This window comes from Camelus dromedarius, chromosome X (genome assembly GCF_036321535.1).
Source record: "Camelus dromedarius isolate mCamDro1 chromosome X, mCamDro1.pat, whole genome shotgun sequence".
Lineage (NCBI taxonomy): Eukaryota > Metazoa > Chordata > Mammalia > Artiodactyla > Camelidae > Camelus > Camelus dromedarius.
Genome location: NC_087472.1, coordinates 75,590,532 through 75,662,620, shown reverse-complemented (window position 1 = coordinate 75,662,620; position 72,089 = coordinate 75,590,532). Strand labels below are relative to the sequence as shown.

The following is a 72,089-nucleotide window of genomic DNA, read 5'->3' as shown; positions in this document are numbered from 1 at the left end:
CACTCCCTTACACCATAGACAAAAATAGACTCAAAATGGATCAAAGACTTAAATATAAGACAAGATACAATAAACCTCTTAGAGGAAAATATAAGCAAAACATTATCTGACATACATCTCAAACATTTTCTCCTAGAACAGTCTACTCAAGCAATAGAAATCAAAGCAAGAATAAAAAAATGGGACCTAATGAAACTTACAAGCTTCTGCACAGCAAAGGAAACCACAAGTAAAACAAAACGACAACCTACGGAATGGGAGAAAATTTTTGCAAATGAAACCGACAAAGGCTTGATCTCCAGAATATGTAAGCAGCTCATACGAGTTAATAAGAAAGAAACAAAGAACCCAATCCAAAAATGGGCAAAAGACCTAAACATGCTTTTTGTTTTCATTTTGATGATAAACATCCTAACAGCTAAGACGTGACCTCAGTGTGGTTTTGATTTGCATAACTCTGATGATTAGTGATGTTGCACGTGGTTTCATGCTCTGTTTCAAATAAATTCAGTCCCCTTAAAGAGAGTCTCTATTAGGGAGAGCTACAGACTTCTCTGTATTTATAGCCTTCCTCTCTCCCTGGGCAGCACTCCTGCACCACTGCTCCAGAACTAGTGGTGGGGACAGGGGTCCTCTTCTCTTAGAGTGATACCCCTGCTCTACTAGCAGCACTCTAAGCAGGACTTGTAAGTCTTGATTTTCTCAGATTTACTCTCCAGTGTGGAAATCCTATCCAATAAGTGGGCTGGGACAAGGGTGATTGGGGCCCAGTATCCTTAGCCTGTTGTACCTGAGGTAGACCTATGTCCTATTAATGGGGCCAGGTGGGGTAAGGGAAGCACCAGATCTCTCACCTATGCTTGCCTTCAATAGGGCTTCATGAGAAATTCTGGCAGCCTGCCCCTCCCTCAGAAAAATAGGAGTGAAAAGGCAGGGGAGAGAGCTCCATCTTCTTGGCTACAGCTACCCAGAGTAGAGCTTCCATCATACAGAACCAGGGGTAGGGGGTGTAGAGTGGATTGTAACTCAAATGCCTCTGTTCTTCCCAAGATTTAGTAGATTTTCATGAATTTTCAGTTACTCCATTTGCTGTATACCCTTTGAACAACCTCCAGAGACTTTAAGTGATTGTTTTATGTATATAATTTTTAGCAGTTTGATTTTTTTCCTCTGGGAAATGATCCATGGAGCTCCTTGTATCATCATTCAGGAAATGTTTCTCTTTTCCATTACATCATCATTATTATTATTATTATTATCATCATGAATTTCAGAATGATTTTATACAAAAGAAAGCAAAGGTCCTCCCCTAGCCCTGCTTATCAGAGGTAGCAATCTGCTAACATGTTTTCATAAGTATATGTGTATTATATTATTTGTAATATAAATTGTCAGAAGTGGAATCATAATAAATTAAACTTATTTAAAAAATTACCTCTCTTCCACCACCACTGAATATTTTTCTCCCATTTCCCAAAGTAAATAAATACTTCCAAATAATTCTAGATAAAATCAATCAATTGATATGCAACTGCATATCAAATTTAATCAACTGAGAGCTGAATTCAATCCACTATCCTAGTGGAAACTTTAGCCCATGTCTCTCAGAAAATGACAGATCAGGAAGAAAAAAAATTAATATATAAAATTTGAAAAAAAATTAATAAGCATGTTATTGAAATAAACAACGAACAATAAAGAAATTAATATATATTGGATCATAAAAGAAATCTTAATGAATGTCAAAAAGCAGACATCCACACATTACAATACAAAAAATAATTAACAATGATAGTCTTCCCAGTTAAATCTATCCGCATAAATATATTTAAATGCCTTTCCAAGAAGATTCTTAGGTTAAGAAAAATTCAAAGCAACAATTACAAGCTAAAAATAAACCCTAGTAAAATACTACCAACAAATCCTGTGCATTTAATACTAAGAGTACCCAGAATAAAATTTACAGCCTTAAATATATTTACTACAAAAGCAAAGATTGAATATACATGAAAAAATGATTCAACTTAGGAAGCTAGAAAGACAACAACAAAATAATTATAACAAGAAGAGTATCAATAAACATAAAAGCATAAATTAAGGAAATAATAAACAAAACTAAAATAGCAATCCGTTCAACAAATATCTGGTTCTTTGAAAAAACAAACAGAAACATATTTGGCAAGCATGATTTTAAAAATAACAGATATAATTGGACAACATTAGGAATGAAAAAGGAGAATTTGAGGATTTTTTTAAAGTTTTAAAATGTTTATACAAATTTATACTAATATATTATAATAATCTAAATTACTACAATTGGCCTAAGAAAAAGAAACTTGAATACAGTAATAATCTGTAAAGAGACTGAGAATTAGTAAAGAAAAAAAGACACCTGAAAAGAAACTGTAATAATAGATAGCACAGATAATTATAATAGTGATGATTGTAATACCAATAATTATCACATTATATAAATTGTTTCATTCTATTTAAAAGTGTGAAAGCGACCCAAATTATTTTTCTAGTTTAGTATAACCCTGATACCAAAACCTGACAAGAGTTAATCTCGGTTTAGAAAATTGATGCCATAGTTATTGGAATAGTGTGATATCGATGCAGAAATAGACAAATAGGTCAATGTAACAGAATCTTCCATGTATGTATAAGAATTTAATTTAGGATAAAGCTGCCATTTCAAGTCAATGGAGAGAGGGTACAATTGAGATAGTTGTGGCTATCCATTTAGAAAATATAAAGATCCTTATCACAAAGCATTCATACACATACAAAAACATCTCAGTTGACTAAATATGATTCCTATAAAAAAAGAAAACCTTAAGAGCATTAGAAGAAAAATTCAGATTATTTTAATAATATTGGGTAGCAAAGAGCTTCTTTAAAGAATACAAAATGTGGGACATGTAAAAATATTCAGGATAGACTATCTGAATGATGAAAGAAACCATGATCAAACAATTAAGCGATGACAGCTTAAAACTCCACAGACATACTCCCCAGAGAAAAAAGCAAACTGGTGAAAACCGTTTTTTAAAAAAAACATTAAATGTCCCTGGATATTGTCCTAAGGGCAAACAGCAAATGAAAAAACAGTACTCAAAAAACCTATAAAACTCAGTAAAAACTGTGAGAGCCTGTGGTATTTGAACTATGACTTCCTCCCTCCCTCCTGTCTCCCCAGCTCAACTTGATATTAACTCTACTCCAGGTAGGTATGGGCAAGAAGATGGGGCTCCCTCTCCCCTCAGCTCCCAATGATTGGTTACCTATATCTCACTGGCAAGCGCAAGCCAGTAGTATTTCTCATCCTCCAATTCTGAATTGAAGAATTAATGTACAAAAATCAGTTGCATTTCTTTACACTAATGATGAATCAACAGGAAAAGAAAGTAAAGAAACAACTCCTTTTAAAATAGCACCCAAAGTAATAAAATCCCGAGGAATAAATCTAACCAAGAAGGTGAAAGACTTATACATGGAGAACTGCAAAACATTGATTAAGGAAATTAAGGAAGACTTTAAAAAAAATGGAAAGGTATCCCATGTTCCTGGATTGGAAGAATCAATATTGTTAAAATGGTCACACTGCCCAAGGCAATCTACAAATATAATGCAATTCCTATCAAATTACCCAGGACATTTTTCACAGAACTAGAACAAATCATACTAAAATTTATATGGAATCACAAAAGACCCAGAACTGCTAAAGCATTACTGAAGAAAAAGAATGAGGCTGGAGGAATAACTCTCCCAGACTTCAGACAGTACTGCAGAGCTACAGTAATCAAAACAGCACAGTATTGGTACAAAAACAGACATATGGATCAATGGAACAGAAAAGAGAGCCCAGAAATGAACCCACAAACTTTTGGTCAATTAATCTTTGACAAAGGAGGCAAGAATATACAATGAAATAAAGACAGTCTCTTCAGCAAATGTGGTCAGGAATACTGGACAGCAGCATGTAAATCAATGAAGGTAGAACACTCCCTTACACCACACACAAAAATAAATTCAAAATGGATCAAAGACTTCAACATAAGACAAGACACTATAAACCTCTTAGAAGAAAACATAAGCAAAACATTATCTCACATACATCTCAGCAATGTTCACCTAGGGCAGTACATCCAAGCAATAGAAATAAAAGCAAAAATAAACAAATGGGACCTAATGAAACTTACAAGCTTCTGCACAGCAAAGGAAACCATAAGTAAAATAAAACGACAACCTACAGAATGGGAGAAAATATTTGCAAATGATGAAACTGACTAAGGCTTGATCTCCAGAATATATAAACAGCTCATATGACTTAGTAAGAAAAAAACAAACAACCCAATCCAAAAATGGGCAGAAGACCTCAACAAGCAATTCTCCAAGGAAGAAATACAAATGATCAATAGGCACATGAAAAAATGCTCAATATCAATAATTATCAGAGAAATGCAAATCAAAACTATGATGAGGTATCATCTCACACCAGCCAGAATGGCCATCATTCAGAAGTCCACAAATGACAAATGCTGGAGAGGCTGTGGAGAGGCATATATACAGAAAAACTATCAGGTAAAGTATATTCTCACCGCTGGTGGGAATGCAGTTTGGTGCAGCCACTATGGAAAACAGTATGGAGATTCCTCAAAAGACTAGGAATAGACTTACCATATGACCCAGGAATCCCACTCCTGGGCATCTATCCAGAAGGAACCCTACTTCAAAAAGACACCTGCACCCCAATTTTCATAGCAGCACTATTTACAATAGCCAAGACATGGAAACAACCTAAATGTCCATCAACAGATGACTGGATAAAGAAGAAGTGGTATATTTATACAATGGAATATTATTCATCCATAAAAAATAATAAAATAATGCCATTTGCAGCAATGTGGATGTCCCTGGAGAATGTGATTCTAAGTGAAGTTAAGCCAGACAGAGAAAGAAAAATACCATATGATATCATTCATATGTGGAATATAAAAAAAAAAGACAAATGAACTTATATGTAAAACAAACAGACTCACAGACATAGAATACAAACTTGTGGCTTTCAGGGCAGAGGGGGGTGGGAATGGATAAACTGGGAGTTTGAGATTTGCAAATACCGACAGGTATATATAAAATAGATAAACAAGTTTATACTGTATAGCACAGGGAAATATATTCAATATCTTGTAGCTAAATGATGAAAAAGTATGTGAGAATTAGTATGCGTATGTTCATGTATGACTGAAGAATTGTACACCAGAAATTGATACAACATTGTAAACTGAGTATAGCTCAATAAAAAATAATTATACTTTTAAAAAAATTAAATAAATAATAATAAAAAGTGGCTAAATTCCTGGTGAATGAGGCCAAGAGGTCAGGGGCTCCTTTCCTCCAACCAGTCCCCACTCATAGGAGGGATTCCATAAGAAAGGAGAATTCCTAAGCTCTCCACAAAAGGAACAGACTATTTAAGACAGAATATGGGAAAGTTCACATCAACTAAGAGAGCTCTTGAAAATGATAGTTCTTCTAAATTAAGAGTAATAAGTAAAACTACAGGCCAGCTATTTCACCAGAGAGAACCAGGAATAGAGACAGCTAAGAAAAGGCTTCTTGGGGTCTAAGTAAACCTCAAAGATGCTGCTAAAATATATTCCCACCTGAATTCAATCAGATCAGATTGTGGTGCTATTAATGCACCAGGGCATTGTTGAAAGCAATTGAAAAATAAATTGGCAATTAATGGAGCCTAGCCAGGTGAGAGAAATAACAAGTGAGGTAGACAGCTTAGCCGAGAGAGCAGAGGAGACAAAGAGAATTCTGTTAAAAACTCCTGTCATCCCAGGTAGTAATATGTATACTCAAGTCTGCACTGATTGAGGAGTGACAACCAAGGCTTCATATCTGAGGGAAATAGTCTAGCCAAGTCACTAAACAAATAAACAAGAAAATAACAACAAAAACAAGCCCCAGGAATGGGAAGTGGAATCTGGATCCAGAGTGCTACATATATGTTACCAAAATGTCCCAATTAAAAAAAGAATTAGGGAATATGCAAAGAAACAGGAAAAGTGGGACCCATTCACAGAAACAAAACCAGACAACAGAAACTGCCTGTGAAAGAGCCTATATGTTGGATTTAACAGAAGTTTTCAAATAAGCAAACATGAATATATTCAAAGAACTAAAGAAAATCATGCTTAAAAAAGTAAAGAAAGCTATGATGACAATTTCTCATTAAACAGAGACTATCCATAAAGAGATACAAATTATAAGAACTACCAAAAGGATAGTTTGGAGTTAAAAATGACAGTAATCAAAATGAAAAATTTGCTAGAGGGGCTCAATAATAGATAGGAGTTGCCAGAAGAAAGAAGACAAATTTGAAAATAGAGATTATTGAGGGGAGGACATAGCTCAAGTGGTAGAGCGCATGCTTAGCATGCGTGAGGTCCTGGGTTCAATCCCCAGCACCTCCTCAAAAAATTCATAAATAACCCTAATTACCTCCCCACCACAAAAAGAAAAAAAAAAGAAGAAAAAAAAACTACAGATTATGCAATCGTAAGAACAGAGAGGAAAGAGAATGAAGTGAAATGAACACCTTGTCAGAAAAACGGGAAACATCTTTTAAAGAACCAACCTACATGTAATGGTATTACCAAGAAGGAAAGGCCACAAAAGTAGAAGAAGAAATAATGACTAAAATTTTCTGCAAAACGTTAATATACACATCCCGGAAGGTCAAAAAACTCCAAGAAGTTTAAATACAGAGAGATCTATACCCAGACACCTCACAGTGAAAATGCTGAAAGCCAAAGATAAAATCCTGAAAGCAGCAAGAGAAATACAACTCATGTACAAGGCAAACCCATTAAGACTAACAGGGGATGTCTTATTAGGGGAAAAAAGAAAAATAGATGCTTGAAACAGTGGGACAATATATTCAAAGTGCTAAAGGGAAAAAACTGTCAACTAAAAATCTATCCTGCAAAACTATCTTTCAAAAATAAAAGCAAAATAAAAACCCCAAGGTAAACAAAACTGAGAAATCAATTGCTGACAGGCCTATCTTTAAAGAAATTGTAAAGGCATTTCTTCAGTTTTAAAGCAAGCAAACCTAGATATAAATTCAAATACACATGAGAAAACAAAACACACTGGTAAAACTTGCTACAAAGCAACAGTAACTAGGACAACATGATACTCACAACAGTACAGATGTATAGGTTAGTGGAATAGAATTGAGAGTCTAGTAATAAATCCTTATGTTTATAGTAAATTGACTTTTAAAAAATTATTGAAGTATGGTCAGTTTACAATATTGTATCAATTTCTGGTGTACAGCATAATAGTTCAGTCATGCATATACATACATACATTCATTTTCATATTCTTTTTCATTATAGGTTTCAATTGACTTTTGATAAGGGTGCTAAGACAGTTAAAGAAAGAAGAGTCTTGTCAACACATGGTGCTAAAATAACTGGACTTCCACATGGAAAAGAATGTATTGGATGCCTCTGTCACACCACATACAAAAATTTGACCCATAAAAGGAGCAAAGATCTAAATGTAAGAGCTAAAAGTATAAAACTCTTAGGAGAAAACAGCAGTACAAATTTCTTGATCTTAGATTATACAATGGTTTCTTAGACATGACACCAAAAGCACATCTAAAGAAAAAAATAGATAAACTGCATATCTTTATTTACTTTGGGGGAATATCTTTAAAATGAACAGCTTTTGTGCTTCAAAGGACACCATCGTTTGGTGAAAAAAAACCCCCAAAGAATGGGAGAATATACTTGAAAATCATATTTCTGGTAAGGGACTTGTATCAGGAGTATATAAAGAACTATTACAATTCAACAACAACAACAAAAAAGCCAAATAACCCAATAGAAAAATGGGCAAGGATCTGAATAGATTGTTCTCTAAAGAAGATATACAAATTGCCAATGGGCACATGGAAGAAAAAGGGCTCAATGTCATTAGCCATCAGGCAAATGCAAATCACAACCACAATGAGATACCAGTTTAAATCAATGAAGATGACTATAATAAGAAAAATATTAACAGTGTTGTTGGGGATGTGGAAAAATTAAAACTGTCATTCCCATCATACTGGTGGGAATATAAAATGACGCAGTTGCTTTGAAAAGCAGTCTGTTAGTTCTGCAAAGTGTAAATATAGAGTTGATATTTGATCAAACAATTCCTCCTCCTATATATAAGCAAAATAAATGAAAATATATGTATATACAAATGCTGACACATGAATATCCATAGAAGCACTATTTACAGGATCCAAAAAGTGGAAACACCATAGATATCTATCAATGGAGGAAGGCATGAATAAAATGTAATATATCAATACAATTGAATATTATTTGGCAATAAAAATAAATGAAGTATTCAAAGATGCTACAACATGAATAAAATTTAAAAACATTATCTTAAGGGAAAACAATCACAAAGGACCATATATTGTATGATTCCATTTTTAATAAGTATCCCAAATAGGCAGATCTACAGAGACAGAAAGTAGATCAGTGGATTCCTAGGCCTAGTGTGGACTGGGCATTGGGCAATAATGGCTAATTGGTGAGGGGTTTCCTTTTGGGTGACAAAAATATTCTGAAATTGTTTGTAGTGATTTTTGTACAACTCTGTGAGTTAATTCTTTAAATGGATGAATTGTAAGGTATGTTAACTATATTTCAATAATGCTTATCTGCAAAATATATGGTAATATATATGACTTAGCATTAACATTGATATTAAATAAAGTACTCATACAATAAGAAAAAAGAAACAATCCTATAGACACATAGATAAACAATACAAAGGGAACATCCACAGAAGGGGGGATAGATGTCAACAAATATGTGAACAGAGAATTAACATCACTAGTTAGCAGGCAAATTCAAATTAACCCAATCATAAGATATTTTATACCATTTGTTTGTTTATTTTTATTGAAGTATAGTCAGTTTACAATATTGTGTCAATTCCTGGTGTACAGCATAATGTTTCAGTCATACATATATTCCTTTTCATGTTCTTTTTCATTACAGGTTACTGCAAGATATTGAATATAGTTCCCTGTGCTGTACAGAAGAAGCTTGTTGTTTATCTATTTTATATATAGTAGTTAGTATCTCAAACTCCCAATTTATCCCTTCCTACCCCCTTTACCTAGTAACCTTAAGATTGTTTAATATGTCTGTGAGTCTGTTTCTTTTGTAGATGAGCTCATTAGTGTCCTCTTTTTCCTTTTTTTTTTTTTTAAGATTTCACATATGAGTGATATCATATGGTATTTTTCTTTCTCTTTCTAGCTTACTTCACTTAGAATGATGATCTCCAGGTCCATCCATGTTGCTGAAAATGGCATTATTTCATTCTTTTTATTGTTGAGTAGTATTCCATTGTATAAATATAGCACAACTTCTTTACCAATCATCTGTTGATGGACATTTAAGTTGCTTCCATGTCTTGGCGATTGAATATAGTGCTGCTATGAACACTGGGGTGCATGTATCTTTTCAAATTAGAGTTCCCTCCAGACATATGCCCAGGAGTGGGATTGCCGGATCATATGGTAAGTCTATTTTTACTTTTTCTGAGGAATCTCCATACTGTTTTACATAATGGCTGCACCAGACTACATTCCCACTAACAGTGTAGGAGGGTTTCCTTTTCTCCATTTTGATTGTCCAAAAGATTAGAAAAGACTAAAAAAAATTGATAATATATTGTTTGGGGGATATTATGGGAAAATGTGCCCTCTTAATTGCTGTGAAAACTGTTAAAACTGTTCTGAAGTGTGACTGAGCAATATGTATCAATATTTAAAATATTCTTATTATTTGACTTGGTCATTCCATTTGTAGGGTTTTAGCCTACAGAAACACATCTCCTAATATGTAAGAATATATGCAGAAGGATGTTCTTACTGCAGCATTATTCCTAACAGTGAAAATCTAGAAATAGCTTAAAAAGTTATCATTAAGGAACGTTTAAATAAAACATGGCATAACCACACTATGGAATATTGGGGATGGTTATTAAAAAGACTAAGATAAACTTATTGCCTCTGGAGAAGGGGCTGTGATTGGATGTAATGGTCAAGTGGAATATTAGATTAGATAGATAGATATAGATTTAGGTTTAGCTGTACAGAAATATAATCATCCCAACCAATTTTCAGTGTATGATTCAGTAGCATTAAACACATTAACGTTGTTGTGCAATCATCACCAACAACCATCTCCAGAACTTTTTAATCACCTCGAACTGAAACCCTTTACACATTAAAAAAAACTCCCCATTCCTCCATCCAGCCCCTGGCAACCACCATTTTGTCTCTATGAATTTGACTACTCTAGATACCTCATATAAATGAAATCCTACAATATTCGTTCTTTTATACCTGAATTATTTCCCTCACCATCATGTCTTCAAGGTTCATCCATATTATAGCATTTTTCAGATTTCATTTCTTTTAAGAATGAGTAACATTCCATTGTGTGCATATACCACAGTATGTTTATCCACACATCTGTTGATGTACATTTGAGTTGTTTCTACCTTTTGGCTATGGTGAATAATGCTACCATGAACATTGGTGTTCAAATATCTGTTCAAGTCCCTGCATTCAGTAGTAGAATTGCTGGATTGTAAGGTAATTCTGTTTAACTTTTTGAGTGTTCATCATAATGTTTTCCACAGCAGCTGCACCATTGTGCATTCCCAAAAGCATAGCATAGAATTCTAATCTCTCCAGATAGTCACCAAAACTTATTTTCAGTTTTTTGCTTTTATTTATTTATGTATTAATAGCCATCTTAATGAGTATGACATTGCATCTCATAGCGGTTTTGATTTACAGTACTACTGATAAATGATGTTGAGCATCTTTTCATGTACTAATTGGCCAGCTACCTATCTTCATTGGAAAAATGTCTATACAAATCCTTTGCTCATTTTTACATTTATTTGTTTGTTTGTTTTTGCTGTTGTTGAGTTATAGGAATTCTTTATATATTCTGGATATTAGTGTCTTATCAAACATATGCTTTGCAAGTATTTTCCCTCCTTCCATGTGTGGCCTGGTCACTCTGGCCTTACAAAAATGCTAACCAATGTTCTTCAAGTTTTAACAAAAGAATGCCAAAGAGCAACCTGAAAGCATATGAAAGTATAAATCTCACTGACAAAGGTTAATATATAGACAAATACAGAATAACATAATATTGTAATGGTGATTACATGTAAATCACTTTTAACCCTAATATAAGGGTTTTAAGACAAAAGTATACAAATAATTATAATCATAAAAATCTGTCAATGAATACACAATATAAGGAGTAAATTCTGACATCAATAACAAATTGTGTGGAGGGAGTGAAAATTTTGGTATGTGACTGAATTTAAATTGTTATCACCTTAAAATAGACTCTTATAACTATAAAAAGTCTCTTGTAAGTCTTATGTAAGTCTCTTGGTGACCACAAAGAAAAATATCTATAGTAAATACAAAAAAAGTAAATAAAAAAGAACCAAAGTATTTCATTACAAAAAATCATCAAATCACAAAGGAAGACAGCAAGAGAGGAAGAGAGGAATAAAAGAATAACAAAACAGACAGAAAACAATAAAATGGCACTATTAAGTCCTTACCTATTAATAATTACAGTATCACTTATGTGTGGAATATAAAAAATTGATGAAAAGGAACTTATTTATAAAACAGAAATAGACTCACAGACATAGAAAACAAACTTATGGTTATCAAAGGGGGAATGGGAGAGGGGTAAATTATGGATTTGAGATGAATGGATTTACACCATTATGTATAAAATAAACAACAAGGACCTGCTGTATAGCACAGGGAACTATATAGTCAATATATTGTAAAAACCTATAATGGAAAAGAATCTGAAAACTATATATATATATACACATACATACATATAACTAAATCACTTTGCTGTATACCTGAAACATTATAAATCAACTATACTTTAATAAAAATTAAAGTAAATGGATTAAACTCACCAATCAAAACATATATTGGCTAGATGGATTAAAAAAAAAACCCAGGTCCAACTATATATTGTCTCATGAGACTCACTTTTAAGAACACACATAGCTTGACTATGAAAAGATGGAAGAATATATTCCATTCAAATGGTAATCAAAAGAGAGTAGAGATGGCTATACTTATATCAGACAAATAGAGTTTAAGTCAAAGATTGTCACAAGAGACAAAGAAGGTCTTACATAATGATAAAAGGGTCAATTCTTCCTTTTCAGATAATGGTTACCTTTGGAAGGAGGTAAGAGAAGTTTGATAAGCAAGGGCACATTAAGGACTTCCATAATGCTAGCAATATCCTATCCTGTGGTTATTTTGACGTTCATTTTATAACTGTACATTATATCATATACATTAACTTATATACATTTTCAGTATATGCATATGTTTCCCAGTAAAAAGTTGTGTTTAATGCTTACAGTGCTATCACAGGGAGGTACTGGAGCAGAAGAAAAGATCTAACTCAGATTATAAACAGGAGGAGAAGGGATAGTTAGGAAAGCCTTCCTAGATAAAAATGTCATTTTCCTACTTAAAATACTGACCCTCCCCTACCCTTGGGATAAAGGTACTTTAGAACAGTGTATGTGATTGTGCATGATATGTCTCTGGTGTCCTTTATTTTTTTCTGGTGCCCTTTAAAGCATTATCTCTCACCACTCTTGCTCTGTCTTCTCCACTCCAGCTATATACTAAATTACTTGTTGCTTGAAGCTTCTTGAACAAAAGTCAGCTTCCAGATTTTTAGTGACGTTACTCTTTTTGCTGGAACTGATTTTCCTCCTAGATCTGGTTAATTCCACTTCATCCTTCACTAGAGGGTAAGATTTGTATCTGTTTTTGTTCAATACTGAATTTCCCGCACTTAGAACAGTGCTTGGTACAGAGTAAGTGCTCAATAAATCTTTGGTGGATAAGTTTGAATTAATCAATTCATTCATTTAAAATTTAGCTAAAACATTTCATTTTCTGGAAACTCTACCCTGATCTTCCATAGGATGAGTTTGATGTCACTTGTCTGTGCTTACATAGATAAGACCCAGTGCTTTCCCCTATGACAGCATATATCACCTACTACTGTCCTTGTGTGAATGCGTCTCTAGACTAAGATAAGATCCTATAGGGCAGAAATTTGAATGTTTTAATTCTTGTTAGCAGTCTCAAGTCCTCTACCAAATATGACAGTGCCTGGAACAGTGTGGGCAGTCAGGAAATGTTACTTGAATGTATGTAAAGGAGGCAGACATAAAATGCTGAACTTTGGAGGATATGTAGAAAGCAGCAAGACAGCTGAACTGAAAAAGTCTTGTGTATTCAAGAAAATATAGGTATTTCAGTGATGTTTCTCTGTCTCCCCTACAAGACTGTGAGTTTCTTAAGGACAAGGATATCAATGTCAAGGATACTGTATTTTATTTCAGAAGTTATTCAACTTTTTTTGTCTACTGTATGACAGGCATTATTTTACATATCTAGGATACACTGGTTAGCACAAAAGACAGAATCTCTGCCTTCAAGGAACTTATTTTAGTATGGCAGACAGACAATAATAAATGAACAAATGTAAGGCAGTGATACCCTATGAAGAAAAATAAACCTGGATAAGGGGGTAGAGAATTATAGAGATGCTACTTCAGATCGGGTGATTAATATCTCCAAAACCTAGCACTGTGCCTTGCATATGGTAGGGACTCAGTGTATGTTGAGTGGATGAATTAATAATGAAAGATAGATAAGGGGAAATAAATAAAGCACTGAAAAAGGAAGATTATCCCAAAGCTTAAAAGAACACAGGGAAAAGGGTACATTTCGCTTACCAAGTGAGGCTATGTTTCCATAATTCTCCAGCATCACATCTCTACAGAGAGTTCTCTGGGAGGAGTCAAGTTGACTCCATTCCTCCTCTTTGAGATACAGATCTACATCCTCGAACTCCACCATGTCCTAAAACAATAGAGACAAACCCATAGCTTGGCTACATAATGGAGGACAAAAGCTTCTGTATTAATGAGCAGTGGATAGACAGAAAAGGGGTTGTAGTTTCTGAATGTGCCTCATTCACACAGGGAAAAGTCTATAAGATGAAACACAATGGAAAAAGCATACAGGGATATATCACTTTATCGTGCTATGCTTTACTACACTTCAAAATAGTGCATATTTTTACAAATCGAAGGTTGGTGGCAACCCTGCATTGACCAAGTCTATGGGTGCCATTTTTCTAACAGTATTTTCTCACTTTCTATCTCCGTGTCACATTCTGGTAATTCTCACAATATGTCAAACTTTTTCATTATTATTATATTTGTCATGTTTATCTGTGATCTGTGATCTTTGATGTTACTACTACAAAAAGATTACAACTCACTGAAGGCACTGATGATGGTTAGCATTTTTTAGCAATAAACTATTTTATAATTAAGGGAGTTCGTTATTTAGACATAATGCTATTGCGCACTTAATAGACTACAGTGTATTGTAAAAAACTTTTATATGCACTGGGAAACCAAAAAATTTGTGTGACTTGCTTATTGTAATATTCACTTTAGTGCAGTGGTCTGGCACTGAACCTCCACAAGCTAGGGATGCATCTACTGCTCAGGCAGGAGGCTTACCTTGTAGTGCTCATTTTCCCAGCTATGTCATGAGAATACACTGGAACCAACAAGAGCCAATGCACTTGGCTAACATAGTAACTTCACTGTTAGGATAACACCTAAGGAAGAACCCACAAATAGTTGACCATGGAACAGGATAAGACCAGGTACCTGAGAGACAGAGATGAGTCATGAGCACCCTGCAGGAAAGAGAAGCTGCAGAAAATAGCTGAGACCAAACTGAGGCAACAAGGGCAGACCTAAGGAAAAGCAGAGGGAAAATGTGCTTAGCTGGGATCTGGATTTCAGTAGTTCAGTAGCCTTTGCCTAGTTACCAGTGCTCCTCTCTGAAGAAAGAAGGAAACTGGGGAGTAGGAAGAGCTGAGGAAGATGAAAAACAGGCCATGAATAAAAATCAATCCTCCTCTGAAGTTCTGTGGCAAGGAAATCCAAGATGGGCTCTTCTCCGTGCCTGTGCTGAAAAGACATCACCAACAGTGTTTGGAGGTAACTTTCCTTTACCTTTCCTGAACTGGGGACTAATTTCTCATAGACCTAAATCTCACACAACCCTGAAGACTTTCTTTGTACCTGGGCTATAGGAAAGGCTGGAGCCAGCATTATTCATGTGGAGAAGCATCAGCCCTTCACATGTTCCTTTTATCTTTAAAACTTTGCCTCCTCCAGGAGTAATCTGTCCTCTACTGCTAGAAAATGCTAAGGCCATTTTAAGCCAATTCATTCAACATATATGGAACACAAGATCAGATATAGGATAAAAGACAAAAGACTCAGTCCTGCCCTCAAAAAGGTCACAATGTAGCACAGAGATCTAAACTCCTTGTGTACATCAGAAATGCTATGCCCCACTTATAGAGATCTGAATCCAATTAGTCTGGCGAAGTGACTAGACAGCTTCATGTTTTAAAACATTCATTGGCGATTCTAATTTGCAAGCAGGGTGGAAAACTATTGGTCTTGTGTAGTGGTTCTGTAATTGTGGTCCCCAGGGCAACAGCATCAGTATTACATGAGAACCTGAGTTTAAAATACAAATTTTCACCACCCTCTTAATCTACTGAATCAGAAAGTATGAAGGGGAGATCAGAAATACGTATTTTAACTAGCCCACTAAATTATTCTGATGCACACTTGAGTTTATAAAAATTAATACTGTTAAATAGTCTTTATTATATTTTTCTGGTCATAAAATATTTATTAAGGTATACTTTAGGGAATATAGTCACTTTAAAATTTAGGATCACAATATGAAGCAATTTCAATCCCCTCAAAAAGTCAGCCCAGTCCTCAATGCTTTGCAGCTGTATTTACTCAGAGTAAAAAGTACATTTTATATTACAAGGTAATTAATATATATATTTTGAATTAAAATTTTCGTAAAACAATACCTAACTTTAATACATGCAATGCATCAATACTTGCTATTCTATTCCATTATATTTTAATTTTTTAAAGGAATTATTGGTAATAGGTCAACATCTTTCAGTGAAGTGAGGACCTCTGTGAACTCATTCTTCCACACAAACAAAGAAATTTCTGGCAGAATAACTAAAATCAATCATTTCATAACTCTGAAAATTAGCCAACTCCACAGAAAAAAAAAGAAAATCATCTATCTAAGAAAAACTACTGAACCTCAAATAAGACAGTAGGAACTGTGGTGTTTTATCATTTCTATATTCCTTCCCCTTGCAGCTCAAGAAAGTAATGAAACAAATACTGACTGCTGCTATTTAGCAGCAAGAAAGATGAAAATAAAAGATAAGAAAACAAACACTGGAAGGGGGTTCTGACACCAGAGTTGTTACAACATGTTATTTAAAATGTCCAGTTTTCAACAAAAAATATATGATAACCAAAGAAACAGAAAACATATGTCATATATACAGGGAAATAAACAACAGAAAATGTCTCTGAGAGGGACCAGATGTTGAACTTAGTAGACATAGACTTTAAGTCATGTATTATTAATATTTTCAAAGAACATATGGGTAAAGAATTTGAAGAAAGTATGACAACTATGTCTCACCAAATTAGTAAATCATAATGAAAAGATAAATATTTTTTAAAGATTCAAATAATAATTCTGGAGTTGAAAAGTATAATAAATTAAGCAAAAAATTTAAAAGAGGTGGTATATATACACAATGGAATATTAGTCAACCACAAAAAATGAAATATTGCCATCTGCAGCAACATGGATGGACCTAGAGAATATTATACTTAGTGAAGTAAGTCAGACAGAGAAAGACAAATACTATATGATATCACTTATATGTGGAATCTAAAAAATAATACCAATGAATCTATATACAAAACAGAAACAGATTCACAGACATAGAAAATTTATGGTTACCAAAGGGGAGAGGGAGGGAGGAGACACAACTTAGGAGTATGGGATTCACAGATTAAAACTACTATACATAAAATAGATAAGGAAGAAGTATTTACCATATAGCACAGGGAAATTATATTCAATATCTTGAACAACATATAATGGAATACAATCAGAAAAAAAAAACCTGAATCACTATGCTATACACTTGAAATTAACACAATATTGTAAATCAACTATACTTCAACTGAAAATACAAATGTATATACAAAACTGAAACAGACTCACTCTCACAGATATAGAAAACAAACTGGTGGCTATCAATGGGGAGAGAAAAGCAGGGAGGGTCACATTAGGATATGGAATTAATTGATACAAACTACTATGTATAAAACAGATAAGCAGCAAGGATATATTGCATACCACAGAGAATCATAGCCATTCATCATCTTGTAATAACTTTTAATGCTGTATAATCTGGAAAATTACTGAATCACTATGCTGTACACTTGAAACTAACATAACATTGCAAATCAACTATACTTCAGTTAAAAAAGCATGATCCAATTTGTACGGTCAACTAGGGACCTGTCAGATTAAAAGACACACGTTGAAGATAAATGGATAGAAAATGAAATACTACGCAAATAGTTAAAAAAAAGAGAGAGAGAGAGAACTGGAGTGGGTATATTAATATCAGACAAAATAGACTTTAAAAAGAAATTTTTACTAGCAACAAAAAAAGATACTTTATAGTGACAAAGGTTTCACTATGGAAAATTAACAAATGCAATATACATGCATCTACAGGAAACAATACATGAAGCAAATACTGACATAAATAAAGGCAGAAAATGATAAAAATAACATTTCAGACTTTAATACCCCACTTTTAGTATCAGATAGGACAACTAGGCAGAAGATCAACAAGGATATGAAAGACTTGAGCAACAACATAAACCAAATTGACATGACAGATATCTACAGACCACTCCACTCAACAATAGCAGATTAAACATCCTTTTCAAGTGTACATGTAATATAATCTAAAACAGATAATATAGTAGGTCATGAAACAATGTCAGTACAGTCATACTTAGGTGATATGGTGGGCTCAGTTCCACATCACCACAATAAAGTGAGTATCTCAATAAAGTGAGTCACAGAAATTTTTTTGTTTCCCAGTGCATATAAAAGTTCTATTTATACTATACTATAGTCTATTAAGTATAAAATAGCATTATGTCTTTAAAAATGTATATACCTTAATTTTAAAACATTTTATTACTAAAAAATGCTAACCAGTATCTGATGATGCAGGGTTGCCACAAACCTGCAATTTGTAAAACAAACAAACAAACAAACAAACAACAACCCCCCCATAATATCTACAAAGCACAATAAAACACAGTATGTCTGTATATTTAAAAAAATGGAAAACATACAAATTATCTTCTCCAATCACAATGTAATGAAATTAGAAAAAATAAGAAAATAAATTTAGGAAAATCACAAATATGTGGAAATTAAACTCTCACATAACTAATCATTCAATGAAAAAAAATCACAAGGCAAATTAGAAAATACTTTGAGGTGCATGAAAATGAAAACACACACAAAAAATGGAATGTAGCTAAAGCAATGCTCAAAAGGAAATTTATCACTGCAAATGCTTATATTAAAAAAAAGAATAAAGATTTTAACTCCATACAGTAGACTTCTACCTCAAGAAACTAGAAAAAGAAGGCCAAGTTGCCCAAAGCAAGCAAAAGGAAGACTAGACAAATTTTAGACTAGAGTGAAAACGAATGAAATAGAAAAAGAAAACCAATAGGAAAAATCAATGACACTCAAATTTAGTTCTTTGAAAAGATAAAAAAAAATTGACAAAACTTTAAATAGACTGACCAAGACACATAAGAGAGAGGGCATAAATTACTAAAATCAGGAATGAAAGAGGGACCACCAATAAATCTTACAGAAATAAAAAATGTATAATAAAATATAATAAATAATTGTATGCCAACAAATTAAATAATTTATATGAAATGGATATATTTAGAAACATTCAAACCCTCAAAACTAACTCAAAAACACAAAATCTGAATAGACCTGTAATAAGTAAAGAGATTGAATTAGTAGTCAAAACACTTTCCACAAACAAAACCTAGGATCAGGTGACTTCACCAAATTCTACCAACTTGTTTAAAGATGAATTATTACTAATCCTTCACAAACTCTTCCAAAAAATAGAATAGGAAGGAACACTTTGCAATTCATACTATAAGGCCAGTATCACATTGATACCAAAAACAAAGATACAGCAAGGAAAAAAATTAGACCAACATTCTTTATGAGTATTGACATAGATAATTTCAACTAAAATATTAGTAAGCCTAATTCAGCAATACATAAAAGGTATTGTACATCATGACCAAGTGAGATGAATCCCAGGGATGTAAGGATGTTTTACCATCCAAAACCTAATTTATATAACATACTGTATTAATAGAATAAAGGACAAAACCACATGATCGTATCGATAGTTTAAGGATCCATTTTTGAAAACTCTCAGCACACTTGAAATAGAACAAACTTGCTCCACCTGATAAAGGCATCTATGAAAACCTCACAGCTACCATCATACTTAATTGTGAAAGACTAAATGCTCCCTCTCTAGTATAAGGAAAAAAGACAAGGATGTCTGTTCTTGCTATCTCTATTCAACATTGTACTCAAAGTTCTAGCCATGAAAATCAGGCAAGAAACAGAAAGATTGGAATCCAGATTGGAAAGAAAGATGGCATGATCCAACACATTAAAAGGCTTAAGGAATCAACTAAAAAACCATTAGAGCTAATAAATGAGTTCAGCAAAGTTTCAGGGTACAAGATCATACAGAAAATTAAGGAGAAGGGTATAGCTCAGTGGTAGAGTGTATGCTTAGCATGCACAAGGTCCTGGGTTCAATCCCCACTACCTCCATTAAAAATAAATAAATAGGGAGCGGACAAGATGGCAGAATAGAAGGACACTCTTAGCTCACCTTCTCTGATGAATACACCAAGACAGACATCCATGGAACTACACATTCACTCAGAACACCTGCTGAACTTTAACAGAATATCGCCTTCTTCAAAAGACAAAATTCCTCACAAGTCTGGTAAGAGGGAAAAGAAAAGAAGAAGAAAAAGGAAATTAGTGCAGGACCTGTCCCATGGGGAAGGAGTGGCAAAGAAGGAATACTGTTCTTATGCTGGGATGCCCCCTCTCCAATGGAGAGGTCACTGGGGACAGAGGGGTGCACCGAGGCTTAGAGAAGTGCAAAGCAGCTCCTTGGCTGACAGAGCTGAGAGAAACTGGCACAAAGGGTCCCTTTGATACCCAGCCTTAGATGCGACCAGGCAGGGGTGGGCTGGGACTGTCTGCCTGAGCCAATCAGAGGGCTGGGGCCTACTGCACAGAAGCAGCCTCAGGGGGCTGAAGTGTGCTGTGCAGCGTGGCTGGGAGTGTATACAGAACAGAATAGCCTGGATTCCCCATTAAAAAAAAAAAACAAACACTGCTGGTGCACGTTGAGGGAAGGGGTGCAACACAGCTAGGCCAAAGCCTTTGTCTTCCCTGGGCCTGTGGCACCATTGCTGGCATGTTCTCAGGAGAAGAGAGGCCACTATATTCCTTGGTGTGCGGCTCCCAGGTAGAGGTGGGGTTAAAACATGAATCCATACTCAGGGGCTCTGCAACGTCATAGGCAGGACAAAGATTTGTTAACAGCTCCAGGCAGAAGGGATCCTTTTGCTCCATAGGTGCCTTTATGGACTAGTGCCTCTAAGATAAACGAGCAAAGAGCGGAGTTATGGCATACAGCAAGGGCGAGGGCTGGTGCAGTGTTTCCAGTGGGCCTGCCAACCATAAACGAATGCCTCACTGGGGATGGCACTGACCCAGTAGCACGACCACACAATTGCTGCAGGGATAGGGGCTCTACCAGTGCAGACCTCTAAGGTGAAAGAGTAGAGTTTGCACAGCAGGGTGAGCGCAGGAGCAGCATTTGGTGCTGGGGATGGCACTGACCTGATAGTGCACCATCATCCGGATGTGCAACCCAGAAGTTGGTGGAACTGCACTGGTAGCTCTCAGGGCAGAGAACTTGGGAGACACAAGAGCAGAACACTGACATTCCTGCGGCTAAAGCAGGGACAGGGGCAGGGTCAATGAAGGCTACTTAAAGCACTCCAACCCCACCTACCATCCACCGCAGCTCAGAAACGGGTCTGGAAGCCTCCATTCAACAAAAGAGAAACAGATCTGGCCCCTGTCAGGGCTGTGACAACCACAGAACAAAAAGGAGGCTCCACTCAACAACCAGGGCAGGCTCTGATCACCACAATACCAGCCACACCCCAAATCAAAGAGATAACAGCCAACACACAGGGAAGAAAGATGTGGCAACCATCCATACTAAAAACAAATCTCAACAAAATTATTAGAGGCCCACAGTCTACAGAGGAACACATCCTCTTAAAAATAAAAAGCCCTTCAAGACGAAAGTAGATAACTGATACTCCATAATCCATAATGCCAGAGAGATATAAGTAAAATGAAAAAGCAGAGGAACTACTCCCAATTAAAAGAACAAGAGAAGTCTCCTGAAAGAACGATTAATGACATAGATCTCAATAGTCTAGTAGATTATGCCTCCAAAAAGGGGATGATAAAAGCACTGAAGGAAATAAGAGAGACTATGAATAGAGACAGAGAATACTACAAACAGGGAATAGAAACTATAAAGAGGAGAAATTAAAACAGAAAACTCAGTTGCTGAGATAAGAGCCAAGCTAAAGGAAGTCAAAAGCAGGTTAGATAATGCACAGGAACGAATAAGTGACTTAGAAGACAGGACAACAGAAGTCACCCAATCAGAACAGCAGACAGAAAAGCAAGTAAAAGCCAATGAAAACACAATGATGAAATCAAAGTTGAAATCAAAGAGTACCTTGAGACAAATGAAAATGAAAACACAACGACACAAAATTTATGGGACACAGCAAAGGCAGCGCTAAGAGGGAAGTTTATAGTGATACAGGCCTTCCTTAAAAAAGAAGAACAAACTCAAATAAACACTCTAACCTACCAGCTAAAAGAATTAGATAAAGTAAAGCAAAAAAACCCCAAAAGTTAGCAGAAGGAAGAAAATAATTAAATCAGGGAGGAAATACATAAAATAGAAATTTAAAAAACAATAGAAAAATATCAATCAAACCAAAAGCTGGTTTTTTGAAACAGTAAATAAAATCAACAGATCTCTGGCCAAACTCATAAAGAAGAAAAAAGAGAGAGCACAAATAAGCAAAATAAAAAAGGAAAATGGAGAAATTACAACAAATAATATAGAAATACAGAATATCATACCAGAATTCTATGAAAAATTATATGGAACCAAAATGGATAACCTATAGGAGATGGAAAAGTTTCTGGAAATATACAGTCCACCAAGACTGAATCAAGAAGAAACTGACCACTTGAACAAACCAATCACTAGAAATGAAATCAAATTAGCAATAAAAAACCTCCTTACAAATCAAAGTCCAGGACCAGACAGCTTCACCAGAGAATTCTACCAAACATACAAAGAAGAACTCATACCAGTCCTTCTGAAACTCTTCCAGAAGACTGAAAAGGAGGAAATACTCCCAAACTCATTCTATGAAGCCACCACCATCCTGATACCAAAACCAAAGACACTATCAAAAAAGAGTATTAGAAACCAATGTCACTGATGAACATACATGCACAAATCCTTACCAAAATATTAGCAAATAGAATCCAACAGCACATAAAAAAGATTATACGTCATGATCAAGTGGGGTTCATCCCAGGGACACAAGGGTGGTTCAACTTATGCAAATCAATCAATGTAATACATCACATCAACAAGAGAAAGGACAAAAACCACATGATCATCTCAATCGATGCAGAAAAAGCATTTGATAAAATTCAACACCCGTTTATGATAAAAACTCTCACCAAAGTGGGTATAGAGGGAACATATCTCAACATCATAAAAGCTATATATAACAAACCTACAGCCAGCATAGTACACAATGGTGAATGAACTCAAAAGCTTCCCACTAAAATCTGGGACAAGACAAGGCTGCCCACTATCACCACTCCTATTCAACATAGTCTTGGAAGTCCTAGCAACAGCAATCAGGCAAGAGAAAGAAATAAAAGGGATCCAAATTGGAAAAGAAGAGGTAAAAGTGTCACTATATGCAGATGACATGATATTATATATAGAAAACTGTAAAAGGTCCACACAAAAACTAGTAGATCTAATTGAATAATTCAGTAAGGTAGCAGGTTACAAGATAATGTTCAAAAATCAGTTGCATTTCTTTACACTAATGATGAATCAACAGAAAAAGAAAGTAAAGAAACAATCCCCTTTAAAATAGCACCCAAAGTAATAAAATACCTAGGAATAAATCTAACCAAGTAGGTGAAAGAATTATACACAGAAAACTATAAACCACTGATGACGGAAATTAAAGAAGACTTAAAAAAATGGAAAGATATCCCATGCTCCTGGATTGGAAGAATCAATATTGTTAAAATGGTCACACTGCCCAAGGCAATCTACAGATTTAATGCAATCCCTATCAAATTACCCAAGACATATTTCACAGAACTAGAACAAATCATAATAAAATTTATGTGGTACCACAAAAGACCTAGAACTGCCAAAGCATTACTGAAGAAAAATAAAGAAGCTAGAGGAATAACTCTCCCAGACTTCAGACAATACTATAGAGCTACAGTAAACAAGACAGCATGGTATTGGTGCAAAAACAGACATATGGACCAATGGAACAGAATGGAGAGCCCAGAAATGAACCCACAAACTTTTGGTCAACTAATCTTCGACAAAGGGCACAAGAATATACAACAGAATAAAGACAGTCTCTTCAGCAAATGGTGTTGGGAATAATGGACAGCAGCATGTAAAGCAATGAAGCTAGAACACTCCCTTACACCAGACACAAAAATAAACTCAAAATGGATCAAAGACTTAAACATAAAATAAGATACCATAAACTTCCTAGAAGAAAATATAGGCAAAACATTATCTGACATACATCTCAAAAATGTTCTCCTAGGACAGTCTACCCAAGCAATAGAAATAAAAGCAAGAATAAACAAATGGGACCTAGTTAAACTTACAAGCTTCTGCACAGCAAAGGAAACCAAAAGCAAAACAAAATGACAACATACAGAATGGGAGAAAATTTTTGCAAATGATGAAACCGACAAAGGCTTCATCTCCAGAATATATAAGCAGCTCATACGACTTAATAAGAAAAAACCAAACAAGCCAATCTGAAAGTGGGCAGGAGACCTAAACAAGCAATTCTCCAAGGAAGAAATACAAATGATCAATAGGCACATGAAAAAATGCTCAATATCACTAATTATCAGAGAACTGCAAATCAAAACTACAATGAGGTATCACCTCACACCAGCCAGAATGGCCATCATTCAAAAGTCCACAAATGACAAATGATGGAGAGGCTGTGGAGAAAAGGGAACCCTCCTACACTGCTGATGGGAATGCAGTTTGGTGCAGCCATTGTGGAAAATATTATGGAGATTCTTCAAAAGACTAGGAATAGACTTACCATAGGACCCAATATTCATGCTCCTGGGTATGCATCCAGAAGGGACCCTACTTCAAAAAGACACCTGCACCCCAATGTTCATAGCAGCACTAATTACAATAGCCAAGACATGGAAAGAGACTAAATGTCCATCAATCGATGACTGGATAAAGAAGAAGTGGTATATTTATATAATGGAATACTATTCAGCCATAAAAAACAACAAGATAAAGCCATTTGCAGCAACATGGATGTCCCTGGAGAATGTCATTCTAAGTGAAGTAAGCCAGAAAGAGAAAGAAAAATACCATATGAGATCGCTCACATGTGGAATCTAAAAAAAGAAAAGAAAGAAAAGAAAAAGACAAATGAACATAAATACAAAACAGAAACACACTCATAGACATAGAATACAAACTTGTAGTTGCCAGGAGGGATGGAGGTGGGAAGGGAAGGGACAGACTGGGAGTTCGAAATTTGTAGATACTGCAGGTATATATAGAATAGATAAACAAGATTATACTGTATAGCACAGGGAAATGTATACAAGATCTTGTGGTAGCTCACAGCAAAAAAAAAATGTGACAATGAATATATGTATGTTCAGGTATAACTGAAAAATTGTGTTCTACACTGGAATTTGACACAATATTGTAAAATGACTATAACTCAACAAAAAAAGTTAAAAAGACCTACTCATTATTCCCCATTCTAAATAAGTTTCCCTTTCATCCCCTAATTACCAAACTCCCCTCTTCATTTCTTTTCAAATGAAGTACCATAAGAAAAAAAAAAAAAACAGCCTTCCCTTCCTCACTCTTCAGTTTAATCCAGCCTGGCTTCCTTCCCTATGGGCTCCCAGCTGCTCTAACTGACACAGCTCTCAATAAGGTAACAAGGATGTCCTCATTAATGAATCCCAAAGGAATCCAACCTGAGTTCTCATCTGAGCTTACCTCTCTAAAGCATCAATTCCCTCTTCCCTTGTGTCCAATTCTACTTCTTCTCCTGGTTTTTCTTATATCTCTGAATTTTTTTTTGATATCCTACTATTCCCTAGGTTGCATTCTTGGCCATCAGCTCCTTACATGTTCTATTTCCTATGTCCTTGGATGAATTAATTCAAACTCACAACTTCATTGGACACCGATAGTTGAGGTGACTCCCAAAGATATATTTCTGGTCTGGAGCTAGAACACCGGACTAAAATGTCATCCTGGATGTTTTCACAAGGACCTCAAACTCTGATCTCATCTCAAGTCACTGCCTTCTCCTGAAAATGTGCACACACTTGTGTATTCAATTCTTCATTTAATGGCTTAAAGACTTAAACATGACAGGACACTATAAAACTCCTAGAAGAAAACATAGGCAAAACATTATCTGACATAAATCTCAGCAATGTTGTCCTAGAGCACTCTATCCAGGCAACAGAAATAAAAACAAAAATAAACAAATGGGACCTAATTAAACTTACAAGCTTTTGCACAGCAAAGGAAACCACAAGCAAAACCAAAGGACGACCTACAAAATGGGAGAAAATATTTTCAAAAGATGAGACTGACAAGGGCTTAATTTCCAGATTATATAAACAGCTCACACAACTTAATAACAACAACAAAAAAAAAAACCCAATCCAAAACTGGGCAGAGGACCTAAACAAGCAATTCTCCAGTGAAGACATACAAGTGGCCAATAGACATATGAAAAAATGCTCAATGTTGCTAATTATTAGAGAAATGCAAATCAAAACTACAAGGAGATATCACCTCACACATCATTCAGATGTCCACAAACGATAATTGCTGGAGAGGCTGTGGCGTAAAAGGAACCCTCTTTCAGTGTTGGTGGGAATGTAGTCTGGTGCAGCCATTATGGAAAACAGTATGGAGATTCCTTAAAAATGTAAAAATAGACTTACCATATGACCCAGCAATCCCACTCCTGGGCATATCCATAGGGAACCTTAATTCAAAAAGATACATGCAGGGAGAAGCAAGATGGCAGAGTAGAAGGATGCTCGTAGCTCACCCTCTCCCACAAATACACCAAAACTCACATCTACGGACTCACTCAGCCAACCAGAGCACCTGCCAAACTCTGACAGAACATCGCCCTCTTCAAAAGACAAAGACGCCAAAAATCTGGTAGGAAAAAAGGAAAAAAGAAAGAAGAAAAATCAGACAGTGTGGGACCGATCCCATGGGGAGGGAGAGGCAAAGGAGGACTGGTGCTTGTTTGCTGGGTCTCCCCTCTCCAACAGAGAGGCCAGCGGGATAGAGAGGGAGCCTCTGAGGCTCAGATCTGCCCCAAGCAGCCCTTGACTGACAGAACTGAGTTAAATGGGCACAAAGGGTCCCTGCGACACCCAGCCTGAGACACGAGCGGGCAGCTGGGGCTGGGACAGGCCACCCAAACCGGGTGGAGGACCAGGGCAGCTGCACTGAGGTGGCCCCAGGGAACTTCAGGGTGCAGTGTGCCATGGCTGGGAGGGGATATGGAACAGAACAACCTCGGTCTCCCATAAACTGCAAAAAAAGCAAAGCAACACGGCTGGTGTACCCTGGGGGGAGGGGCGCCATAGCCTTTGTCTCCCCAGACCTGCGCTGCCATTACTGGTGCTTCTCGCGAGGAGAGAGGTGGGGCTCAGTCACAGCCGCCATATTCTCCTGTGCGCAGCGCCTGGGTGGGGGTGGGGCTGAGAGCTGAATCTGCCCCCGGGGGCTCCGCAACCTCCAAGACAGGACTGAGACTTGTTTACAGCTGGAGGCAGATAGGATCTTTCTGCCCTGGCACCTCAGAGAACTCCTGCTGCCAAGACAAATAAGGAGCTGAGATTTGGCATGGAGCAGATGTGGGGCCGTTCTGCAGTCTTCCTCGAGCCCGCCTTCAGAACACGGACCTGAGGTGGAGTGGGCAGCTGCCCAGAGCAGCCGAGCGACAGGTGCTGGGAAAGGGTGGGTGGCAACCCACTTTCCTGGCAGGAACGCAGCACCTGACCACGGTGCTGGGAGGAGGCGCAATCCGCCCACCTGCCACCCCTGAGCGCAGCATCTGACTGCGGCATCGGGAGGGGGAGTGACCCTCCTGCCCACCAGATAAGAGCTCAGCACCTGACCCAGTGTTGTGAGGGGGTGCGATCTTCTAGCCAACAGCCACTGGGAGCAGCACAGACGAGGGTGCCAACAAAGGGCCTCTGGAAACAGCAAGCTGAGTTTGCGAAACAGGGCGAATACACAAAGACCTCTTGATAAAATCATTAAGAGCACAGTGTCTCCAAGAGAACTAAATAACAGATACTCCTTAAGCCACAGTGCCAGAGAGATATGAGCAATATGAAGAAGCAGAGGAACCACTCCCAATTAAAAGATCGAAAGAAATCTGAAAGCACGAGCAAGGAAATAGACATTGATGGCCTACTAGATCAAGATTTCAAAAAAGGAGTCATCAAAGTACTGAAGGAACTAAAAGAAATAGTGTTTAGAGATAGAAAATATGTCAAAAATGAAATAGAAGCTATAAAGAAGAACCAAGTAGAATTAGTAAATTCATTTGCTGAGATGAGAGCTGACCTAAAGGCTGTACAAAGCAGGCTAGATAATGCAGAGGAACGAATAAGTGACCTAGAAGACAGGAAAACAGAAAGCACCCAATCAGAACAGCTGAGAGAAAAACAAATAAAAAAAGTGAAAACAATATAAGAGACCTATGGGATAATATAAAGCGTGCCAATCTACGCATAATAGGGGTTCCAGAAGGGGAAGAAAGAACAAAGGGGATTGAAAAGGTATTTGAAGAAATCATGACTGAAAACTTCCCAAACCTAAAGGAATCAGATATCCAAGTACAGGAGGCTCTGAGGGTCCCAAACAGTAAGACCCCAAACAGACCCACACCAAGACATATCATAATCAAGACGGCCAGAGTCAAGGATAAAGAAAATATCCTAAAGGCAGCAAGAGAAAAGCAAAGAGTGAGTTACAAGGGAACCTCCATAAGGCTCTCAGCTGATTTCTCTACAGAAACACTACAGGCCAGAAGGGAGTGGCAAGATATATTCAAAGTCCTGAATGAAAAAAAGATGCAGCCTAGGATACTCTATCCAACAAGGCTATCCTTTAGAATAGAAGGAGAAATAAAGAACTTCACAGACAAGCAAAAACTAAAAGTGTTTAGCAACACTAAACCCATGCTAAAAGAAATACTGACAGGTCTACTCTAAATAGAAAAGAAGCAGGATGCTACAAAAATGAGAAACTCATAACTGGAAAGGAGATAACTGCCATGAATTACAAAAATAATAAGCACAAAATTGTAAAAGAAGACATCTAAATCATTAAGAGTGGAAGAGGGAAGCAAGGAAATCCATTGTGGAAAACAATATGGAGATTCCTCAAAAGACTAGGAATAGACTTACCATATGACCCAGGAATCCCACTTCTGGGCATAAATCCAGAAGGAACCGTACTTCAAAATGACACCTGCATCCCAATGTTCATAGCAGCACTATTTACAATAGCCAAGACATGGAAACAGCTTAAATGTCCATCAACAGATGACTGAGTAAAGAAGATGTGGTATATTTATATGATGGAATACTATTCAGCCATAAAAACCGACAACATAATGCCATTTGCAGGAACATGGCTGTTCCTGAAGAATGTCATTCTAAGTGAAGTAAGCCAGAAGGAGAAAGAAAATACCATATGAGATCGCTCATATGAGGAATCTAAAAACAAAACAAAACAAAACAAATACAAAACAGAAACAGACTCATAGACATAGAATGCAAACTTGTGGTTGCCAGGGGGTTGGGGCGTGGGAACGGACAGACTGGGATTTTAAAATGCAGAATAGATAGACAAGATTATACTGTATAGCATGGGCAAATATAAACAAGATCTTGTGGTAGCTCATAGCGAAAAAAAATGTGACAACGAATATATGTATGTTCATATATACCTGAAAAATTGTGCTCTACACTAGAATTTGACACAACATTGTAAAATGACTATTACTCAACAAAAAAATCTTTAAAAAAATTTAAAAACAAACAAACAAAAGATACATGCACCCCAGTATTCATAGCAGCACTATTTACAATAGCCAAGTAATGGAAACAACCTAAATGTCCATTGACAGATGACTGGATAAAGAAGTTGTGGTATTTTTATACAATGGAATACTACTCAGCCACAAAAATAATAAAATAATGCCACTTGCAGCAAAATGGATGGACCTGGAGGTTGTCATTCTAAGTGAAGTAAGCCAGAAAGAGAAAGAAAAATACCATATGATATCACTTGTATGTGGAATCTTAAAAAAAAAAAGACAAATGAACTTATTTACAAAACAGAAATAGACTAATAGACATAGAAAACAAACTTATGGTTATGGGTGGGGGAAGGGGGTTGGATGGGATAAACTGGGAGTTTGAGATTTGCAGATACTAACTACTATATATAAAATAAACAACAAGTTCATACTATATAGCACAGGGAACTATATTCAATATCTTGTAGTAAGTTATGGTGAAAAAGAGTATGAAAATGAATATATGTATGCTCATGTATGACTAAAGCATTATGTTGTTCACCAGAAACTGACACAATACTGTAAACTGACTATACTTTAATAAAAATATATTTTTAAAAATTCTTCATTTAAGGGCACTAATGTTACTCAGTTACCCTACTCAGAAACTTTCCCATATCAAAGTCTGGATGAACCTAAGCCTGCAGTCAAGAAGCAGCAGACTGCTGGTGAAAAATCAGATGAGTAGAGAGACCAGTACCATCTACAATAAAAAACATCAACCTCAACCAAGCCCTAGAGAGTGTCAGTAAATTTACTGTATTTTTGCAATCACCTCTCTCTCTCTCTCCAATTACCTGTAATGACCATTTCAAACGTAAAAACTCCTCAAACACCTGATCTCCATACCTCCCATTTTAAAAGTCCCCAGGAGGGACAAGCTCAACTTCCTACCACCAAATCTAAAAATATACCTATATTTACATTCATAATGGTTGCCTTTCCTCCAGGTATGATAGATAACTGGCCTGTTTCAGCTTACTTGGCATTGCCACTTGGTTGCTTCTAAGGCATCTCAAAATCTGCATGATACTATCTTCACTGCCCAACTCCCAACCTGGTCCTCCTCTTGTCTTAGCAGATGATATCACCCTCTACCCAGTTGTACAGGCCAGCCCTGGAAGTCATCTCTGACATCTTCTCCAACATTAAGTTCTGCTGACTTTAGCTCCTAAATAACTCTTAAATCCCTCCACTTTCTTCATCTCTATTGTCACTACTCTAATACAAATGACCATCACTGTCACACCTGAATTACTACAATAGTCTCCTTATTGATCTACTCACATCAGCCCTGCCCTTCCATTTGTTATTTATAGTGCTGACAGTATTTTCTGCAAAACTGATATCATATCCTAATTTAAAATTCTTGACTGCTGTGAGACAAAAACACCAAAATCCATAATGTGACCTATAAGTGCTACCTGGCCCAACCACACCTGCTGCTTTCCAACCTCCCAAGTCGGTCAAGGTTTCTGCTCTTCATTAATAAATGTTGTTATTTATGTAACGTGTCTAGAATGATTTCCATCTCCACTCCGTTTTTCAACTAGTCAAAGCCTACTCTTCTTTCAAATCATGATGCAAGTGACTTTCCTTGGGGATGTGTTTGCTGACCCCCTCAAAGTAGGTTAAGTGACCCTGTTAAAGTAATAGGTGCTTTTCCTTCATATCACATACTATAATGAATTCATACATATTAAACACTTAGAACAGTGCTTGACACACAACAAGCACTCTATAAATCATGTGATTATTATAAACATATGTCATTCTTTCAACTATTATTTCATTTATTTAATAAAATTAGAGCTGTTCTAGGTGTGAGAGAGAAAACAGCAACTAAAAGAGACACAAATGTTATTTTTGATTAATGTGCACGTGCCCTCCTGGCTGTAAGATAACATGAAGTCAGAGACAGAAAGATGCCTTGCGGGTTTTTGGTGGTTACCAAAGGCGTAGGCTGAAAGGACACTGAGAGATCCACTCTAGAAGCGCCCCTTTAAAAATAGAAGCCCCATCTCAGCAGCAGTCGGCACATCTGACCACAGCTCAAAAACCCGGGCTCTATGCCAATCCCTCCTATCGCTGTCATTCCTCTCCTTTGATATGAGACCTGGGAAGGAATCTCCTTGGTTTACAGAAGAGAGTGTGATTATGTCCCTGAGCTTGGCAATCACCCCGTCAGGAGTTAAGCAGAGCAGCCAGACAGAGAAAATCTCCAAGTGTCCATCCTCCCCGCCCTACTCCCCGCAACACACGCAATCCCAGGACAAATAGCCATTCTCTATCCCTGTAGTTAAAAAAAAATCTGCTGGAAAGAGTGGCAGGTCACCGCCCCTAAAATTCACTAGAGCCTGAAAGACACCACTGGAAGTGTGGCCCCTCTTCCCATGCCTCCAAGTCAAAGAACTTCCACTATCCCTCTAGGATGCTGGGAAGTCTGGCTTTCTCGGTTGTTCCTTTGGTTACCTCGGGTTTCTTAGACAGCTGAAGTAGAGCAACAATGGACAGAATGGAAGGAATCAGGGATTTGTAGCTGAAAGTCAAGGGAAAAGATATGGTTTATGGCAGCAGTTCGGTGCATAGGCTTTGGTGTCACACTGGCTCTGGCATGTGACCTTGCCACTCAGATGTAATGTGGCTTTAGGCAAGTCACTTAACCCCTTCAAGCCTTCGCTTTTTTCATATGTCAGATGGAGATAATAATCCCTCTACCATTAGACTGTGGTAAAGATTAAATGTCATAATGTATGTAAAGCATTTAACACAATGCCTGGCACCAGAGTAAACAATAAACTGTTGAAAAATTTAACTTGGCAAATTATTTTTTTCTAATCCCCCTTCCTTGAAATTTATCAACCCTCTAAAAATTGCCTCTTCTCTCTCTCTCCCTTCCCAGCCAGATGTCTCAAAAGAAATGGCTCTGTTGTCATTATTTCACCTACTTCTTACCTCTCAGCTTACCACTGACTTTCACTCCATCACTCCCTGCAATAACTCTCACTACCTAATATATATAACCAATCACCTCTGGGTTGCTAAAGGCAATGGAAAATTTCCAGTCTTCACTCAGTTCCTTGCCTTTGCTTCCTCCTCTGATACCACAGAGCAGTCTTTCCTCCTAGAAACAGTCTTTTCTTTTGACTTCAGCGGCACTAATTTCCTGGCGATCCTACCTTGCTGGCCATTTACCTAGCCACATTGTAGGGTCATCTTCTATTTAAGCATTAAATATTTGAGTTTCTTGTGGCTCGGTTCTAAGGCCACTTATTACCATACCATGCTCCCTATAAAGTAATGCCAATCATACCTTCATCTTTCATCACCATCTATAAGCTACAAAGGACTTTTATTTCTCAGCCCACATCAGTATCAGAACTCCAAACAAGAATACCAACTTTCTATTCCATGTATCAAATTGGGTGTCTCAAAGGCAGCTCAAACTCTGTATAATCAAGGACAAATGTATGCTCCTCCTCCTAAATTTGGTTCCCTTACTTACAGTGCTATCATCTTTTTCAATGGTTTCACAGTTTATTGTTTGCATACACCAGAAATCTAGGCATCACCATTGTCATTGCTTTTGCCCTTACCTTTCATGTGTTATTCATTGCCAATTTCTATAGATTTTATTCCCAGATATTTACCAAAATTGTCAGTGTTTTCCTATCTCCACTATACCATCTTTTTCCAAGATCTCATCATGTCATTCTTTGATTACTTCAACTACTTCCTAACTGGCCACTATTCACATTGACTCTGAGTTCTTTCCAGTCCATATTTTTCCAAATGACATTTTTAAAACAAATATTAGAGCATGTCACATACATACCCCACTCAATTTACCTGGAAACTCTAAAAAAAAAAAAAAAAAAACTTCCTAGCTCTTAGGAGAAAAACCAAAATCTAAATATGGTCTGCATGGTCTGATATCTCTCTATCTAATTGCCAGGATGAGGTGGGAGAAAATGGGCACCTAGAATACAAACTATAAATGAACTGCTCAAACTCAGAGTAGTCCAAGTACAAGTCAGCATGAGAATTGAGTGCCTCTTTTATGTTTTTTTAATTGAAGTGTAGTCAGTTTACAATGTTGTGTCAATTTCTGGTGTACAGTATAATAGTTCAGTCATATATATACATACATATATTTGTTTTCATATTCTTTTTCACTATAAGTTACTACAAGATATTGAATATAGTTCCCTGTATACAATAGAAACTTGTTATTTATCTATTTTATATATAGTAGTATCTGCAAATCGTGAACTCCCAATTTATCCCTTTTCATCCCCTTCCCCCAGTCTGTGAGTCCATTTCTGTTTCGTAAATAAATTAATTTATCTTTTTTCAGATCTTCTTTTACTTTTGCACTACTACGAAGTTTTATCACTCTACTCGAAGCCCTGCTCACCTTGCCTAATCACCATAGTCATTATAATAACAGTTAATATTCATTGAATGTCATCTGCAATCAGTTTGTATGGTCCTCTGTGCACTACAAGCATTATATCATGAAATTCTCATAAAAACCCTATAAGACAGTTTTCAATCATGCCTGTAATACAAGTAAGGTACAGAGACATTCAGTAACTTACCTTCTGCGACACAGTAAGTGAGAGACCTGAGGACCAAATGCAGGCAGTCTGATTATACAAACCAATGCAGTTAGCTATTATACGTCTTTTGCCTCCTGATCTCACAACACTCTCTTACTTCTACTTTGCACTCCAGTCATATAACACCTTTCCCATTCCTTGAACCTTTTGCAATTACATGGACCATAGGGTCTTTGTACACACTATACCTGCAGTCAGGACTGATAAGCCATTAATTAATGTCTACATTATCTTACAGATTTCACTTTAGTGCTACTCACTTGGCTCCCACACACAAGTCTAGATTAGATTCCTCTTATCAAGAAACCACAAGAAGTGTGCTTCTTATCATCAGAGCAATTAAGTCATGGTAGAATTATATGATATATTCATTAGTGTCAGGTTGGATTAAATTATGTCTTATCTGCATAGTTATAAGGAAAAGGAGAACTAGGAAGCCTCTTTTTGCTTACTGCTGCATTCCCTGCAACTAACATAAGGCTTGCTACATGGAAATGTATGACAATTATATGTGAAATGTATTAATTAATAGCAAGGATAAGGAGGAGAGGAGAACAGTGTTCTAGGCGGACAGAACAGTACGTGCAAAGGCCCTGTGGCAGGAAAGAAATTGGCACATTTGTTAAGCTGAAAGGACTACTGACATTGTATATGTTAATGCCAAACAAAAAGCACCAAGACACAGGGCATTAAATAAGTTGCATTTATTACTCACTGCAGTGAAGAAATGAAGGACGTGGGGAGCCACACATGGGTGTCAGGAAGATCATGTTAGAAAGGACCTATTATGGGAATCGAGATTTGGCTGGGTGATTCGGTTGCTTATGTCCAACAGGACAACAACATGGCTTAGCTGGAGCAGCAGGCCCCGTTATCAGCAACACGGAGGCCTCCTTGTAAGTGTCAGGCAAGTGCCACATGTCAGCCACTGAATTATTCCTTCCTATGACTAAAGAGCAGAGAGATTTGGGGGAGAGTGGCACAGGAACCTGGAGAGGTAAGCAGGGTCAGACCACGCAGGGCCTGGAAGATCCTGTTAGCAAAGTTGGCCTTTATCTTCAAAGCAAAGGGAAACAGAGTGATGTGCTTAAATCTGTGTGTCAAGGACTGTGGAGGGTCTGAGGATTTATCCTACTTGCAAGCTCACAAGCTCATTTGCCACAGATTGACGGATCCTGGCAGAAGACAGAAGATTCCCGGGTGAGAGACAAAGGACATTATACTGGCAGCAAAAGCAGTAGCCAGGGCACCGAGTTTGCACCAGCTCTCCATGTGCCCAAAGTCGCACGGGGATGATGAAGGTAGACTTGCCTGGACGCCTGCACAGGCAGAGGGTTGTGACCTGGGACGGGAACCCTGAGCTTGGGAGTTGTACCGCTGGTACAGTGAGCAGAAGCAATCCTGCTCTCAGGGGGAGGCCTTACCTCATCCTTCAGGATTGCTCAGCACAAATAAAACCCTGAGAAATCTCCCTGGTTAAGGGTGATTAGGGCTTTAAATTCCTGGCATACCTTCCATCAAAACCACAAAGGAACACTCAGGGCCCATAGTGGACTTCCTCTCCCAACACTGCTGTTGAAAAGGTCAACATTTGGAGAACCAGCTCATGACTTGGAGAAAACTAACACGAACTCGCTGCCTTACACCACGTCTGACTCATACCCATCGGGCTACAAACCTGCTGTAACTTACCCTGTGTTGACCCCGACATGGTCCTGCAGCTACGGCCCCACTTGGTCCCCCTATCAATGGGGTGGGGGAATGGAACACACCCTGCAGTAATTCCAGTGAAAGAGTGTGTACAGAGACAGCGGCACTTTGATGAGTGAAAAGAAAAGGCACCCAACCTCATGAGGAAGGAAGAACAGGTGGAGGCAAGGAGGATGGTGTGCTGGGCTGAGGACGTGGAAGATGCCTGAACCCGTGGGCACTGCTGCTCCACGGAAGCTTAAAAATGGCCCCTGAAGAGGTGGTTTTTGCGTGTAGACAGGATGTGGGCCTGGTGGAAAGTGCACAGGACCCAGAAGAGAGGCACCAACTCTTCCCAGTAAGTTGCAGTCCTGCTTCTTAGAGAAAGCCTCTCCCTGCATTTTCTAGGAGAGATGGAGCTCTTGATATACTTGGTTGCCATGGCAACTGAGGTACTTGACCCAGCTTCTGCCAACCACGTGTCTCACCAGGACCAATTTTTTACCAAAATGGGTTCATAATAGTCAGACACTTTGCTCTGAACTTGCTGATATTACCTGCGGGTGGGTGAGTGGCTTTCAGGATGGCGACAGCTCTGGGGGTGGTCTGGGGCACATTACTCCATCCAAACCTGTAGGAGGAACTCTCCTGTTTATTCTGCTGTGGTCGACGGTTCTCTGTAATGTGAGGCTTGTTTGTTGTGCTCCTTATATCACCTCAATGCTATTTTAAAGGAGGATTTAATCATTCGAATTCTGAGACAATGTCTGCTCATTGTTAATTATAATGTAATACGACTACAGTCTCGTTAATAATTTAACGATTATATTCAACATGTAACGATTTGTGGCATCGTACTAGGTAATATGCTAAGCACTTTACACATAAAATCTCACTGAAGTTTCACCAAAAACGGGTAAGGTTTTGTGGGGGTTTTTTTTAACCTCCATTTGATGATGAAGAGACCGAATCCCAAGAGAAGTTAGCTACTGGCACACAGGTAAGACATGACAGCAGGGCGGGAGTCCAGAGCCTGCAGCAGGTGTAGTGAGTCCCACAGGACTGAACCTGCACCGCAAATGGGTCCCTGCATTTTTGGTTTAATGCCGCCTTCTAGAAATTCGTAACCTCTTTTCTCTGAATTCGTGCTTGTAGGTGGTGTCTGACCAGACAATGCGGTAGGAACTGGGGACCCGGAGCCTCTGTTCTCCTGAGGCCCAGTCCACCAGCTCCCAGCCTCACTGGGACAGGTTCTCTGCTGTGCACTCACCCAGCCACCCACCCAGACTGCCCTCCCCTCCTGCCCTGGCGGGTGTCTTGTCCTCACTCCACCCTCTGGTGGGAGCCTGGGTGTGGGCCCAGGAAGGGCCAGGGTGGAGAGTGCCGGGTCCAGGGTGCGGCCCCTAGACACCTGTGAGGAACTTCAGGACATCAGACAGCAAATACAAAACACAACGACAGGTCAAAGAGAGACTGTGGGAGAAAGGTGGGGGAAAAAAAGCTTTTCACTGCTTTCGGAATGAGAAACCACACATTTTCATTTTGCAATAGGCCCCTCCTTATATAGCTGGACCTGCGTGGTAGACGAACACAGTTCAGATCGCACAGCTCCGAATCCCAGGTTTGCTTTGTCTTTTCTTCTTGCCTTTAACGAAAAGAAAAAATTGAATAGATGAAAATTACAGTCATAGTATAAAATCCAAAAACTTCAAAACACACAGTCAAAAATGTGCCTCTCACCCCAGCTGTGGAAGCACCCAGTTCTGCTCCCAAAGGCAACAACACGTTCTGCCAGGTTCTTCTCTAGCCTTCCTTTCAGAGGTACATTATGCATAGACAAGCGTACACGTGTATTTCAACCTGTCCGCTTTATGTACAAATAGCCAACAGCATTGTGGGCCTGCATTTTCCATTTTTAATGTACCTCGGAGGTCTTTCTGTCGGATCATGATGAGGACAAATGTTGGAGAGTGCTGGTCATGTCATGGTTTTAAGAGCTCTAAACCTGTTGGTTTAACCCTCGTCAGACCCACTGGAGGAAATGTGACCCTTGTTTACTGATGAGGAAACGAAAGCTCACAGAATGTGAATAACGTGCCAAAGTGATATGGCCCATAGTGGGAAGAGCCAGGATCGGACCCATGCACTGCAGTTTCAGAATGCACACTTAACCCCTAAGCAGCTACATAACATTCTTTAAAACAAAACAAAACAAAACAAAAAAACCCAAAACAGCTACATGGTATCCTTTTACATAGATGTATCCACCTTTATTTATTTACCAGTCTGCTACCCATGGACACTATGGGTTTTCCAATCCCCGATGATACTGCCTTGAATAAGCTTATATGGGACATCATTCCACACACGGGCAAGTATATCCAGTGGATAAATTCATAGAAGTAGGATTTCGGGATCGAAGAGCAAATGCACACAGCACGTTGCCAGATGCTGCTAAATTTCCCTCTCTAGGTCTTATATCAGTTCACACCCCCTCTAACAATGCAGGAGCATTTCTGTTCCCGCACAACCTCGCCGCAATCGTGCATCTCAAACATTTGTGTATGGGGCAACTTGATAAACCACGATACCTCGTTGTAGTTAAAATACACGTTTCTCTTCTTATGAGCAAGGCTGGGGGGTTTTAAAACACGTTTAAGCCACTGTGTATCTTCCCTCCTGTGAAAGTATTTGTCAGACCAATAGCAGAGACTGACTAGCTGTTCTCCAAACCCGTTTCCTTTTCCTGCTGGAAGGTTCCCAGCCTTCCAGCACCGAACTGTGGCCTGTGGGCTGAGTCCTGGCCAAGGGAAAGAGGACCTGAGTGAGGTACAACATAGACCAGCATGACTCCTACAAGCCTCCCGTGAGAGCCTCCTCTTTTCTTTCTTCCCTCATCTGCTGGCAAAATGCTTGTACCCGAGTGACCGACGTAGCCAGTGCTGAAGGTGGCAGAGCTCCTTCTGTCAGTCTGGGTCCTGAATTTTTTTCCAAAAGCAGAGCCTGTCTCCTAAACCTGCCTTCATTTGGAATTTACACGGGCGGGAAACATTTCCGTAGTGCAAGACCACTACGATTTGGGAGTTTACCTGTTACAGCGGCTGGTGTTATGACACGCAGTAGAGAAGCCTTTGTGCCGTTTTTCAAAAATGAGTCAATAAAACACCATTCTTATTAGGAAATCAGCCCATTGCCTGTGACATGGAGAGCAGACACTTCTTGAAACTTGGCCTTTTGAGTTTCCCTTTACACAGATTTAGCCGGCTGAATCTCTATTCCGTCTTGCACTGAAATATATCACTTTTTCCTTTCATGAATTTTGCTATGCAACATGCCTCGAAGGACCCTGTTCATTCTAAAATTATATCGACAAACCTTTAGAGAGTCTCTTCTATATCTCTGTTTCTGAAGGTGTTCCATCATGAGTGAATGATGACTTAACAACATATATTTCTGCATCCACTGAGGAGATCGCGTTTAGTTTGCCTTGCCCTTCCGTCTGTTAGGGTGAAGAATTACATTGACTTATGTTCTAATTGGTAATTGTATGCTGTGTTTTCTCTATGTTGCTGGTCTTTTTCTTTCTTTCTTTTTTTTTTTTTTTTTTTACAAGTATTTGCTTGCGATATTTTCATCCATGTTTATGAGACAAGGTGGTTTGCAATTTAACCTTCTCAAAGTGTCCTGACCAGTTTGGATACCAATGCTATGCTTCATAAAACACGAAAATGTAGTATAGCCTGTTTCCCTATTCTCTGAATATTTTGTGTAATACTGGAATTATCTCTTATTTAAATATTGACAGAACTCATTTATGAAGCTGTCTGGGCTTAGAGATCCCTTTGTGGAAAGTTTTAATTTCATTCACTTCATATTTTTAGTTCAAACCATGTTTTTTAAATGTCATCTTCTCTCCGGTTGATTAAGTTGTATTTTACTGTGTGTCCTCCTCCTCTTAAATTTCAAGTTTATTCGCATAAAGGTCTCTAGTGATGTCACTCTATTTGACTCCTGGTATTACTAATTTGTGCCTTTACTCATTTTTCTTTATAAGTCTCTCTTCTTACCGACTATTAAAAGGACCAGGGATACACTGTGTTAAAATGCTCTGTTGTATGCTTCATTATTTTGGCTTTTATCTTTACTGATCCTTTGTATTTCTCTGTGTTATCTTGCTATTTTTTAACTTGTTGAGGGGGATGCTTAGCGCTTTTTCTGCTATTCTTCTTGTCTTTTTTCTTTTCTAAAATGTATTATATTTCTTGAGCTATAACTCACATACAGCATTATATTAGTTTCAGGTGTAAAACATGATGATTTGATATTTGTGTATATTACAGAACGATCACCACGATCAGTCTACTTAACATGTGTCACCATTCACAGTTACAAAACTGGTGCTTTTGTGCTGAGGACTTTTAAGGTTTGCTCTCTTAGCAACTTTCAAATACACTCGACCCCCAATGGATGCCTGAATCCACGGAGAGTACTAACCTCTATATGTACTATGATTTTTCTTTACATAAGTACCCATGATAAAGTTTAACTTGTCAATTAGGCACAGTAAGAGAATATCCAAATTGCCAGCATCACTCCGCTTGCACTTTGGGCCCATAATTAAGTAAAATAACGCTTCCTGGAACACAAGCACTGCAAAGCCGCCCCAGTGGATCTGATAACCCAGATGGCTGTACTACAGGGTGATTAATGGGAGGGATGTGCTGGACGAAGGAGTGATTCATTTTCAGGTGGGACAGAGCAGGACAGCAGGAGATTTCAACACGCTACTCAGAATGGCGCAGAATTAAAAAGGTACAATTTGTTTATTTCTGGAATTTTCCACGTAGAATTTTTAGACTGCAATTGATAGCGGTAACTGACACTAAAGGGAATGAAACTGAGGATAAGGGGGGACGACTGTATGCAATGCGGTACCATTAACTCTAGTCACCATACTGTACATTACATCCCCACGACGTTTATTTTGTAATTGGAAGTTTATACCTTTTGACTTCTCTGGCAATCACCAATCTGTTCTCTGTATCTACCTGTTTGGTTTTTTGTTTGTTTTCGTGTTGTTTTGTTTTGAAATTCACATATTAGGTGAGATGATATGGTATTTGTCATTCTCTGTCTGACATATTTTCCTCAGCATAATGCCATTGAGGTGCATTCATGTTGCCCCAGACGGCAGATTTCCTTCTTTGTGACGTAGTAATATCCCACTGTATATAGATAGGTACACCACTATTCTTAATCCTTTATCCATCGATGAACACAGGCTGCTTGCATAACTTGGCTGTTGTAAAAACACTGCGATAAACGTGGAGGTGCAGATATCGTTCTGAAGTAGTGTTTTCATTTTCTTCAGATAAAAACCCAGAATTGGAATTGCTGGATTCTGGAGCGGTTCCCTTTTCAGTTTTGGAACAACTGCCATACGCTTTTCCCAACTTGGCTGTGCCTGCTTACATTCCCACCAACAGCTCACAGGGGTTCCCTTTTCTCCACATTTTCACCAACACTTGTTCTTTCTTGGCGCTTTGATAATAGCCATTCTGACAGGTGGCAGATGAGATGGCTTTGTGGGTTTGACTTGAATTTCCCTAATGATTAATGATGTTGAGTAACTTTTCACGTATATGTTGGCCAGCTCCATGTCTTCTTCTCTTTTTTCTAATATATGCTTTTAAGGATATAACTGTTCACGTAAGTGAGCTGTCTTCCCAAGTTTGCTCAGTGACATCTCCATTGCCACCTGGTTGAATGTGTTTCATCATTTGCACACAGCTACATGATGCAAAGTCAGGCTGAAATGGGAGCTGATTTACTTCTGGTTTGGTCATCCTGACTCACAGGGTGGAAGCCACTGGGGTCTCTGCTAAAAGTGAGGGGTGTTTGACCTCCACCACCACCACCACCACCTGCACCTCTGAGATTTCAAACACAGCTCAGTTTTACAGCTGTTTACTTTTGGGTAGACAGTGCTGGACAGAAAGTGTTTTCAGACGTAAGCTTGCTCTGCTGGTCCTGCCTTGTCCTAAGAGACTCAGTAATTGCACACAGTAATTCCTCAGCGTCCTCTTAGAACTGAGTTGATTAAAACTTCTTTTCTTTATACATCCCCTGAGCTTAATAGTTACTCTCAGCAGGCACCCTGTCCCTTACCACCTACTTCACATTTATCAGAATCTGAAGTCTGTTATCTGAGTGCAGGTGCTGAGTACAATAAACATCACTTAGACCTATCTCATTTGCTATTTATTCAGTTCTTCTCTGTTTCTGTTTCTCGCATGAGTTGGCTATGGCTCTAACCCATACCCTATTTATTTCAGGATGCAGCTTTCATTGAAGATGTGACTAGCTTTTAAAGTTTTTGCTTGGAGGTAACAGAACACATTACACAATATTCTGTGGAAGGCTTGGATTAAATGTTTCTGTCATATCAATACCTGTAAAAGATATAATGTGACCTACTGTGTGTGACTTTCCATTTGGATGGCATATGCCATAGACCAAGGTAAGTCACGTGGATGTGCTTGAGTTCAGCAGGGACATACAGCCGTTCTGCTGGGGAAATCAGTTCAGGGTGTGCTGGTGAATATTTTGCAGAATAATACAACTGGCAAAACTTGGTTCGTTTGTCCTTTTAAATATTAATCCTTTAACATTGATGAAGCACTTGCTAGGGATCCATCTTGGGAATTCAGTGTACAGTTGAGTTCTGCTTTGCAATCCAATGAGAAAATATGTTATCAATTCCTGACAGTAGAGTGTTGAAGTTCCCAACGATAATACTGGGCTTGGCTGTTATTCCTTTCAGCCCTATCAGCTTTTGTTTCATGTAGTGTATGTAGCGACTGGTTCTGGCTGCCTACACACTTAGGGTTCCTATGACTTCTTGCTGGATCTCTCCGACCGATACCTCATGTAACATGCCATCTGTGCCCAGTAATCTTTCTGATCGGAAGTACACGTTCTCTGATACTGATACAGCCACTTCTGTTTCTTAAATAATTAATGTAAGCATGATGTATATTTTCCCCATCAACCTACTTTAAATCTACCGGTGTAGTTGTTTTTGAAATGCTTTTCGTGTAGACTGAGTATATTCAGGTCACTTTTCTTTCATCATTTCTGTTCATGTCTGCCTCTAATTGGTTTACTTAGAAAATGTATACTTAAAGTAAATATCTCTCTTAAAATGAGACAAATTAACTTATTTACATTCAGATACAGACTCACAAACATAGAAGACAAACTTGTGGTTACTAGGAGGGATAAGGGGTGTGTGGAGAGATAAATTGGGAGTTTGGGATTTGCAGATATATATATATATATATATATATATATATATATATATATATATATATATATATATATAAAATAGATAAACAGCAAGGTCCTACTGTATAGCACAGGGAACTATATCCAACACCTACTAATAGCCTACAATGAAAAAGAAAATGAAAAGGACTATACACATAGATATGTGTATATATAACTGAATCACTATGCTGCACATTGGAAATTAACACAGCATTGTAAACTGACTATACTTTAATTTTAAAAAAGTAAATATTCCTCTGTTAGGACTTAAGTCTACACTTTCAGCTTTTTTATTTTTCTTCTTTCCTCTGATTCTCATTCTTGTGTTTCATGTTCACCTTTCTCTGGTTTCCCTGACTATCTCTTAGAGTTTCATTTTGATTTCAAAGGGCACAATCTCTCAGTTATAAAATAAATAAGCTCTGGGAATCTAATGTACAGCATGGTGACTACACTTAATAATAGTGTATTGGATACTTGACATTTGCAAGGATAGCAGAGCTTCTGTGTTGTCACCACACAAACAAAAACGGTAATTAGTGAGGTGATGCATATGTTAATTAACTTGATTGTGGTTATCATTTCATTATGCATATGTCTATTAATTCAGCACATTGTACAACCACCAAAACAAACGGAGATTGAAGAAATGGCATGGCGCTTCCTTTTGTGCTCCGTGGCTTAAGATGGAAAATCTGCTGTCCCTGGAATTGGTTTTCCCTGATAAAGAACATGTCATTTCTGTGTCTTTCATTTCTCGATTGTTTTCTTTTTCTTTTGTCTTAAGCTTTCAGTAATTCAAGAATCTTGTGCCTTATCAAAATTACTCTGGGTTTATCCTATTTGGAGTTCACTCATTTCCCTGAGTTTGTAGCTTTATGGGTGTTCAATTGTTTTGTTTTGTTTTGTTTTGTTTTTATCAAATTCGTAAAGTTCCAAGCCACTAGTTTTTGAATATATTTTTTAAAGTAAAATGACAGTTCATATCTTAAATTCTATGTGTCTAGAGAATCCTAAGATGGCTGGAAGTACTGTAACATGATGACATCATGCTTTTGAAAATTCAGCCTTACGTTTTAGCACAGTTCCTGATTTCCAGACTATGGGGAAGGATATAAGACAGTTCCCATCTACCCAGAAGCAGCTTCAGCTCGATAGGACAAGCCTCTGATATTACTAATCTTTTGGAACATACTTTAGAGCCAGGTCTGCATATTCAACTTTAAGCAACAGATTTAAAAATCATGTGTGGATCATTTCCGCTTCCAGCCATGGCCATGATGAAAGGGCTTGTTACAGTTCTAATACATCACAGACAAAAATTAAAAATCTGGGGAAAGAAAAAAAAAAGTCTGCGTGTAGGCACCAGAGGATGACTTTTGTGTCCAGCACATCAGGGCAGAAAGTTCTGGGGAGAAGGGAACCTCACTAAGGGGAATCCCACAGTCTTGGGCTGCTTTTTCCCCTCAGGGAACTTGCTGAATCCTAAACTGCCCTGGGTGGGAGCCCAACATTCTATGGGCAAAACACCCATGAAGAAGCAGGGAAGACATTTGCTTCCAGGAAAATTCATAGGGCTGGGAAAACTGCTGCAGTCAGACTTTCAAACCAGACAATACTGAGCAGTCACGATCTCAGGGAGAAGAAGAAGGGCAGGCAGAAGGGAGACCTCCCTTGGGTGGGTTTCTTCCTTGAGGCATTTGTTTGTACCTAAACCGCATAGGATCTGAGACTCAGAAGATGAGGAGACAGCTGGCCCAAGTCTCAGCAGTTTCCTCAGGAGTCCCACGGTGTATTAGGGTACAACCCTGAGTGCAGAACTCACCCAAATGCTCATCCCCAGTACACATCCCAGACTGCGAGTTGGGACCCCTGGAGACCTGTCACTCAGGAGGAGGGAAACCAGGGGTTACCCACGCCCGATAAAGCCTGAAGCGTCCTCAAATCACCTCAGCTCCTGACTGGATTGTTGTGGCCGCCCCACACTAGCTGCTGCCAGAGAGGGGGTGAAACTTCTCCGGAGGGAAGAGCATCCTGCAGAGAGGCAGCTCTGTTTTCAACAATGTCGGACATTTGTTTGTTGTTAATTTTTAACTTTTTAGGTATTTATGTGTTTTTTTTAGGGAGGATGTACTTAGGTCCATTTATTTGTTTATTTTTAGTGGAGGTACTGGGGACTGAATCCAGGACCTTGAGCGGGCTGAGCGAGCACTCTGCCACTGAGCTATGTCCTCTTCCTCATGTCGGCCATTTAGATCAACCACCAGACCTATCAAAACAGGTTATGAAAAGAAGAGAGAAGAAAACACCCAGAAGACCCCAATATTGGAATTATCAGACATGGGCAGAGAAATAACTATGACTAACATGTTCCAGAATATGGATGACATAACTGAGGTCTCATCAGAAAACTGGAACTTAAAAATCAAACAAGTGCAAACACTAAAAATCGGAAAACTAAAAAATACACTCACTGACATTAAGAACTCAGCATTTGAGGAGGTATAGCTCAAGTGTTAGAGCACATGCTTAGCATGCATGAGGTCCTGTGTTCAATCCCCGGTACCGCCTCTAAAAAGCAATCAATCAATCAATCAACAGACCTAATTACCCCCCTCAAATAAAAAAAAATTAAAAATTAAAAAAACCCTCAACATTTGAGTGTCACAGCATATTAAAAGCAGCAAAATAGAGGGAGGAGAGGAGAAAGAGCGGGGGCAAGGGCAAGAAGAGGGCTGACGGGTGCATAGAGTTTGTTCCTGAGACCTCTGAGACACATGTGACTTCTGCTTAGAAGGGACAAGGACAGACCATAGTTTAGGGGCGGCTAATATCTGGAGAGCCCTTGCTGTGTACTGGTCAGTCCACTGGGGCTCTACAGTCATTATCCAGAGACGGACTTGGTCGCTCTTCTACACGCTGCATCTGCCCCCAGGAGACTCTTCTGCCTCCTGATCGAAGAGCACTAAGAATTTTTGAATCAATTTATTGTGGTGTGTGTGTGTGTGTGTGTGTGTGTGTGTGTGTGTGTGTGTGTGTATGTGTGTGTAGAGAGAGAGACAGACAGACAGAGAATGAAGTTTACCATTTGGACCATGTTCAAATGTACAACCATGTACAATTCTGTGGAATGAATTAGATTCACAGTAATGCACAAAAATCACCTCTCTTTCCCAAAGCTTTTCATTGATAAGCACAGAAACTCTGTTTACATTGAACAGTAACACCCCTGTTCTCTCTTCCACCCAGTGTCTGGTGTCCTCTAATCTACTCTCTGTCTCTATAAATTTGCCTAGTCTAGACATCTCCTATAGGTGGGATCAGACAATGCTTGGCCTTTTATGTATGTATTATTCAACTCAACAGATGTTTGCCGGGCTGGCCATCTTGTCTTAATGACACTTTAAAGCATACAAATAACAAGGTTTCCATTTTCTTTTGGGTTGGTAAGGAGAATGTAGAAGCAGCTTTTCACAGCCCACTGTAGTCATGTGCACAATTCCCTGTATGCATTTTCAGCCACATCTCCGGTATTTTAGGGGAACGTTGAGATTCTCCTACAAGCCTGCCAAGTAATAGACATGATGTTTCAATCAATGAGCGGGTGAGAATATTCTGAATTCTATGAGACAAAAGAGAATTAAAAGGGTTTTTCACCACAGACCATTTGTTTTCTACTCAGGATTGGATGAAGTGAAATAAGAAATTATGTACACTGATGACTCAGACCTCTAAGGGTGAACTCTCTTCTCTCAGTGACGAATTACTTCAACATCAGAGCAGAGAAATGGTATACGCCTCTCTGACCCTCATCAAAGAAACTCGGCCGTCTCAGGTGAGGAAGATGACAAAACAAACAAACAAACAAACAAAGCAGAGGTTTTTCCAGACTCACTCTCTGTGGACACAACCGGTTCACCATTTCTCTCCCTTTGTGTCACCCCTTTTAGATAAACACCCAAGGAGATTGACGGCGATAGCACCCAGCCTCTCCACGAGCTCCTTCTCGTTTCAGTGTCTGAAGCCTTTGCTTCCTCTCTTGCAGAACAGATTTTACAGCTATTAGGCAAGCACGGAGCTAGCAACAAGATCGAGTAGAATTCATAAAGCAGGGACCGCCTGCTGTCTGTGCTGCTTCCTTGTCCTTACTTACCTACAGTATCTACTGTGAGCAGGAGTGGTTCCACCTTAGAGTGCGGTGCCCTGGTTTCCCAGGGAGAGTTCGGTAAGTCCACAACAGGTTTTCAGAGGAAGGATGTAATGTCACATGTCAGCTGGTGAGTCTGCAGTGTTATGATGTCTCTCCGTGGATGTTCTCATGATCTATGAAAACCTCGACTGGAAGGTAATGGTATATTTTTAAAAACCTCCAGAGACTAGATCCTGCGTGTTTTTCATCTGGACGGGAATCTCCCCTTCTTCCCACGGTCTCCAGAACCGACTCACAGAACAAGAACTCATCAGTCTACAAATGGTGCTGAGGCACGTGCATGTACTTAACTAGGGGCTAGAGAGAGTTCAGTTGGCAGGATCTACAGCTCACGAGACCCAAGTATTACAGGGTGGAGATTAAGGACAGAGGGGAACTGGGTCACAAGTTTCTGGCACTGGGTCAGATACAGCAGGGGAGCAAAGGAGACAGGAAAAAGAACAGCTATTTGCTGGTAGGAACGGCCATCTCCTGGCATGAAATGGAGGTCTGGGGCATAAGAAAGGCTTTCAGGAACTGTCCTCGATGTTCCGGCAGGACCCGAGCTGGACTCTGCAGGTGCTCATGGGACAAATGTATACCAGGCTCCTTCCTTGTGACTAGATGACCAGACCTGCTGGCCATGGGATAGGCGTGGCAGCACCTCTGTCGAAGGTCACACCATCAAGCCTCACCCTCCTGAGTTAGGTCCTGCATGCCTTCATCAGCGCACAAGTTGATTTTCTGTGATTCTAGTTTTCACCTGTGACCCTGGTGCGCAGCATGGACGGTGTGGGGCAGGATCAGCCCTGAGCTGCTAGGGGAGCCCTAACTCTGTCAGCATCCTCTGCCTTCAGAGTAGAGCCAGAATCAAAATAGGCTCCCTTTCTAGACTGGAATGTGCCCAACACAGTGCTCAGCAAACACTGGACTTCTTTTGCTTCTCCTGTTAATACTTCGCACGGTGATCTGGGTAAACCAGGGAAGTGGCTGTTATAAGCCCTGGCATGTGGGCAAAGTAATTTCACTGTGCCACCACTGGCTAATCAGAATTCGAACTAGTCACCCGCCCCCCGCCTCTAGCAGTCTCTGGTCCCTCAGGCATGACATGGAGATAATGCCAGTTACCGGGATTATAGCATCGTTGTGAGGAGTGAACAAGACCGCAGGTGTGAAAGTGCTTGGGTGGAGTCTGTGACTCAATCCTGTGCATTTACCCCCTTCAGTGCATGTTCAGTCGGTGCCATTAACTGGTTTTTGACCCTAGGAGCTCTGATCCTGCTTTCTCACGGGATTTGTTGGTTTCTGACCCAGTGGCCCTTCCTATCCATGCCCGATGGTAAGAAAAACTGACTTTGTTGAAAGAAGTAGTGAGTTCAGCCCCTGGGTGGGAGTTGGGACTTCTCCCATCCACTCACGGCCATCCCATTCCCCTTTGTTTGATAATGATGGCTCCAGACTGCACTGCAGCTAAAGGGGGCCCTAGGACCCAGTTCTGCCCAATGAGATGTATGGGGATGCGTTGGGGGCTTCTGCGGTATATGCCATTTCTTAACAAGAAGGACGGATGTGGGACACGGGATGCTGGTACTCGGAATGGGGCAGAGATGCCTGGAGCTCCTGCAGGGACGCCTGTGTGACTGCATGAGGTTATCACCTTAACCTGCTGAAGAGTGGAGGGGGTGGATGGAAGCTGTGGTGTCCGTGGCATCCCGGAGCAGCTGAATCAGAGAACGGGTGCTTCCAGACTTCTTGTCGCAAGGGGGGGAAATGGTAAGGCTCTATTTTGTTATAACCTTTGGTTCTAAACTTTCACTTAACTCATTTGAAGTTAACTTTTACAAATACTAATACTGGTGCTATATCCAGAAACTCTGATTTCATTATTCTATTCTGTAACTTTACAGGGTCTTCTCCCCGCAGCCTTTCCTGTCAACTGGGATTTAGATCTAGTCCTCTTCTGATTCAGTCGCCATAATTTGGCAAGAATGTCTCAGAGGCAGTGTCGCATTAGCCCGTCGGGAGGGGAATGCTGTACGGTTGTCCCTCTTTCTGAAAGGCGAGCAGATATTGGTGCTCATTGCCCAGAGCGCTTGTGTCATTTGAAGATTTAAAAAGAGAGATTCTCATCCTCTCCACTCTTCTTCGTTTATTCGATGGAATCCTTCTTGGAGGAGAAACTTCCCTCATCCATTATTTGGTAACCAATGTTTTAGTTCGTGTGCCACACACAGGATAATTGTTTCATTATTTGCCTCTGCCTACCCAGTTTCACAATAATGAATCCGTTTCCTAGCATTTAGCAACAGTGACCGTGAGGTCTTTGTTCCTTTCGAGCCACTCTGGACCCAACGTGTATTCACAGTTGATGTGCTTACATCCGTTTTAGTTATTATTCTTACTGACGCTCCTTTTGTCCCCACGTGATGCAGACTCATAATCGGAACCTGCTGCCACGAGGGGCCAGTGCCAAGCAGGCGCTCAGTCCCTGCGTGCTGGAAGTACGTCAAAGATCTGGGCAAAGTGTCTTGACATCACACTTCACCGTTTTGTTAAACTGCGTTCTATTACTGTGCCCGTCCCTCCACCAGATGCTGGAAACTGACATTACCCCTCTGCTGTCTCTGGTGTTATTCACGTAACACTGCATCTGGAGACAGAAGAATTAACGCTCGCTCTCCTTCACTGGATCTTTGTACTTTACCTAAAGGACAAGTGATTCAACTAAGCTCATGGATTTGATTATCTTTCGGCTTACGAAATTCGTTTCCCCACATGACTACTAATTCTCCCTCACACTGTCTTCTCCGTGCTCATGGGTGCCATCGTCTGCTGTTGCTCTACTTCCTGGAAGCGTACGGGGCTCAGACCTCGTCTTTCCCTGACACATCTCCTCCTCCTCGTCCGACTGGCTCTCCGATGGAAGCCGTTTATCAGTGAATCACCGAGTGTCTTCACTTGGCTCCTTCCTCTCAGCGGTTTTTCCCATCATGGCTGTGCATGTTTAGGGCTGAGATTTTGTGTGTCCTGGTCACATCAATGACCCTATGCTGACCAGCCTCCTTTTCCCCAGACTTCAATTTTCTGATTTCTAAGGGGCAAAATCTCCACAAAAATGAGCTCCACAGAAAATCACTGGGACATTCTGAAGCATTCAGCGTCTGGGATGAGTAAAACATTTGTCCCCAGGATTTCTTGAATACAGGCTGCTTCTTGAGACGTCTTAGATTAGAGGTAAGGGAGTTAGACAATCCCTTCAACTCATCCCACTGCTCTGGGAGATCACAGCCATCTCTGCATGGGAATTGCCAGGACATACGCAGGAACCGGTTGGCCACTTTGTTAAAATTTAGAGATAGTTTTTGACCTTTTACACCCAAATAAGACTACTTTTTGAGTGGGCTCCTCCAGCACTGGGCTATCAGGCAGCTCAGTTCTAGCTGACAGTGCTTCACCAAGTTTTATTTTTCATTTTTATTTGAGATATAATCAACATTTTATGTTGTATGATTATTTAAATTGGACAATGTGTTTAGATACTTTTATATATTGCAATATGATTACCACTGTAGCTTTAGCTAACATCTCCACCATGTCACATAATTATCATTTTATTTGTGTGCTTCACTAAATTTTATTGTAGCAGTTGTGCATACTGGTGGAAAATGAAGAAGGCCGAGTGACTAATAATTCCTGTTTTCAGAGTTCTTCATATTCCCCATAATAATTGTATATAAATTAGTCTGAAAATAACAGGAATATACTTTCTGATTTGGTTTTTGTAATTTTATCCTCATCTAGAATTGGAAACGTTGGATGAGTAATTTCCCAGTGTGTGACGTGGGTATTGGAAGCATTAGGACTGCCTTAGGATGGAGATACATTTTTCCACATTTAACCTCAAAATTAGGCTATTTTCTTTATGCATTCTCCAAGGCTTGGCTATTAGGTGTTTCATGCATGATTCAGATCGTTGTCCCTCACTTTACCATATTGGTGTTGTCTTAGTAATGATGAAGCCACTCAAGTATCTTACATCTCCAGTTACTGTGTCCCTTCATACTCCAGGGTATATATGTGAATGTGGATTCATCTCTGTTTATCAGATAAGGAAACTGAGGCACAGAGTAATTAAGGATATTAAACAAAGGTAATAGAAATGGGAAGCCTTGAATTCAAACCCCAGCCTTTTGGTACTTGTACTTGTCAATGTTTAGTTGCTGTTAAAAGAAAGCATTCTATGTTAGTGAGCACAGGGGTTGATTTGGGGAGTTAGGGGCATATAAATACTGTCCTTCTCGGACCTGGAGATACAGGTGTATTCATGGCCTCTCAGAATGATTATCATAGTCATTCAGCAGAATTGGCCCCCAAGGTGAGCTGCCACTTTTGCCACAGTTGAGTGGGGAAATCAGGCTACTTCCAGTGCAACTGCTGGCTTTAGGCATAGAGTGCCTTAATTGCTTTCCTGTAAGGAAGAAATTCCATCAGAATTGTTAGCTCAAGGAAGATACTTCCCCAGCTACATTCAGAACACCAGATCACTTCTGTCTTACTCCACATCTCTCTACACTTGAATTGGCTCTAAAATAAATCTGATCAGGGTGCATCAGATTGACAGAAGGTAAAATGCATCTGGAACCCTACTAGCAAAAACTCTAGGAAATGCAGGCTTAAGCTTTCCAGCCTCTTCGGTTTAGAGAGGTATATTTATGAATGGAGCTAGAAGATATGCTGAGAGAACCAATCAATGTAAGGCAAAATCCAACACAGTCTTCTTAACCCTGTGTTCACTAGTCCCTTGACATTTTCCTGTTCTCTTTTCAGTCCACTTGGCACTACTATTCCTGAAACCTGGATGAAACTTAAAATTCTGCTTGTGCTGTAAGCTGCCTAATGATGCTACTTGTATCCCAGGGAAAGAGGGGAGTCTCAAAAACTGGGAGTTTTCTGTTTTGCAGGATAAACTGCTTCTGTTTATTGAAATTCTTAAGAAAATAATTTTACACTCCCAAGTCAGACACTTCTCCCACACCCTAAAATTCTTTTTAAATGTTCTCACATTTCATTTTTTTTTTCCTTATTGCAATCCTTTCTCACAATTGCCACAGGGTTATCTCCTACTTCAGGAAGAAAATATACATCTTTATAAATGAATTCCACTGAATTGCCCTTTCTCTCTTAGAATCTTCTATATTTCTATTCTCTCCAGATAATCTAAGGCTTTACTCTCTTCTCCTATTTGTAATTTAAATCTGCCAAATCTCCCAATTCCTTCCATAGTATACAATGAGATGTTACAAGATGTTACAAGCCAGTATGGCCTTAGAATCATACTGTCTGTGTTGGAACACCAAGTTCACTACTTAACTAGTTACATGACCTTAGATAACTCACTCAGCTTCTCTAAATATCCATTTCTTGTCTGGATAATAGAATGGTAAGATTACCTTCTTCACAGAATGGTGGGGAAGAAGAAATAAGAAAACCCACAGAAAGTTATTGAAACATGACCTGCACCTAGGAAACACTCAACAAAAGTGAGTTTTTTATCAGATAAATGCAGTTCAACTATGACATACTGGTAGAGAATATGGTGAGCGAATGAAAAAAAATCTGTGTTTTCTAATCACACTGGTGGTACAGTACTGAGACTACTATGTGGGTAGGTGGGATAAAACAAATGAGTAATTATTATATTTTCTAAAATTTTATCATCCTCTTTTACCATTAAGAACCAGTGTTCCTGGTTTGGCATAAATGTATAAAATTGATCTAGTACATTTTGTCTTATCAGATAATAAATGAACCATCAAAGACTACTTGTATAGTCTCAAAATCATTCTAAATCCAACTTGAAGAGGTTTCCAATAGCCAATAATGAACCATCTTAACTTCAAAAAATATAGTAAGAAACATTGTTTAAAACACATCAAATATCTAAACTCAATAATCCATAATTATTTTTTTGCAATATCCTTATTTGTCACCTGTGAAGGATCATAGGCAACTAAATCATTATTCTGAAAACACTCCAATAAAAATGAATCATGAAGCACTTTCCTGTCTTTCCTTTATAATTTGTATCTCAAAGTAACAAAATTGTTGATGAAAGGAAACTGTTTCAAGAGAGTATTCCAATTGATGAAGAAAGGAAGAATGATAAATACAATTTCACAATTTGGCAACTGCTAATGATATAATGTTTCTACATGATCATTAACTTCTGCTAATTGTAAAAGGAGTCACAACCTGACATTATGTGACTCTTTATGGAAATACTCAAAATCTCCCTTGAAGTATTCTTGCTAAAAAATTGCACCTACATCTGGTCAAGATCATAGATCCAATTATTGATATACAGGAAATACAGAGAAAAAAAAAAAAAGAATGTTCTAAACTATACCATAGGGACACAATCAGTAAAGTCAAGAATGTAGAAAACTCTACAAGTCACATCATCCACCTTCTTCAATAAATAAATGACATTAAAAAATGAAGGATAGGTTGGAAACTTGTAGATTAAGAGAGACCTAAAAGAAGTACTTAAAAATCTAGATAAAAGTTGAACTGTAGTGTTTGAATATACCTTTGTGCAATAAAACTGTACAGAAAATCATGAAGGTGATTACCATAAATGTCAGGTTAGTGGTTACATTTAAGGATGGAGGGAGCAGGTTGTGATTGGACAGGGTACAGAGAGTCCTTCTGAATTGGCTAGCTAATTTCTAATTATTGATTTGGGTGGTGGTTACAGTGGGTTTTCCTTCTAAGTCAATAATCTATAATTTTGCTTCACGCAATTTTCTGTGTTTGTGTTATATTTTGCAATTTAAAATTTTTAAGGGGAAAATGATTTAAATAAGCCATGGCCAGATGTTGCCTACACTTTCTTTTTTAAAAGCCTTTAATGGGGAGAATTCTCTCATTTACTGATGAACTCTTTCAAAGTTAGGCAGATAAATTGGAGACAATCACCCCATCACAGAAACCAAAAGAATGTTGTCCAAGGTGTGTCTCTGTGTATTTAGCCTGGTCAGTGTTTCTCTCTCGGGTGTATCTGCCTCCCCCTAAGCCCCAAGGATGATGTCTTATGAAAACATCCACTCATCATTTCTTATTTCTCTTTAAGGTTCTAAAAGTGAGGCATCCTCTGTTCTCTAACAGAGATATTACTAACTAGCAGTCATGCTAATATTCTCATGATCAATGCAAATGACCCAGGAAACATCCCTGGTCTTTCCTGCTTCATTGTTATTACTAACTTGATGTAAACACAGCTGCCTAAACTTTGACAGAAAGTTCTCCCAGAGACATTTTAGTAAGTCTATCTGAGGTTCACAGAATGCCCAAGAAAGGCTCCAGCACATTTGTGGAGTATGATCAAGGGTCTCTGCACATTTACCCTCAGTTCTTCTTATTCACTGTGAAAAGGTGTGCACATTCTCTTTATGTGACAGCAAATAATTAAGCCATTACCCCAGGCAAAAAGAATGAAGGGGTTTGACAGCTCATGGCTTGGAAACAGCACAGAGCTAGTAAAATAGTGGCAGCCCCAGACTGAAACCACCAAGGATCTAAGTATGTTAGACATAGAACACTTTTTTTCCACCACAGTGTGGAAAACAAAATTCTTAAGTTATAGATCAGTTACTAATTTTTATATTTTGGTTTGTTGTTGGATTTAATATCCAACTCTCTGACTTCATCTTGTAGGAGCAAATTGTGTTTTCCCAGGATCTTTTTTTTTTTTTCCTATTTCGGTTTGATCTAAATTAAGATAATTTACAAACTAGCTCTTCTAGATTTTGGCTCAAATATTACAAATACTTTCTAAGTATGAGATTCTATTACTTAGGGTCTTAAGGACCTTGTCCATATCAGAGGTCTTAATCGGTTTAATTAGGCTGATACTCACAACCCCTGTCATTATGGCTAACTGAGGAAGATTCCAACAGGACGTCGATTCTTAGAGCAAACCGAGTACCATAAGCGTGTAAGGTTCCAGGCCCCCAGAATGAGAGAGGTAAGCCTGTGGGCCTAGGGTGTACTCTGGGGAGGTGCTGGTGAGTGGGACAGGTACACTAGAATATACTTGGTTGTAAGAATACAAGAGATCTGAGTCTTGGGCCTGTGTCTGCCATCCACAGGCTAGCCATTGTCCAGGCATCTGCACAAACGCTGTAAGGTCACGCAGCTTCCCTGGGACAAGGTTCTCCTTGGGAATTCCTTCTATGCAGACAGCCGGAGTGCTTAACGTGAAAAGGAGTTATAATCCCATCCTTACACCGTAGAAGCCATCAGGAAAAGTTACAGGTTTACGGCAGGGAAAATCCCAAGGACTCTGGGTTTTGGGTTTAATGACTGATCTAAAGTTGCATTTCCGAGGTTCATCTACATCTTCGTGGATTTCAAGAGTGCCTCCCTGATCACGAATCCCTTCCTCTGGTTGCTGGGTTGCTGGGTAAAAAGTTCACCCAGAGCCCACCTCCATGGGTTCAACAGGGATTTCCACTGGAATCTCTGAGTCGAATTGGCAATCAGGTGTGTGTGCCTGTTCAGGTTTAACCATTGCATCGTGGTCCCATGGCTCTCCCGGAGCGCGTGAACAAAAATGAATGGACATTGTCGTTGAAAGGGGGAAAAAATAAAAGAGCCTTTGGGACTGGAGCCAGGACCGAGAAGGCAGGAGGCCGAGCATACGGATGGCAGCGAGGGGTCAATCCCCGCCCGGCGCTGGGTCGGCGGCGGAGGAGTCGGAAGTGGTTGGGGTTTGGGGGAGGAGATCCGCTCACACACAACAGGAGAGGCTGAGCCGCCATATCTGCTGCCGCCGCCGCAGTTGCGAATGCAGTGTCGGGACCGGGCTGCCTCCGGCCGCCGCTGAGGTCCCTGTCGCTCCCCACCGAGCCCTCCGCTCTCGCTGCCTCCCCCGCCCCCCCCCCGCGCCCCGCTCCCCCGGCGGCCCTGCCCGCTCTCTCCGGCCCGCGGAGCCCGCTCCCTCCCCGCACCCATCAGAGCTGAGGACCATGGATCCGGGCAGCGGCAGCAGCAGCGACTCGGCTCCCGACTGCTGGGACCAGGTGGACATGGAAGCCCCGGCTCTGGCCCCAAGCGGGGACGGAGCCTCCTCCTCGGCGGCGGCGGCGGCGGCGGCGGCCGAGGCCCAGGTCGAGCCCCTCAGCTCGGCCTTCAGCTGGCAGCTCAACGTCAACGCCAAACCCTTCGTGCCTAACGTCCACGCCGCCGAGTTCGTGCCGTCCTTCCTGCGGGGCCCGGTCCAGCCGCAGACCCCCCCGGCGGACATCACCAGCATGGATGAAACCTGCACCGGCGCCGGCGACCCTCCAGGTAAAAGGCTGGGACGGGGGGCACCTGTGGAACATTCCAAAGAGGAACAGTTAGTGTGGCGTGAAGGTTCCAATTCAGCCGTTACCATGGAACTTTCGGAACCTGTTGTAGAAAATGGAGAGGTGCAGATGGTCTTAGAAGAGTCATGGGAGCACGATAAAGAAATCAGTGAAGCTGAGCCGGGGGGTGGTTCCTTGGGAGATTCGGGCCCCCCAGAAGAAAGTGGCCAGGAGATGATGGAGAAAGAGGAAATCAGAAAATCGAAATCTGTGGTCGTGCCCTCGGGTGCTCCGAAAAAAGAACACGTCAATGTGGTATTCATTGGGCATGTAGATGCTGGCAAGTCAACCATTGGAGGACAGATAATGTTTCTGACAGGAATGGTTGACAAAAGGACACTTGAGAAATACGAGAGAGAAGCGAAAGAGAAAAACCGAGAAACTTGGTATTTGTCCTGGGCCTTAGATACAAATCAGGAAGAACGAGACAAGGGTAAGACAGTCGAAGTGGGTCGTGCCTATTTTGAAACAGAAAAGAAACACTTCACAATTCTAGATGCCCCTGGCCACAAGAGTTTTGTCCCAAATATGATTGGTGGTGCTTCTCAAGCTGATCTGGCTGTGCTGGTAATCTCTGCCAGGAAAGGAGAGTTTGAAACTGGATTTGAAAAAGGTGGACAGACGAGAGAACATGCAATGTTGGCCAAAACAGCAGGGGTGAAATATTTAATAGTGCTTATTAATAAGATGGACGACCCCACAGTCAATTGGAGCAGCGAGAGATACGAAGAATGTAAAGAAAAGCTAGTGCCCTTTCTGAAAAAAGTCGGCTTCAGTCCCAAAAAGGACATTCACTTTATGCCCTGCTCAGGGCTGACCGGGGCAAATATTAAAGAGCAATCTGATTTCTGCCCTTGGTACACTGGATTACCATTCATTCCATATCTGGATAATATGCCAAACTTCAACAGATCAGTTGATGGACCCATTAGACTGCCAATTGTGGATAAGTACAAGGATATGGGCACTGTGGTCCTGGGCAAGCTGGAATCAGGATCCATTTTTAAAGGCCAGCAGCTTGTGATGATGCCAAACAAGCACAATGTGGAAGTTCTGGGAATACTTTCTGATGATGCTGAGACTGATTATGTAGCCCCAGGTGAAAACCTGAAAATCAGACTGAAGGGAATTGAAGAAGAAGAGATTCTTCCAGGATTCATTCTCTGTGATCCTAATAATCTTTGCCATTCTGGACGCACTTTCGATGTTCAGATTGTGATTATTGAGCACAAGTCCATCATCTGCCCAGGTTATAATGCGGTGCTGCACATTCATACTTGCATTGAGGAAGTTGAGATAACCGCCTTAATCTCCTTGGTAGACAAAAAGTCAGGAGAAAAGAGTAAGACCCGGCCCCGATTTGTGAAACAAGATCAAGTGTGCATTGCCCGGTTAAGGACAGCAGGAACTATCTGCCTTGAGACATTCAAAGATTTCCCTCAGATGGGTCGTTTTACTTTAAGAGATGAGGGTAAGACCATTGCGATTGGAAAAGTTCTGAAACTGGTCCCAGAGAAGGACTAAGCAGTTTTCTTGATGCCCCTGCACAATACTGTGAGAATTGACTACCAATGTTCACCACCTTCTGTTATTTACGGCCCCTTGACAGACTTTTCTCCATCTTTTGCAAAGAAAAATTTCCCAGCAAACATCCATGTTTTGTCAGCTTTCTCATGTTGAGATCTCAGTTATGTCACTGTTGACTTTACCCAAGAGTTTCCTCCTCCTCTGACACTCTGCTTCCTTGGACTGAATCAGTAATAGCTTTGTAAGTGATGTGGATGTACTTGTCTATAACAATGAAAAATTAATATATTTTTAATTTTTCATTTTCCATTAAGCTATCTAGACAACCCTTGTTCCACGCAGACCAATCAGAATGTGTCAGTGTGTGTGTACATGTTAAAAAGACAACTAACATGTGAATAAAATATTCCATTTGAAACTCTTAATTGGTATTTGAAATGCTTTTGAATATTTTTTATTTTGTCTGTAATACTTCTCAGTTAGCTTTTTTTTTTTTTTTTTTAACTTTCTCGAGTAACTGAAGACGTTTTATTGCTTGGGCTTGGAAAAACTGTGCTGCACTCACTCTTTTAAATGAGGGATTTACACCCAATGCACAGGTTTGTACTAGAGGAAAAAAATTTTAATTTTGAGAAAACATTTCTTTGAGGGTTCTTCCCAATGAAGTTCATTTTCTGTGTTTAAGTCTGGTCCATAAAGGAGTTCTGCTGCTTCCCAACTTATGATTTGAAAAAGAAAAGCTCAGGCCATCTATTGGGCCCCCAAATGTTGAGCATGGCAAAATTACGAACATACCTCGGGGTGCAGACCATACATTGGCTAGACTGTTACCTGCACTCCATCATCTAAACACACCCCTTTGTTCTATTCACCAAGAGATTCGTGATGTGGGAAGCGACACAATAAGGGGCATGACTATTGAGAAGCTAAATGCTTGCAATTCTAAGTCATTTACCCACAAGTAAGAGTTAGTGAGGGTCTGGAGCTTGCAAATGGGGAGACCATTCCACTCTCCAGTGCTTGGGGTTAGTAGGAACGGTGGAAGGTCATTTTTCCAATCAGATCATGATCCACTCTTGGGGTCAGAGATCCTGGACTTGTCTCTGAAGAGCGCTTTGAGGAAAACGCCAACTGTGGACCCTGAGGTGGCTACTTCTGTTGCTGGGAGTGCAGCGTGATAACCTGCCATCACTCTCCACAGCTGCAAGAACTTTCTGCCTTGGTAAGTGGGTAGTGGCCCGATGTAAACACTGCCCAGGGGTGGGCAGAGCCAATTCCTCACACTCACGGGAGGATTGAACAAGGGTGAACACAGCTGCCAGGACACCCTGGGCTCATGCTCAGGACCCTTCTCCATGGTCCCTTTGTGTCCCCATGCACCTACCTCCAGGCTGGCTAACCTGTCAGATAGCCACTTAGAACATTGTTAGGGTGGTTCTGTGACTCATTTATCTTCAGGGCACCCACAAGGGAAAACAGGATTTTTACTTTGTCAGTAGGTCAGCTCACCTCACCCACAGGGATGTCTCCTACTGTCTTGGATCCAGTTTTTTAATAATTAGGATGTCAGTGGCGAGAGTGTCATCTTTATTTTAGAGTTCCTTCTCTTGCCCCTGTGCTCTAAACTTTGTATGAAATACAGTGTTTGCTAAAAGTTGTGCCCTGGCAGCCACTTTTTCAAAAAATTTCTTTGAGGCTGCATCCATCTCATTGTTTTGCAATTTTAGTAATTTGCCAGTAAGATTATTGTGGATCTCATCCACTAATAGGCCAAAGCCACAAGGTAAGACAGAACTCTTTCTCCATCCAATTTGGATAATTTCCCATCAAAAACTGGCTCCTAAATGTCTTTCTCATTTGCCAGTTATAGAAAAATTTCTCTACCAGGAGCTCTGAACTATATAAAAAACAACATTCAGAGACCAGGACATATATCTTTGGGGGGTGGATTTAGAAACCAGTAATTTTCATTTCAGTGAGAAGCAGATCATCTAGGTGGTTGGAGACACCAGACCCTGGCACTTCAGGAAAATATATAAACTCATGGTAACATTTCTTTCAAACGTCATGATTACCTTCCTTTATAGTTCTTAATGTCTGGTTGTCTCCTCCAATACTGCAAATCAAGGCCATTTATAACACAGTACTCATTTGCCCAGGGCATACAAAACAGTGGCCCTTCAAAGGTCCCCTGTTGCCTCTAATTCAGACCAGTTTAACTATCCTAAGAGCATTTCAAATTCCTGGCAAGCAAGATCAGTGTAAAATCTCCCCAAGTCTGGCTGCATGCTGTAAATATATCATGAACTTCCTACTTAAGGCTTTCTCAATATGTGTCCTACCTATTGGCTCTTGGTAAGTTCTCTCCTAAGGTTCTTCCTGTCTAAGGAGATTTAGGAAAGGGGCCAATTTATTCTGTCCTTCAGAAGAGACCCATGAAGAAAAGAAAGTGGAAAATTTGGGCTGGGTAAAAGTTTGAGCTTGCATTGCTCACTGAACATCTTTCTCTGGTCCCTCAGATAACTTGCCAGCACAATGAATATCCACGATCATTACCATTCCTATCTTTAATGGACAAATCCTGTCTCAAAATAGACCCTCTTTTTTACAATATCATGATTCTGATTTGCTACAATGCAAGAACCCACTGTTTTTAAAGTTTACGTCTAAACATTTGGCAGTACAACTATTCCTCTCACACATTGTAGTTAACATCGACTGTTTAGCAGCAAGAAAATTATTAGTTACCATTTCATAACCTTTTAAAAAGAAACTATTCCACAACCACAGAAGTTCTGCCAAAACCTGAGCACTTGAACATGTTCACATTGATCCAGTGCCCGTTTTTATGTTCAATATGGTCTTTCTATATTTTTTTGCTGAGGGTATTGACATATTTTGATTTTTCCTAGTTTTTTTTTAACTTAAAACATTTAATTTCTAGTATTCTTTAAACTTAAGCATATATATATGTATATATATATATATATATATATATATATATACATATATATATATGATTTTTTTTGTCCTAGTTTTCAGTTACAATATCTATTCATGGTTGGCCATGGGGCAGGGGGAGGAAAATCTGATCCCAGGTTTCTCACCAGAAACACGACTATTTCCACCTAGTGAGGAAAGTTGGCTTGCCTTAGATTTTGGGAGAGGCTTTTTCAAAACACCCTGTGTATTATTAGTTAATGTTCAAATGATCACCAAAATCAACAAGGGAAAGGAAAGAGAAAAAAAGAAGAACCCACTATATGAACATGCCTTGTATTGAGAAAACAAGGGGGAAAAAGCTTTGCTTACATACAAGAGGGCACAGTTTACAATTTTACACTACAGCCGTAGAATATTGACTATTGACTTCCCTCCCCCTTGACTTCTATCCTACACTCAACAATGCTAGATTATTTTATTGGAAGTTTGTCTAAGTTCTAGAGGGGTTCTCTTTTCCTTCACTTATCCTTAAAAAAAATTGTATAGTTTCTTTTACAAGTCAATGGATGAAAGGTTCAGGCTCTAAGAATCAGACATCAATCAAAAGGGGTTGGTTTCAGCATAGTCCGTTATTTTCCACTCAGATTAATACTAAGCAATCAGAATTTACATACACATGTAATTTGCAGACAGTTCTTAGCCCTTTAATGAAGATATCTCTCTCTTTCATTGCTGAACTTCTTCAAAAGTCCAAGCAGAAAATGTGGAGACCTGCCCTCAGTTTTAGTACGAGAGGACACAAAAAAATTTGTCCACAGTCAGGCTGCTGTATACAGTCACATCACTGTATCTCTCATTTGATATGATATGTATCCAATAAGTATCCGATTACATCTCATCTTTCACATTTGAGGCAGTGAGTAAAAGGCTTCCTCTAGTCTCTAACAGAGATGTAGATAAATTATCTCCTCCTGAGACTGCTTTTACTAGCTCTACCACAGTCTATCAGTGACCTTTTGCCACGCCAATAAACTTACAGAAGAAGAACACAATGTTACAAGGCAAGTGAGTAAGAAATGGCTTCTGCCCGTTTAGCTGGCAGTTTCTGGTTTAAAGGTTAGTGTTTGGTTTCTACCATTGTATTCCTTTCTGCACCCTGCTTTAACTGATGCTCAGACAACATATATTATTTAGCTTTCCAACTGCTTTAGCTTCTTTTGCCAATTTTGTAGGGCATAAATGAATAAGTGAAATAAAATGTATTAGTATGTTTTTTGAACATCAAAAGGCTTAGCTCCTGAGAGGTGCTAATGACAGAATGCTCCATCCGCATCCATGTTCTTCAATGCATGCCAAACCCAAAAGAACTCTGGTCCAAAAGAGTAAATGAGCTACAAGCACATATTTTCCACATTTAAGAAGGGAACACCAAGGGTTTAAGGAAAGGAGATATATTGGAGGAGGCTCTAACTTTACAGGAGGATGATGCAAGACGGATGGGAGATGGCTTCACAAGATCCTGGTGGTGAGCAAAATGTTACCGTGACCAAATTTAACATAATTCAAGAAGAACATCTACCTCCATGGATGGCACACTATTCAAAGCCTGGAGGGAAGTTGAGGGCACGAGAAAGGTCCTATTGATTTCCCAGCAGAATCTGAGCTGGGCTAACAGGTGGACAAATGGACATCAGATACCTTCTGTAAGATAAAGAAGCCAAAACTGCTGGCAATACTGGCCACATGGCAGCCAACTCTGAGAATGGCAGCATTACCAAACCTCACAGACCCCCAAGGATTAGTGTTAGGTCTCAAACTATCCTGCGTGAGTTAGTGGGATCCAAAATAACATATATGACCTGAGTGTGCAGACTGATAACAGCTACAACATAGGGTAAGTTCTGCTCTGGCCACCTGGGTGCTCCTACCTCTTTCATAAGATCCCATGATCAGAGAAGTGGCCAGAATCAAAATATGCCTCCTTCCTGATGTGGAAAATGCCTAGCATGGTGCTGAGGAAATAATGGACCTCTTTTTCTTGCCCCATTTATGTTTCAGACAGTGATCTTGGTAAGCCAGAGAAGGAACTTTTACCCATGACACAGGTGTAATGCAGTATGAAGCCACTCAACAGGACCCTGAATAAGCCACCTCACCCCTCTTCTATGAGTCCCTCATGCTTAATGTAGAGGTAATGCCAGTTACCTAGTGTTGGGCTGCACCCCACAGACCTGCAAGCCCTGTACTTGCCCAGCCTTATGACCAAAGATGGAGCCTGGAATCAGCCACAGAGACATCAGCAGTTTAATGAAAGGGTGAGCCTACATCTGAAGTGAGGTTCTGGAGTGACATCCCCACCGTGTGTGGCAGGCAGCAGGCAGCACATGGGAGCAGTCTTTGTTACTGGGGGTGGGGAGAGGGAGGTTACCAGTTATAGGGAGTATTGACATCAGATTGGCTCATCAGTTACCAAGGAAATCAGCAGAGGAGCATGCCCCTCAATACCCCTTTGATAAGCTATCACTGTGGAGATATTCTGATCTAAAGATTAGAGCAATCACTAGCTGGAGCTGAGGGCAAGTATGTAGGCATTTATTGATCAAGCTCTGTGATTAAAAGGGAAGGTCAGTCAAGTGAGTAGCGTGTAGGTGAAGCAGGGACTGGTCAAGCAGGGGATGTACAGAGAGCAAGAGAACAGCCATTTTGGGTGGCTTGATCATATATCTTGTTTATAGGATTGTTGTGAGTACTGAACAAGGTAGCAGGTACAAAAGTGCCTGGAGACAGTAAGGGGCTTGATCCTTGTGAGTTTATTTCCTTCAATGCATAGTCAATCCTTACCCTTCCTTGACTGTGTTTTTGACCCTAAGAGATCTGCTTCTTCTCACCGGACTTGATGATTCCTGACCCAATAACCTTTTCGATTAATGCCTTATGGTAAGAAAAACTGTTTTATATATATATATATATATATATATATATATATATATATATATATATATATATATATATATATATATATATATTATAGAAGCAATATGTCCAGCCTAGGGGAAAGGACTCAGAATTTCTCCAGGCCAATCATGGCTATCCCATTCCCCTTTGTCAGATGATGGTTTTCCAGCCTCCCTACATGTAAGGATGGTCATGTGGCCCAGTTCTTCCCAGTGATGTGTGTGGGAATGTGTTGGAGACTTCTACAGAAAAAGATGGTACCTGGGATGTGATTGAGATGCCTGGAGCAGTTGCAGCCATGTTGTGACAAGCAAATGGTCATAGAGTCAACCTGCTGAAAACAGTTGAGCAGGAGGATGGAAGCTGGTATCCTTATGACATCTTTGAACAGCTAAACCAATGCAAGTTTACTTCCACATTTCTTATCACGAGAGAAAAAAGAGTAAGGCCCTGTTTATACCATTGACTCTAAGCTTTAGCTGCATAGTAAACTCATTTGAAAGTAGCTTCTAGCAATACTAATGCCCTGGCTCCATATCCAGAAATTCTGATTAATTAGTCTATGTTGTGGCTTTGGACATTTAAAAAAATCTTTTTGTTATAGTGTCAGACACATGACAAGATGTATCAACCATGTAGATCTCACATAGCTTCAACAATTAAGAACTCTTGGTCAATTTTATTTCACCTACACTCCTACCCCTTTCTCTCCTCCTGCAGATTATTTTGAAGCTAATCCTAAACATCACATCACTTAATAAAAGATTATTCCAGTTTGTATCTCTGCAAGACATAGACACTTTTAAAATACAAGCACAGTAACATCACATGTAAAATTAATGATGATTCCTAAATATCTTCAAATATTCATTCCTAGTTTAACTTTTCCAATTGTGTCATAAATATTTATTTTTTTGAAATTTGATTTTCACATCAGGATCTAGTTTACTCCTGTGCATTATAATTTGTTGACATGCTTATTAAGTCTCTTTCAGTCTATAGGGTGTCCCTTCTTCTCTTCTGTGGTGTTTTCTTATAATTTCTATGTTGAACAATTTGGATCCTTTAGTCTCTAGAGTTTCATACAATCTGGATTTTGCTGACATCCTCCCTTTTCTCATTGTTTAACAAGTCCCTCTGTCTGCCAACTTTCCTGAAAATTGGTTGTTAGAAGCTTCGTTGGAGTCAAATTTGCTTTTTCTTCTCTCTTTCTCTCTCTTTTAGCAAGAGTACCTCACAAGTGTACTGTGTACTTCTATCTGTATATACATACTGTCTGGTTGTCTCTTTTTTAAATGAGATTAGCAGACACTGATGATTAGTACCTAGATCCAAAATTTCATTACAGCTTGCAGAATGAAGATGTTCTATTTATCTTTCTTCATTATTAGCTAGAATAATTCTCTAAAGAAAATCTTCCCATCATTAGTGATTTGGTAACACAGTAGATATACAGATGGAAGGATAATTATTTGATTCTTTCCTTCTATTTAAAAGTTTTCAAATTATTAATTTATTTCTTAGCACTTTTAAAGGTGACCGCAGAGTATATTTTAGAATCACTATGAATACGATATTTAAACACACTTAATGTGTTCAAATTGATTTACTTCTTATTCTTATAGATGCTCAACCTGTCCCATTTTTAGGCATTTAGCCTCTTCAGATTAGCTCTTGAATCCTTTTTACAGGATCCCAGTAGTCTTTCCTCTTTTCTGGTTCATCAAGTTTTTCGAGGCTCACATTATACAGTTCCTGAAATCAGTTAATTCACCATATAATCTTGATTTATTTTTTAGCAGAAAATGCTTTTTAGAGAATAAAATCATGGTGCTTGTCTGTATCCTACTGGGTTCATTGTGGTTTCTGGTGCTTTGTAGGGGGCAGAGCTAAGAAATATTTTTAAAGGCAAAATATAGCAGTTTATACTGCTACTTCCCATTCAAATTCAGGGCTCCAGGGTATTGCTTTATTCATTGATCTTTCATCAGTATATCCTTTCTCTGAAGGCAAAATCTTGACTCCCAGTGACACCAGAAAAAAAAAAGACTCATTAGTGTTATTCCACAATTCACAACCAACAATGTCCAAAAAACCATGCTAATGTTACCAATAAAAATACTGATCCTGTGCTAGATATGGCCAATTCCCCTTCCAGAAGAATTGTACCATTTTGCAAGAAGTTTGTCTTTTTAACAAACTTCCCAAGTGATTCTGTTTTTCTGGGTTGAGAACCACTGGTTTAAGTTGTTAGTTTTTTTTTTTTTTTAACGTAATTTGAAGCCTGACTTTATTCATACACATAGAAGGACGGCCACCTCGGTGGGTAGGTGAATACGTAAATAGAAATAGTTTGGGTTTTTTTACATTTTTTTTTTATTGAGTTATAGTCAGTTTACAATGTTGTGTCAATTTCCAGTGTAGAGCACAATTTTTCAGTTATACATGAACATACTTACATTCATTGTCTCATTCTTTTTCACTGTGAGCTACCACAAGATCTTGTATATATTTCCCTGTGCTATACAGTATAATCTTGTTTATCTATTCTGCATATGCCTGTCTGTATCTACAAATTTTGAAATCCCAGTCTGTCCCTTCCCACCCCCTTCCCCCCTGGCAACCACAAGTTTGTATTCTATGTCTATGAGTCTGTTTCTGTTTTGTATTTATGTTCATTTATTTTTTTAGATTCCACATATAAGCGATCTCATGGTATTTTTCTTTCTCTTTCTGGCTTACTTCACTTAGAATGACATTCTCCAGGGACATCCATGTTGCTGCAAATGGCATTATGCTGTCGTTTTTATGGCTGAATAGTATTCTGTTGTATAAATAAACCATTACTTCTTTATCCAGTCATCTGTTGATGGACATTTAGGCTGTTTCCATGTCTTGACTATTGTAAATAGTGCTGCTATGAACATTGGGGTGCAGGTGTCTTTTTGAAGTAGGGTCCCTTCTGGATATATTTCCAGGAGTGGGATTACTGGGTCATATGTTAAGTCTATTCCTAGTCTTTTGAGGAATCTCCATACTGTTTTCCATAGTGGCTGCACCAAACTGCATTCCCACCAGCAGTGTAGGAGGGTTCCCTTTTCTCCACAGCCTCTCTAGCATTTGTCATTTGTGGACTTTTGAATGATGGCCATTCTGACTGGTGTGAGGTGATACCTCATTGTAGTTTTGATTTTCATTTCTCTGATAATTATTGATATTGAGCCTTTTTTCATGTGCCTATTGATCATTTGTATGTCTTCCTTGGAGAATTGCTTGTTTAGGTCTTTTGCCAATTTTTGGATTGGGTTGTTTGATTGTTTCTTATTAAGTCGTGTGAGCTGCTTGTATATTCTGGAGATCAAGCCTTTGTCGGTTTCATCATTTGCAAAAATTTTCTCCCATTCTGTAGGTTGTTGTTTTGTTTTGCTTATGGTTTCCTTTGCTGTACAGAAGCTTATAAGTTTGATTAGGTCCCGTTTGTTTATTCTTGCTTTTATTTCTATTGCTTGGGTAGACTGTTCTAGGAGAACATTTTTAAGTTGTTAGTTTTTGTTGTTCTTGCAGTTGATTTGTTTTGGATTTGTGGTTGTTGTTATTGAAGCTATTGGAGTTATTGAAGCTATTATGAATTGTCACTGAATGCATAACAATTCATAGTTGAGATGTTCTTACTAGATCTGATACTAGTTGAGATCAGGGACTGTGCTGCATTCATCTCTGTATCCACAGTGGCCAGCACCTGAGTGAGAACAAAACAGATGCTTATTCAATATATGCTGAATGTTGGATGTTGTTGTGAAGTGTAGTGACATCATATTTGATTGATTTCTTATAAAAATATATTACTGTGCCCGCCCCCACATCAGATGTTTTATTCCCTGAAGGCACGGGTTGGTATTATTCATACATTATGTAGCAAACATGTATTTAGAGTGTACCATGTGACTGGCAGGATTCTAGTGGATAGAATAGAAAAACAAAAATACAGGCAAACAATCTGCTCCCCTGTTGAATTTATATTTTAGTGGGGAGAGAGATATTAGAGAAAATAAGCATTAAGTATGAGCAGAGGAGTACTAAGTGCTAACAAGAAAATTCAAGCAATGTAACAATAAGACTGACAGGGATTTTAGCTGTGGTTAGACCTGTCTGTGCCTTGTAAACAGAAACCTGAATTAAATGAAATATGGCTTGTTATAGGAACACTGAGAATATCTATTGAATAAATGAGTGCTTATGATTGTCAAGAGAATCTTATGTCTCTGGCTATGTACCGGTCCCTAGATCAAAGCACCCTTCCCTACTCCTGTGTGCTAAACTTCTCTCTTTCCATTCCCCCAAGGTAGCCCACCAAACGTCTGCCTGGGAAAAACTGGACCTCATTCTACATTATCAATAAATTAGACCTTCTGGGTATATATCAAACTTTACAACTAAGTAATAAAAAAAATACCTTCTTAAGCACACAAGGAATGTTCATAAAACTTTACTATATGCCAGGTCACAAGAAAGTGTTATCCAATTCAATGAAGTAGAAATAATACAACCAGCATTCTTTTATCATAATATAATGAAGGTTAAAAAAAGTCCTAGCATTAGAAAATTTTAAAACTCTCTTAAGTATGGCAGAGTTGCATAGAGGAAACATGCTGGGCCCATAAAACTCTACTAAATGCTCTTGAGTGCAAGGGGAAGTACAAACCAAAATTGATGCATTAAAAAAAAGCAATGATAATAGAAACTCCACATGTCATAATATGTGGAATATATTTAGCAGTTATTATAGGAAATTTAATATTTATATTAAGTATAAATATTTCTCAATATTTAAATATTTCTATCAATAAAATTTTAAGATGAAATTAATGACTTACATTTTCAACTCCTAAAGTTAGGCAAAAAAACCCAAAATAAACCAAAGGAAAACACTAGGAAGCAATGATAAAGGAAAACATTAAATATAGAAGAAATGGAAAAATAATGAAACTAAGTCAAAATACTGAGTTCCTAAAATAAATTAACAATGAGGAATCAGCTACTAGTTAATGTAATAAGAAACAAGTGGAAAACACAAATATACAAAATAAGAAATGAAATGAGGAAAATAACTATTATAACAGAAAAAATTAAATATAATAACAAAGAACTTCTCTGCACAATAAATTGAAAACCTAAATGATAAGTATGATTTCCTAGGCAAAAATGACTCCAATTGAGATGGAGATGTTAAAGAAACCAATTTTCATAGAAGAAATGGGGAGATTTATTAAAGAACTACCTCACAGAAAAGCACCAAGCCTTCAAATTTTCACAGAATTTTATCAAATCTTAACCACCAACTAATCATAATGTGGCATGTTATTACTCTTAGTGCTATACAAAATATTCCAAAACATAGAAAATAAGGAGAAATTCAAATTATTTTTATGAAGTGAGTACAACAATGATACCAAAACCTGAATAAAGATAGAGTAATAAAAAGACAGCTATAGAACAATTTCTTTTATTCATATTGATGCAAATCTTTTAAATTTATTATCAGTGCACGGAATCTAATACCGCATTGAGAAAATAATACATCGTGAACAAGTGGGATTTATTCTGGGCAATCAAAGATGAGTTGATAATTAGGAAATCCACTAATATAATTCACCTTATGATAGGTCTAAGAGGAAATAGCATATTAAAATCTCCAAAAATCCTGGAAAGGAATTCAATGAAATTCAACATTCATTCTAAAAAATGGAACCAGAACAAAAAAAAAAAAAAAAAAAAAAAGAGAGAGAGAAAAAGTCAACAAAACAGGAGGCTCATGGGCACTTCCTATATATACATATATACATTATATATATTGTATTTGTCTAGATACACAAACACCAGCACAAAGGAAGTGTCCATTATATATGTAAACTAATACTAAAGTAAATACTAAAATTTCTAATGAGAGACACAAGAGGCGTTCCTACTAAAGTCAAGAACAAGAAAAAAGTTATCCACAGTCTTGACTATTCAAACTCATAGTGGAACTATTAGCCAACACAATTAAAAAGCCAAACACACACACAAAAAAACAATTATAGGCATAAGAATTGAAAAACAATTGAAACTCTATAGATTATATGATATTTTTCTTGGACAAGTTGAGAAATATAGTGATAAAACTAAAACAGTAAAAGATTTGGTAAACTTAGGAGGGTGTAAATTAATATTTAAAAATCAATGACTTTTTATAGATATAAACAATAACCAGAAACAAGATATAATGGAAAAGAAAATATTATTTACAATATCAACAAATAAGATAATATTCTTCGGAATAAACTTTTAATGTGGAAAAGATATATGAGGAAAAGTTTAGACTCTTGAAAGCTATAAAAAAATAGGAAAAATATCTTTTGGTCTTGGATCAGAAGGCTCAATATCATTAAGATATAATTAGTTCACAAATTTAATTCATTCTTAGTAAAAAATATACCAGCAAGTTGCTGCTGTTTTTCCTAGAGAAAGACAAGTTAGTTGATTCTGAAGTTCCTCTGGAGAAAAACAGCAACAACAACATACAAGAAAAACTACAACACACTATGAAAAAAATACCAATGAGGGGAGACTAACCAAACCAAATAATAAAATATACTATAAAGTCTCAATAGTTAAAACCATATGATAATGGCATTTGCATGAACAGACCAGTAAAACAGAGCACTGAGTTTGGAAATACACCCATGTACATATTAAAACATTATACATAATTAAGGTGACATCACATATGACTAGAGAAAGATAAACATTTTAATAAATGCTGTTGGAACACCTGGATAGTCATTTGATGAAAGGTAGCATTTGATCTATAATTCATACCATAAAAAGTATAATAATCTCCAAACGATTTCAAGATCTATATGTAAAAAATAAAACTCTCAATACTAGGAGAGAATACAAGTAGATTCTGTAATAACCTGGGAGTATGGAAAAGAATCAAAATCCAAACACAGTCAAAGGAAAAGCTGATAAATGACCTACATACAAATAAAGAAGAAGAAACATTTTGGTCTGGGAAAACACAAAACAAAAAAAGACAAGGAAATAAAAATTGAATGAGCCAATATTTTTCAGGTATTGAGTCATATTGGGTCATCTACAAATTACTATATAATGAAATCAAAGCTTCCAACTTAGATATCAATAGGTTCTTATCTTGATGCTGTATCAATTTTCTTGTTGCTACCTTTTAAAATTCATCCAGATTTGAAAAGCAGATAGAATCACAGAGATAAACAAAATGGAAACAAGTAGCTCATTTTAAAATAAAGTACTTAGTTATATTATAGCCAAACAACTCATGGCCAGATAAATTCCTTTGCTTCCAGTTTTAACAGAAGTTTTTATAATGTTGCTGTCACAGTATGCTGGTTCTTACAGCTTCAATTCCCACTTTATCCCTCTTCTCATGGTACCTATTCTGTTTGGTATATTTCTGTGAGTGTGTTTGAGCCTTTAAAATATGTAATACTTATATTTCCATAAATAGCAATAAACTATGGATTTTATAAAAAAAAGTGATCAACATGGAGAAAATATTTTAAAATATGTAAAAAATAAAGAGCT

At 38.7% G+C, this 72,089-nt stretch overlaps 1 protein-coding gene and 1 long non-coding RNA gene across 2 annotated transcripts; one reads left to right on the top strand and one right to left on the bottom strand.

Moving 5' to 3' along the window:
• Positions 1-37,651: 37,651 nt before the first annotated feature.
• On the bottom strand, positions 37,652-47,774 carry LOC135320149 (uncharacterized). Its single transcript, XR_010379395.1, has 2 exons — positions 47,614-47,774; positions 37,652-37,776 (listed from the first exon to the last, which is right to left on the bottom strand). It is a non-coding gene; the product is annotated as an uncharacterized LOC135320149 (long non-coding RNA).
• Positions 47,775-56,437: 8,663 nt separating this feature from the next.
• Positions 56,438-59,011, top strand: GSPT2 (G1 to S phase transition 2). Its single transcript, XM_010994773.3, has one exon. It carries the CDS (start codon positions 56,679-56,681, stop codon positions 58,581-58,583), a length of 1,905 nt encoding a protein of 634 aa, XP_010993075.2. The 5' UTR covers positions 56,438-56,678; the 3' UTR covers positions 58,584-59,011.
• The last annotated feature ends 13,078 nt before the right edge of the window (positions 59,012-72,089 follow it).

Excerpts from the sequence above, each read along its gene's own strand:
- GSPT2 (XM_010994773.3), top strand. The coding sequence starts at position 56,679 with ATGGATCCGGGCAGCGGCAGCAGCAGCGACTCGGCTCCCGACTGCTGG.